The sequence below is a fragment of the Zea mays genome, chromosome 10 (genome assembly GCF_902167145.1).
Source record: "Zea mays cultivar B73 chromosome 10, Zm-B73-REFERENCE-NAM-5.0, whole genome shotgun sequence".
Classification (NCBI taxonomy): Eukaryota; Viridiplantae; Streptophyta; class Magnoliopsida; order Poales; family Poaceae; genus Zea; species Zea mays.
The window spans coordinates 128,022,925-128,093,750 of record NC_050105.1 but is presented as its reverse complement, the minus strand read 5'-3'; the positions used below and the strand labels follow the sequence as shown (position 1 = coordinate 128,093,750).

Genomic DNA, 70,826 nt, shown 5'->3' with positions numbered 1-70,826 from the left:
TGTCATTAATCACTAAAACCAACCAGGGGCCTAGATGCTTTCAATCTCCCCCTTTTTGGTGATTGATGACAACCCTACAAGTTTTGTGAGAGTAGTTTGTTTTGAAGATTCTGTCAATAGAAAGAATGGTTAGTTATACTCAGTAATTTTTGACAGAAGAAATGTGTACCATAATAATAAGAGTGAGCGCATACACATCATAAGATTCTTGTTCATATAAAAGAGAAAGTAAATTAATGAAACAAGAGCTAGAAGACTGGTGATTTGAAATAAGGTGAAAACGTAATACACACAGTCAACCAAAAGCAACGAGAGTATATGACGAGTTTGTGAGCCAAAAACATAAAGCTAGTACAGAGAGTAGCAGGCACAAATATTACATCAAAAGGACACTGACTCTCTACTAACTCTCTGACTCCCCCTAGCTCTCACAACTCATATCTCTCCCCCTTTGGCGTCAAACACCAAAAGGGACCTAAACATCGGATGCAGGAGGAGGCGACGGGGGCGCATCCGGTCGAGGTCGAGGTAGCAGAGCAAACGCCGACGGAGGGTCAGAGTCAGTCTCGGATCCAGGATCTGCGGTAGAAGCTGGAGCTGGTACTGACTCGGACGCAGGCAGCGCTGCAGGAGCTACCGGAGCAGAAGCAGTCACAGATACTGCCACAGCGGTAGTGGTAACAGCAGATGCTGGTGGCACTGGCGGCTGCGGGCAGACAGAGCTGAGAACTGGTGAAGTGAACGCCAAGGTGACCGGCCGGAGCGGAGAGGTAACAGCAGGGGGTGCAGACAAGATCGAAGGCACTACTGGAGCGTGAAGCGAAGAAGGCGGAGCAGACTGAACTGGAGACGCTGAGATACCAGAATGCTGAAGCATGAGGGCCATGAATGCCCTATTCTCTGCCCTATCCTGAATAAGCTGCTGCTGAAGAGCATCCTGCCTGTCCTGCATGCTCTGAAACATCGAGAGCATACGGTCGGATAAACGGGCCTGCTCGGCTGCCAGGAGAGCCTGCTGCTGGGTGAGAGTCTGCTGCTGCTGGGTGAGAGTCTGCTGCTGCTGGGTGAGAGTCTGAAGAATCGAAGCAAGAGCAGGGTCCAAAGCTGGAGGAGCAGGGGCAGCACGGGAACTCCCAGCCTCATGATCATGTGAGCGTGGAGGCATAGGAGGCGGAGGCGGAAGAGGAACCCCAAAATCATCATCATCATCATCATCAGCTGCTGCACCCTGGGAGTCAAACTGTCGAAGTGCAGCATCCTCGGCCTGAGTGTCAAACACAGGAGCATAAGCTGGCACTGGAATCTCAGGAGCAGGACGGTAAGATCCAAATACAAGGCGTGAGGCCTCAAGGGTACTCTGAAAACGAGGTGGCTGGATCAGCTGCGCAAAGATGTGGCACAAGTAGTGAGCATAAGGTAGCTGCCGACGAGCACGAATCCCATCCAGAACGGTGTCCTCAATCTCACAGATCAGAAAATCCACAACATCAAACTCAGAGTGGGATACCAGGGCACCAAGGAGCCAAAGCTGAATATGAGTGGTAGCCTCCCTGTATCCCATCCTAGGCAGGAGTGTCCGTCTGACGAGCTCATACAAGTACTTCGCTGCAGTAGTGAAGTCTGCTGGAGAACGTCGCGACCCATCTGAAAAAGGCGGGCGGAACAGAGCCGCGACGTGAGCTGTCCCTGGAGCCACACCGCCGTGAGGGCGACGTGGAGGATCTGAAGTGCCGTAACAGAGACTGTGGAGGCGAGTCGACGAATCAGGGAATCCAAAAAGCTGTCTGATCTGACTGGCAGTGATCGTGACATCCTCGCGCTCAAAGCGGAACCTCATCCACTGATGATCCGGGTCAATCCAAACAGAGGCATAGAAGACGCGGACCCACTCCTCAACATATCTGCCGCTGATAGTCAGAAAGGATAGAAGGCCTGGCAAATATGTGAGATGCGCCTCAGACTCAGCACCGGCTGCTAGCAAGAAGGCTGGAAGATCTAAGAGGCGGTGAACACGTAGCGCAATCTGAGCTGACATCTGTGCCCTGAAGAAAGACTCCTGAATCCGAGTGCTGAAAAGAACTCCTGCTGCTGGGTCTCTCTGAGCTGGCAGCCAAGACTCCACGGGTACGTACCTGAACCGACGTACCCGGGCTGCAGTAGCACGCTGAAGATCAAATAGACGAGGATCCGAAGCCAGAGGACGGACCTCAGTCTCATCACGCTCCCGGAAGCGAGGAGGAGGGACAGGTGGAGCGGAAGTGGGAGCCTGAGCAGGGGTAGCAGTGGAAGCTGGCGTGGTGCTGGTAGTGGGTATGGCGGTGGAGGTGGATGGAGCAATAGGAGTGACTGGAGCAGGCAGAGTGGGTGGCGGAGTGGAAGCGGAGGTGTGAGTGGAGGAGCGAGACCGGGAGGCGAGACGACGAGCACGGAAAGCAATCTGATCTGAAGGAACATCCGGCTGATCTCCAAGTGCTGCCTGTGCAGCGGCTGCTGCAGCTGCTGCTGCTGCACGAGCCTCTCTGTCCGAACGCCGCTTCTTGCGGCCTTCCTGCTGCTCCAAAAAAACAGTCTTCCCCTTCACCTGCCTGAAGGGGTGACGGGGGTCCTCGTCATCGCCACCCCCTGATGCCGACGGATTCTTCGTGCGCGGCATCCTGAACTAAAGTCTGGAAAGCGCACACTGGAGGTGACAATCCAGGCAGAACGGAAGACGGCACACGGTCACACAGGGTCACTGAAATGACAGAAGAGGTGAGCACGTATTAGTCACATAGTCATAAGTATATGAAATGTGAATAAATACATACACAAAGAGATATGGCACGAGACGGGACGATTGATAAGTCAAAAGCCGTGAAAACGACGTTTGACGGACAAATAGAGACATAGGATGATTGGAATGCAAATTGAGGCACAAAACGATATGGGATTGAGCCGATACTTCACGAATAGGTTTATATAGGTCAATATGAGTGAAGTGTGTGCTTGGTTTGAATTTAGGCGAAGAAATAGGGTTTTGGGCACTCGGCTCGGAAACGATCGTGCAAAACGAGAATTTTGGTTAAATTTAAGCCTGTGGTCTCGGATTGGCGTGAAATTTGGCAAGTAGGTTACTGGAAGTGTGGTGAAGGTGCCTGAAAAATTTGGGTTCAATTGGAGCAAATTTGGCTGGTTTGGGCATTTCACCGAGCACTTGGTGGGCGTGGATTTAGGGTTTTAGGAATATAGCCATTTGAGGTGGGAATGCCCTCCCGAAGGAGCTAAGAGTTTGCAGGGATACACAACAGAGACAATAGAGCACAAACCACCAATTGGATTCGCAGGATTTCACAGAAATTGGAAAGATTGGCACAAGGGTGGAGGTCACTGCCTAAGCGACAGAGAAACGAGAGAGAGAGAGGGAGGACAGTGGGCTGCTCACCGAGGGGGAGCAGAGGGGGTGCGCAGGTCGCCGGAGATGGAGGCCGCCGGAGATGGAGGCCGCCGGAGTTGGAGGTCGACGGCGAGCGCTGGGAATCGCCAGGGACAGAGAAGACAGAGCGCAGCCAGGGAGAAGAAATGAGACAGAGCCCCTGGCTCGGTCGGGCTGGGGCGATTTTTTAAAACGCGATATGGGCACACCGGACAGCCTACAGTGCCTGTCCGGTGCACACCGGACAGCGCACAGTAGCTGTCCGGTGAACCACCGGACAGCGCACAGGAAAAGAGGGATTTTGCGCGCGGCTGCCGGTGCACCGGACAGTGCACAGTGCAGTGTCCGGTGCACACCGGACTGTCCGGTGATCCCAGACAGAGGAGAGTTTGAAAATTTTTGAATTTTTCTATCTAACTCCTAACCAAACCAAATCCCAACTTATAATCACACAAAAGAACACTTGTTGGGACAGGTATTGGCACCCTCATATACTTTTCAAAATATTTTGCCATAGGCTAGATAATTTTTTTAGAGAAAATAGGCAAATGGTGAAATTTGCATTTGGGCTTGCACTAGGGGTCTTCAAGAGTGATTTGAGTTTTGAATACTCCCCCTAAGTGCAGTACCTCATGCATATTTCAAGAATCAATAATTGCTTGAAAGTAAGAATTTAAGTGCTAAAAGCTTAAAACTAAGACTTGTCAAGTTTGACCCGAGTTAAGCTTTTTCACTCGCTTTATTGGCGGTTATCTCAACTAGGTTAGACAAGCCCTAGATGCAATACAAGGAATTTAAATATGCAATGCAAGTGACAACACCATTTGACATTTCACATAAAATTTCTGAGATCAAGGATATTTAGTTCATTCCTCAACATGCAAAAGCGGGTCTTATCAAGTGGCTTAGTGAAAATATCCGCTAATTGATCTTCCGACCTCACTCCTTCTAAAATAATATCTCCTTTAGCAACATGATCTCTAAGGAAGTGATGACGGATATCAATGTGCTTGGTGCGAGAGTGTTGTACAGGATTATTAGCAATTTTAACAGCACTCTCATTATCACACAACAAAGGTACTTTTTCTAGAACTACACCATAGTCTAGAAGAGTTTGTTTCATATATAAAATCTGTGTGCAACAAGCACCTGCGGCAATGTATTCCGCTTCGGCAGTTGACAAGGCAACACTATTTTGCTTTTTGGATGTCCATGAAACTAGTGATCTACCAAGCAAATGGCATCCCCCAGAAGTACTTTTCCTATCAATTTTGCAACCGGCATAATCCGAATCGGAATAGCCAATTAAATCAAAAGTAGCTCCTTTGGGATACCACAGACCAACGCTTGTGGTGTGCTTGAGATACCTAAGAATTCTCTTAACAGCGCGAAGATGAGCTTTCTTAGGATTAGATTGAAATCTAGCACACATGCAGACACTAAACATGATATCGGGCCTAGATGCGGTAAGGTATAATAAACTACCAATCATAGAACGGTAGAGAGTTTGATTAACCGGGTTACCTCCCTCATCTAAGTCGAGATGTCCATTTGTAGGCATGGGGGTCTTGATTGGTTTGCACTTCTCCATGTTGAATCTTTTCAACAAGTCTTTGGTATACTTCTCTTGAGAGAGAAAGTTACCATCTTTCATTTGCTTGACTTGAAAGCCGAGGAAGTATGTTAGCTCACCAATCATTGACATCTCGAACTCCTTCGACATCAACTCACCAAATTCCTTGCAATGACAGTCATTTGTCGAGCCAAAGATTATATCATCAACATATACTTGACAAATGAAAATATCACCGTTATGTTTCTTGGTGAAGAGAGTTGTGTCGACGGTCCCGATTTTGAAGCCCTTTTCGATGAGGAAGTCGCGAAGACGCTCATACCAAGCCCTTGGAGCTTGCTTTAGCCCATATAGCGCCTTGGACAACCTGTAAGCATGGTTAGGATATCTAGGGTCTTCAAATCCAGGCGGTTGCTCAACATATACAAGTTCATTTATGAAGCCATTTAAAAATGCACTTTTTACATCCATTTGATAAAGTTTTATATCATAACATGATGCATATGCAAGTAGGATACGGATGGCTTCCAGTCGAGCAACCGGTGCAAAGGTCTCTCCAAAATCTAAGCCTTCAACTTGAGAGAATCCTTTTGCAACAAGTCTTGCCTTGTTTCTTACAATCACACCTTGATCATCCTGTTTGTTTCTGAACACCCACTTTGTTCCAATGATTCTTGCATCTTGTGGGGGCTTCTCTAGGGTCCAAACTTCGTTACGGGTGAAGTTGTTAAGTTCTTCATGCATGGCATTCACCCAGTCCGGATCCTGTAGCGCCTCATCTATACAAGTAGGCTCAACACAAGAAACAAAGGAGTGATGTTCAATAAAATTAGCATGTTTATGTGATCGAGTAATAACCCCTTGTGAAGGACTCCCGATGATTTGGTTTTGAGGATGAGCTTGAAGTAGTGATGAGTTTCTCCTGTCAATCACTTGGGAAGAAGATCCTGGAGCATCAACATCTTCGGTTTGTACCCTTGCTTGTTCATGAGAGACAAATGTATCTTCATTTGCATGCCTCTCATCTTTTTCATTATCTTGTGGTACATTTGATGAAGAAGGCCTGTCAATGATTTGCACCTCTTCTTCATCTTCTTTTGGTTTGATAGCTCCAATAGGCATGTTCTTCATTGCTTCCCTAAGTGGCTCATCACCTACATCATCAAGATTTTCAAGTGCTCCTTGGGAGCCATTAGTCTCATCAAATTCCACATCATATGTTTCTTCTACCACGCCAGTGGCATGGTTGAATACTCGATATGCTTTGGACTTTAATGAATAACCCAAAAGAAAACCAATATCACAACGTCTTTGAAACTTCCCTAGATGATGGCGTTTTTTGTAGATGTAGCATTTGCACCCAAACACCCGGAAGAAAGAGACGTCTGGCTTTTTCCCATTTAGCAGTTCATAGGGAGTCTTCGCAAGTAGCCGGTGAGGAAATAGCCTGTTTGATGCATAGCAAGCAGTGTTGACAGCTTCGGCCCAAAACCTCTCCGGTGTGTTATACTCATCAATCATTGTTCTTGCAAGAGTGATCAAGGTCCTATTTTTCCTTTCAACAACTCCATTTTGTTGAGGTGTATATGTGGCAGATACTTCATGCTTGATCCCAATTTCATCACAGTACTCATGAATGTTGGTGTTGTCAAATTCTTTGCCATTGTCACTTCTAATCTTCTTAATCTTGCAATCAAATTCATTTTGAGCTTTCTTGGCAAACTTTTTGAATATAGATGCAACTTCAGATTTGTCATGGAGAAAGAACACCCAAGTGTATCTTGAGAAATCATCAACAATCACTAAACAGTAGAGGTTGCCACCGGCACTGACATAATTTGTAGGTCCAAATAAATCCATATGAAGTAGTTCCAGTGGCCTTGATGTTGACATGAAAGCTTTAGTGGGATGTGTATTAGCAACCTGCTTTCCAGCTTGACATGCACTGCATGGCTTGTCCTTTTCAAATACCACATCCTTTAATCCTCTAACCATATCTTTCTTTAATACCTTCTTGAGTGTGCTCATCCCAACATGTGCAAGCCTCCTATGCCAAAGCCATCCAAGAGAAGCTTTGGTGAAGAGGCAAGTTCTTAAGACTGCATCTTCTGAAGTGAAATCCACTAAGTAGAGGTTGTTGTATCTAAATCCCTTGAATACCATTGATTCATCATCCATTTTTGTTACAATAACCTCTGATGGAGTGAATAAGCATTGAAGTCCAAGATCACAGAGTTGTCCTACTGATAATAAATTGAAGCTCAAAGGTGCAACTAAGAGAACATTTGATATTGATAAGTCATTTGAGATTGCCACCTTGCCAAGTCCTTGTACTTTTCCTTTTGAGTTGTCTCCAAATGTGATTTTATCTTGACCATCAACATTCTCATCTAATGAGGTGAACATCCGTGGGTTGCCTGTCATATGTTGTGTGCATCCACTGTCAATAACCCAATGGCTCCCACCGGTCTTGTAGTTCACCTACATTCACAGACAATTCAAGCTTGAGTTTTGAGAGCCCTATATTGCATAGGACCAGTGACTCTCTCAATTAAGGACTTTGCCACCCAGATTTGTCTAGGTCTACTCTTATTTGGTGGACCTAGGAATGTAACCTTAATTTTTCCATTTGCAACCTTTCTTAGAACATAGTGAGCATTGAAAGCAAATGGTCTTGAGTGCTTAGGCAAGGGAGTTGGTGGTTTAGCTTTGCAGTTGTGGGCAAAATGACCTTCATTTCCACACTCAAAGCATTTGATAGGCTTGTGAGTCTGCATTGGCTTGTGTTGAGTGATAGCTTTCTTTTGCACAAAAGCATTGTATCCAATACCACTCTTGTTATTTTTCATAACAGTGTTCATAAGCAGCTCATTTTGGAGGTATTGACCCTTGTTGAACTTTTGCACACTTGTTGCAAGATGTTCATTTTCACTTTTTAATTTCTTGACCTCATTCTTAAGCCTTTGATTATCCACTGCCAACTCATTGTTGAAATCATTGTTCTCAATAGCAACTTTTCCTCTAGTAGTTGCATCAGTCAAATAATTCTTCAATTTTTGATTGTCTAAAGTCAGGACTTCAACTTTTTCAGTCAATTCAGCATGTAGACTAGTTTGCTCTTCTTGAACCAAATCATCACATGAGGTTGCTACATCAAGCTTAACAACAGGGTTAATAGCCTCATGTGTTTTGCAAGATAAAAGTTCATTTTCAACAAGAAGATTGTCATGATCAAATTTAATTTGAGTATAGTCTTCCTTGATCTTAACTAGTCTATTTTGCAACTCCCTATTAGCTTCATTTAATTTGTCATATTTCTCCTTAGCATCTTTTAGGGAGTTTGTGAGCTCATTTATAGTTGATGACATAGTTTTATTTTCTTCTTTTATTTCATCACTAGCCTTCATAACTATGTCATACTTGGCCTTTAAAGATTCATTTTCATTTTTTAACCTGTCACATTTAGCTTTTGACTTTCTAATGATTTGAGTATATTCTTTAAGTAAGTCAGCTAACTCATCATATGAAGGTGAAGCAAATTCTTCATCACTATCACTATCACTAGCATCATCAATATTAATATCATTTTGTACCTTTCGTTCACCCCTAGCCATAAGGCACAGGTGAGAAGTGGATGATGGCGATGGTGGTGGTGAAGAGAAGTCCCCGGCGATGGCCGCAACTTTTTCATCATCCTCTTCTTCACTTGAAGAAGATCCACTTGATGACTCGACGTCGGTGAGCCAGTCGCCAACAATATAAGCCTTTTCATTCTTCTTTTTGTGGAACCTCTTTTGCTTCCCATCCCTTCTTTTGAAGAATTTCTTTTCGTTCTTTTCATCATCACTGTCATCTTCTTTCTTGCCCTTGAACTTGTTCTTCTTGGGCTTGTTGCATTGATGAGCAAGATGACCAAGTTCACCACAGTTGTAGCAGTCCATCTCAGAAATGGGCTTTCTTTTGTTGGAGAAGAACTTCTTCTTTCTTGAATCAAATTTGATGCCTTCTCTATTTAGCTTCTTCAACATCTTGGTGGTCTTCCTTACCATCAAGGCAATGTTTGCATCAAGGTCATCATCACTTGAGGATTCTTCCTCAACTTGAATTTTTGCTTTTCCTTTTCTTTCATGATTTGCTTTGAGAGCCAAATCCTTTCTTTTGGAAGATGATTCTTCTTTGTTGATGTGCATGTACATCTCATGAGCATTGATCTTTCCCAAAATTTGTGTAGGTGTGGTAACTGAAAGATCCATTTGATGTAGCACAGTGACAATGTGTCCATATTTGTCTATTGGGAGGACACTGAGAATCTTCCTCACAACATCCGGTTGTGAGATTTGAGTAAGCCCCAATCCATTGACTTCCTCTACAAGAATATTAAGTCGTGAGTACATAGCGTTTGCATTTTCATTAGTAAGCATTTCAAAAGAATTTAACTTTCGCATAGCTATGTGATATCTCTCCTCACGTTCACTTCTAGTTCCTTCGTGTAGAGCACAAATGTCCATCCACAAATCATGAGCATTTTTATGATTCCGAACTCTATTGAACACATCTTTGCAAAGGCCTCTAAAAAGGGTGTTTTTGGCCTTCGCATTCCATTTCTCATAATTGAACTCATCACCTACAAGATTTGTGGGATCTCTAGGTTGGGGAAACCCTTGAGTGGCGGCTTTATAGACACCAATGTCTATAGCCTCTAAGTATGCTTCCATACGAATTTTCCAATAAGGAAAATCGTCACCATCAAAAACGGGAGGAGGTCCATCCCCACCGGACATCGTAACTCTAGCGGTTAAGCTAATCTATGAGCAACAAGGCTCTGATACCAATTGAAAGGATCACGATGCCCAAGAGGGGGGGTGAATTGGGCTTTTCTAAAAATCAACACTAATTAAAACCTAAGCAAGAGCTAAACAAGAGCCCAACTTCACCCCAACAACTAGCACTAAGAAAATAATACTAGAAATGTAACAAGGCTAAAACAATGCTTCAAATACTTGCTAAACAAATACACAAAGTAAATAGCTTGAATTAAGTGCGGAATGTAAAGCAAAGTTTAGAAGACTCCTCCAATTTTTCCCGAGGTATCGAAGAGTCGGCACTCTCCACTAGTCCTCGTTGGAGCACCCGCGCAAGGGTATCGCTCCCCCTTGGTCCTCGCAAGAACCAAGTGCTCACTACGAGATGATCCTTTGCCACTCCGGCGCGGTGGATCCCTCGAGACCGCTTACAAACTTGAGTCGGGTCACCAACAAGATCTTCACGGTGATCACCGAGCTCCCAACGCCACCAAGCCGTCTAGGTGATGCCGATCACCAAGAGTAACAAGCCATAGACTTTCGCTTGACCAAGAGAAGCCTAATGCAAGTGGTGTGTGCTCTAGGTGGCTCTCACTAGCGCTAATGAGGAACAAGCGCGGATTATGATTCTCTAATCTCCTCACTAGGCTTTTGGTGCTTGCAATACTCTACCAAGGTGCTGGAATAAATGTGGAGTGCAAGACAATGAATATGGTGGGTGGAAGGGGTATAAATAGCCCTCACCCACCAACTAGCCGTTACAGGAAACCAGCTGCGCGATGGCGCACCGGACAGTCCGGTGCGCCACCGGTGCGCCAACGGTGCGCCACCGGTGCGCCAACGGTCACTTCCAACGGCTAGTTCTGACAGCTAGCCGTTGGACTCATGACGCACCGGACAGTGAACAGTCCACTGTCCGGTGCACACCGGACAGTCCGGTGCGATGTCCGGTGTGCCACTAAAATTCATCTCCGAAGGCAGCGCTCTCGGGATTCTGCGACTGGGAAGGCTCTGCTGTGGACCAGCCTGGTCCCACCAGGCAGAGGGTGCACCGGACAGTCCGGTGCACACCGGACAGTCCGGTGCCCCAAAGCCAGAAACCCTAAGTCTTGTTTTTCAGCTGATTTTCAAATCGGTTTTCGCTCTAACTTGTGTGTGAGTTCTAGAGTGACACCTAGCACTGTGTATGAGTGTGATTGTGCACCAACACTACACTAGAACTCTCTTGGTCAAACTACTCATCGACAACCCCTCTTTATAGTACGGCTAAAAGAAGAATAAAAAGCCTAATTAAAATGCGAGTGTCCACATCTCCTTGACACTCGGACTCCGTAGACCTTCACCTTTTGTTTCGTCGTTTTAGCCGTCGCTTCGAGTTCTTATCTCCGGGATTGTTTTCTCCGTTGTAGTACTTCTACCTGTCATGTGACCTAACTTACCATTTGTCTCTGCAAAACACACGTTAGTCACATATAATAATACGTTGTCATTAATCACTAAAACCAACCAGGGGCCTAGATGCTTTCACACGGCTTTTCTTTGCTTATCTCTTTTTCCCGTTTGCGAGGAATCTCCACAAGTTGGAGTCTCTCGCCCTTACAACAAAGATCACAGTGAAAGCACAAGAGTAAGGGTGGGAAGCAACACACACAAATCCGCAGCAACACACACACACACAAGCCAAGACTTGAGCTCAAAATGAAGCACAACGAGTTCACAACTAGAACGGAGCTCAAATCACTAACACAGTCGATCAAGTGCGCGGAGACGGAGTGTGGAAGACTTAAAATGCTTAGAGTATGCTTGGGTGACTCCTCCATGCTCCTAGGGGTCCCTTTTATAGCCCCAAGGCAGCTAGGAGCCGTTGGAGACCAACAAGGAAGGCTAAGATTGCCTTCTGTCGGGTGGCGCACCAGACAGTCCGGTGCGCCACCGGACAGCCACTGTAGCTTGTCCGGTGCTGATCTCCTTCCTTTTCTGGCGCAGACAACCGTTGCACCTCGGCGTCGGTTGGCGCACCAGACACTGTCCGGTGCACCCTTCTGACCGTTGGTGCGGGCCACGTGTCGCCCGCCAATTTCGCTGCCGACCGTTGCGCAGCCGACCGTTGGCTCACTGGACAGTCCGGTGCACCACCGGACAGTCCGGTGAATTTTAGCCGTACGCCGTTGAACTTTTTCCGAGAGCGACGACTTCGCCGCGGACAACTCACCGGATAGTCCAGTGCACCACCAGACAGTCCGGTGAATTATAGTCGTACGCCACCATCGAGTCCCGAGAGCGGCCTGTTCACCGAGACTGGTCCTGGCGCACCAGACACTGTCCGGTGCACCCAAACTGAGCAATAGTTGGCTGTACACAGCCAACTCTTTTCCAATCCATTTTCTCCTGTTTCTAGCACTTAGACACAATACATTAGTACCCAAATCAATGTACTAAGTCTAGAAACGTACCTTGTTACATGATTTGCACTTCTTCAATCTTTGGCACAATTTAACACTTAGAGAATATGTGTTGGGCACTTAATCACCAAAACACTTTAGAAATGGCCCAAGGGCACATTTCCCTTTCATAAGCTCCACCAGAAATAAATTAGGAGGTCATCGAAACTTTTTCTTGATTGCTTACTATAGAGCATCCTCAGTCTAAACCACCACGTGTGCAGAGATCCAGTCTTAGAAATACCATCCAGGAATCGCAAATCAGCCCAAGTCCGGATCATGCTCCACACTTCCTCGGCGAAGGGACAATCCTTACATAGGTGTGCCGCTGTCTTCAGAGATACATTACAAAAAGAACAATTTTGATTGCAAGGCCATCCCTGTTTTTGCATATTGTCTGAAGTTAATATTTTGTTGTGCAACAATGTCCAAGCAAAAATACGACATTTTGGTTCAGTTTTTGCTTTCCAAATGGGGTTGATGTGAATTTTATAGAAGTTCGTTGTGAACTGACTTTTGTATGCGCTACTTGAACTGTATTCCCCATCTACCAACCATCTCCAAGAAATGGTGTCTTCAAGATCATTGAGGCCTTGTGTGCTGCTGACTGATAACCAAAGTAAGACAAATTCTCTAACTTCCTCCTCTCGAGTGAAAGGCGCACAGAACTGCATCCAGTAATTATTTCGAAGAGCCTTGAAAACTGAGATGTTCTTTCTTCTTGCTTTCTTGTATAGCTTAGGTGCAATATTCTTTGGTGCCTGTCCTTCAATCCAACTAGATCCCTAGAAATCCGTCATCTTCCCGTTACCAATAGTCACAATTGTTGATGCGTTAAAAAGATCTACATCCGCCTTGTCACATGGTAAATGCATGCCAACCCATGCTTTTTCTTTAACCTTCCACCTTAGCCACAACCATCTTAGCCTTAGCGCTCTTGCAAAATGCTCCAGGTCTAGAACTCTCAGACCCCCCTATTCTTTGGTAGGCAAGTTGTGGACCAGTTAATCAAGCAATGACCCCCATTGCAAAATTCTGGACTATTCCCTTTCCAAAGAAAGCTTCTTCTTAACTTGTCAATTCTTTTAAGTAACCATTTCTGCACTGGAAAGACCGTCAGATGATAGATAGGCTGAGCAGACAACACCGCTTTAACTAAGGTTTCCCTACCTGCCTTTGAGAGTAGCCTGCCTTTCCATCCTGCTAGCCTTTTATTAATTTTATCAATTAGTGGTTGGACATCAATTCTCCTAACGTTCCTGAAATGTAGAGGTAGACCAAGATACTTCCCTGGAAATTTAGAGTATTTGTCAGGGAACACCTCCATCTGGCCAAAGAGTTTGGGGGTAACGAATCGGGAAAATTTCGGTTTTATCGAAATTGATCTTCAGCCCTGAACACCCTTCAAAAACTTCTAGAATCCTTTTCAAAACCTTCAGATCCTCTTTATCTGCTCTAACAAACACACCTGCATCATCTGCATAAAGAGAACAGCGCAGTTTAGCCTTATTTGGCAGAACCCGACCTAGAAGCCCAGCATCTGCCGCCATCTCAATCATCCTCTGCAGAGGGTCCATTGCTAGAATAAACAGGAACGGGGATAGTGGGTCACCTTGACGAACGCCACACATGTGCTGAATTGCATTTGTTTGTTGACCGTTGATGATGATTTTTGAAGAGGAAGACCCTAATATTGTTGTGATCCAATTCCTCCATTTCTGGGAAAAACCTAGAGCTCTCAGTACCTCTAACAGATATGCCCAGTTGATGGAATCGGAAGCTTTTGATATGTCAAGCTTGACAAAAAGGGCTGGCTGATTGTTCATATGAAGTTTCTGAATAACTTTTTGGACGTAGAGAAAATTATCATGAATTGAACGTTTTTGAATGAACGTGTTTTGGGCAGTGGAGACAATCTCATTCATTCCTGGCGCAAGTCTGTTTGCTAAAATCTTGGTCAATATTTTCATGAAGCTATTGATGAGACTGATCGGCCTAAACATGTCAATCCTATCAGCACCCTCCCTTTTTTTGTAAAAGCGCGATATTTGCCTCATTAACGAGGTTCAGGTTTTTGCATCTATGGTGATAGAAATCATGAATTGCACTTGATAGATCATCTTTAATCAGCTCAAAACAACTCTTATAGAAGATCCCTATAAAACCATCTGGACCCGGCGCCTTTTCAGAGTGCATCCCCATAACCACATTTTTAATCTCATCCTCGTTGAACAAGAAATCCAGATCTGATAAGTCAAATGGACTATAGCCTAGGTTACCCCACCGAATAGCCCTCTGTCTCGCACCCTTCTACCAATAGTTTCAGTGAGATGATGGTGAGCCTGATGCAGTTTATCTTCCTGACTGGTGAGCAACCTATCGTCACGAACCAGCGATCTGATGAAAATTTTCCTTCTTCTATTATTTGCCATCAGGTGAAAATTTTTTGTGTTTGCATCTCCCAGACGCATCCAGACAAGTCTGGAATGTTGTCTAGCTCTTGCCTTTTGGACTGTCACTAGCCCAAGGATTTTCATTTTTAGACTTCTCTTGAACTCTAGCTCGTCCCCGGAGAGTTGCCTGGATTCATGTGCTTTCTCAAGAAGGGTAAGGACGGTCTGAATGATTGCTAATTGTACTTTAAAAATTGCCTACTGTCTTTCGTGTCCAGATCAATAGAGATTTAGCCGTGCGGATCATCTTCACATGCAGCCTAAGAATGGCATCGAAAGAACGAACACTAGATGTCCAAGCTTGCTGAACCACCTCATTGAATCCATCAATTTTTGTCCAAAAAGCTTCAAATCTAAACCCCCTATAGAAACTAAAGGTAGATAAACCTTGCATAACTAAGGGGCAATGATCTGAGGTCATGGACCCAATGGCCTGCAGATCAGCCTGGGGAAGATATCATGCCACTCCGTAGTCGCCAAGAATCTGTCAATCCTAGACATCGTAGGGTCATCCTGTTCATTTGACCATGTGTACAACTTACCATTGAGATCAAGTTCTAAAAGCTGAAGGTAATCGATTGTGTGGTTGAACTGTCTCATCACTCTTCTATTAATTAATCCTTTGTTTTTCTCCCTTGCTCTCCTTATCATGTTAAAATCACCTAAAACCAGCCATTCTGGCTTCATCAGACTACGAATATGGCGCAACTCTGCCAGAAAATTCATTTTCTCACTTTCAAGTTGAGGACCATAAACCCCTATGAGGTCCCACCCCACGTCGCTCAGCCAGGAGCTGATACTGACAGATAACGAATATACTGATGGATAGGGAATAACAGTTATGTCTAAAAAGTCTGCATCGCATGCAATTAGAATCCCACCTGAGGCTCCAAGAGATGGTAAATGAACCGTCTGAGCTGCTAACTTGCATCACAATGTTTCCTTTAGTAAATTATTATTCCAACTCATTATCTTTATCTCTTGAAGACAAACAATAATTGCCCCAGAAGAGAGAATCGTATGTTTCAAACTTGCCCTTTTAGCTGGGTCATTTAGCCCCCTCACATTCCACGATGGAATACAATAGTTGGCATTCATTAATCAAAAGAAGCTCCCCTACTAAACCAGAAAGTGCCACACATGAGGAACACAACTGAAGAAACAGGACTCAACCAGCCAACCGCGTCAATAGCACGCTTCCAGCCGGGGACATCATGCGACTCACAACCAGAATTACGACAGACCGAACTACAGATAGAGCGAGCCAAAAGAAAAAACACCACTGCCACGCCCACAACCTGCTACCCAAAGCAATCATCAAAAGCAGTTGGGCGACCCATAGACTAGTACACATGTGTGCTAACGTTCTGCACCAGACCTACCCACACATCTCGTAAAAACAACTCAGGTCCTCGCAGCAGCCTCTATGATAGGAGCCTTTAGAGGTGTCACCTTGCTGCCCTTCTTGTTCCCTTCCTTTTCCTTTCCCTGCATTGCCAGCTCCATAATTGCCTCCATTTGTTCCTTAGTGAGAGGCCTCGTGAAATGCCTTGCAAGCTGCTCAACCAAATCCACCTGGTCATTAGAAATTAATGCCTTAGAGCTTTGAAACTGATTTCAGGCAAAGTTATTTAACTTAGCAACTAGAATTTCTTGAGCTTTGACTATGGCATTTCTATTTCTTTCGAATTTTAATTTTTTCTTTGCAGCCAGCCTAGCACTAGATCTCTTGCCGATAGGAGTTGGGCTCACACACACATCTACAGTAGGCTGAATTGGACACCCCTCAACCATAAAATTTATAGGTGTGCTAGAAATGGGTGGCGATCGGATTAGCGGTGGTTTAGGTGCTTCAGAGATAGATGCAACAAATTCATCTAGATTATTGCTTGTGGGTTATAGGATGCCACATGACAGAGAGGAAGTGAATAATTCTGAATTTATGTTGTTGTACGGCATGACAGATGCACAATTAAGGTTTGAATGTGGAAGTGCTTGAGGTTCTACATCCAACAGCTGATTTATTGAATTTGGGGCTGCTGCCACCCTAGTTGTATTTATAAGTTGCAAAGTACTCAGAGTTGTATCAGGATTAGGATATGCAATCTCTACAGATTTAGGGCTTAACACAACATATGAGAAACTTAAATGCTCGGCAACGCGAACCTTGGTAGGAGCAGCAAGCTGAGGCTGTTGTGCTGTCTGGTCGCCAGGATTCAAATTATCAGCCGAAATAACACCTTTTCCACCTTCCAGCTCTTCCACAGTAGCTGAGGGCCAAACAACAGAGATTAATGGGTCAGGGAAAGAGACCGACTTGGTTTTTACCTTTGGAATCCAACGCCCAGCTGGCCCTGTCGCCAGCCCATGACGTCTGAATGGGGTGGACGGCCTGCGTCTTTCGCTTGAGCTGAAGCAATCCTCTGGACCACCATGGCACCGCGAAGAACGCGCCCAGCCAGATAGACTACGGTGCCTATGGGTGCCATGACGTCTATTCTGCTGAAAGTCCTCATCATCATCATGGTCCCAATCACGACGACCGAAATCCCTGCCTCTGCGATCCTCCGATCTCTCTCTCTTTTTTCTCCGATAGAGTCTGGCACTCTGTAGCTCCACACATATTCTCTGTGAGGCCTGCGGCAAGTGGGCCCCCCTCTAACATCCCTCCCACGGATGAATGAGAGGTCTTCAACCACTTCAATGTGGTTACGGATGGTGTACACATGGCCTTCCTTCAGATCAGTTGGTAAGTCATGATGAGCCCCAACCAGAGGCAGAGGGGCACTAGGAGGAGGGAGCTCTCTATCAGGCTTTGTGACGGTTAAATAGACCTCCTTGGGAATATCACAAGGGTCCGAGCACCAAGCCCAAAGATCAAAGGACCTCGTGCGCTCCCTGCGCCTCGAGCGCTCCTGGACATAGTGAATAGCACAGCTCCTGCCCAAAGCCCTAGCAGCCACATCTTCTCCCCAGCAGTGAATCGGAATCCCCTCCACTCTGACCTTCACTCTGAACTCAAAGCTGGTCTTCCTGGCATAGCACTCCTCTGACCAATCCCCAAAGTGAAAAACCCGACCATGATAGGAGATCGACCTCCTATCCAGTGCCCATTGCTTGGTTCTTGAATCAGAGAAGATGATAAAGAACTGTTCTGGAAAGTGTTTGATAAGTTGATATTGACCGTGGTGAAGATCAAAAGTTTCCCTCAACATATCCCCAGCTGACAGCGCTGTCGGTACCCTGAAACTAGGGTACCCCTTACTACTGTATAAAGACGCAGTGCCCACGCGGCTATCACTTAGTCATGTGGTGAAAGTGCTGTGTGTGGGACCAGGCCATGACTCGCCCCAGTCCTGGGCGGCTACTCTGGGCCACAGCGGCGCCCGACTCCACCACATGGGTGGGTCCAAAGCCGCCACGTGTCTAGAGAAGGTGATATACTCCAAGGCGTCAACAGTGGTCCGGACCCCCACGGGAGAGCGCCGGACCCTCGGATATACAGTCCGGACCTCTAAGGTTGGTCCCGGACCTCCACGTGTGCAAGCCGGACCCCTAGAATGGGATCTGGACCCCCCCCCCCCCCCGTATGGGGTCTGAGCCGCCCACAGTGGGGTCCCAAGGTCCTAGGACGGAACATACACGGGCCTTGAATAGGACCTAGGCAGGGGTCCGGTACCGACACATGTCCAGGCCCAGTCTGGTGCGGACCTGTCCGCATGCGCTTCTGCTCCCCACCCAGGCGGAGACCCGATGCTGCCACGTGGCCTACTGCGCGTGACGTAAGCCAACGGGCGGAGCCTGACGTAAGGCCTCCGGGTTACGCAGCCCCTGCATTTATTGCGGATAAGGCGCGACGCCTGTCCATCCCGCTGACAAGCGATGTGCCGCCTTGGCATTTAATGAGACCTGTCCATTCCACTGACAGGCGGTGACCTGTCTGCTGGTAGGCGGTGACCTGTCCATTCCGCAGGCGGCGTGCCTGTCCATTCCGCTAGCAGGCAGCACGCCCATACTGCCGCATGCACTGCGCTCATCATCACTCGTACGTTACCAAGGAAGCTACCGTTGCATATCAATACTATGTGGGCTGCATACATCAGGGTGCCTGGAGATTGCTCAGGCATCACCTGCATTAGTTACTCCATGTATTTCTTCCATTCTGTTCCTGGGCCCACATATTGGGGCTCAGCATCCTTGTATGTGCCTCCCTTGAGCTATAAAAGGGAAGGCACGCGATGTTACAAGGCAAGTCACTCAGACTCACTTAGACCCTCAGGAAGTTCTCCAAGCTCTCGAGCATCAGCAATACCACACACAGTGGAGTAGGGTTTTACGCTCCAGTGGCCTGAACCACTCTAAAACCTCGTGTCCTCGTGTGTTCATCCACCAATCCACGTAACAGGCAAACCGCTAAGGCCCCTCCTCATCTTAGGATTTAGGGCGGGTGCGTTCTGCCACCCGGCCGAGGATTTCCTCTCCGACATTTGGCGTGCCAGGTAGGGGGCTTGGCTTTAGGTTTTCGCCTGTTTTTCTGCTCGACACGATGGTCCAGATCGTTGAGCACCACAACTTGTCTCCTGAGGACTTCCTCATGGAGGAGGAGGCTGCGTCGTCCTTGCCACGGGCCTCCAACCACCCTATGCCCGGTGCAGCTGCTGTGCACATTGCACAGCAGCACACTCCCGCTCAGTCGTCCCGGGCCCCATCAAGGGCTACTCCCAGAGCACTGTCTGTAGCCAGGGAGTTCTTGCGCCACCCTCCGAGCTCCGTGGCCTCGCCGGGGGCCATGAAGCAGTGGCGCGACGACGTTGATCGTCTCCTGGGCATGGTGCAATCAAGCTCGGCCAGGCTCAGGCCCCGGTCGTTCCAGCGTCAACACGAGGCGTCGGCGTCAGTGCGCTCACCCTCGGTGAAGGCCACGCCGACTGAGGATCTACGGGCGGAACTCAACCGCAGGCATGCGGGAGAGGACGCTCCGATCTCTTTGGAGAGGCCTGATGACCTATGGGCAGAACTCAACCGCAGGCGTGTAGGCGAGGATGCCCGAGTCTCTCTAGAGAGGGCACGTGAGCGCCGACAGAACATCAAGAGTCGCAACCTCGACCAAGACTTCGCTGCGGTCGCGCCGCGGACTCCAAGGGGTGCTCGAATTTAGGTGGGTGTCCCATTGGCCGGCGTGAGCTACGCCGCACTGGCGGATCATCTCCGCACGGCGACGTGGCCATCCAAGTTCTGGCCACACCTGCTAGAAAAGTACAACGGTACATCAAACCCATCGGAATTCTTGCAGGTATACGTCACCGCCATTACGGTAGTAGGTGGAGGCACTACTGTAATGGCAACATACTTCCATGTAGCCTTATCTGGGCCAGCCCGGACCTGGCTCATGAACCTCGCCCCAGGATCGATCTACTCCTGGGAAGAGCTCTGTGCGCGGTTCACAGCGAACTTCGCCAGTGCTTACCAACAGCATGGCGTGAAGGCTCACCTCCATGCAGTGAGGTAGGAACCCGGGGAAACTCTCCGGGCTTTCATCTCCCGCTTCACTAAGGTACGGGACACTCTACCTCGTATCTCTGATGCTTGCATCATCACCACTTTCCGCTAGGGGGTACGTGATGAGAAAATGTTAGAGAAGTTGGCCACACACGACGTGGAGACTATCACCACACTCTTCGCTCTAGCTGACAAGTGTGCTAGAGCAGCCGAGGGCCGAGCATGGCACTCGGCACCACAGACCAGGCTTGCCCAGACGGGTGGCTCCGGTGCCATCGCCCAGGACAGCAAGAAGAAAAAGAAGAAGAACCACGGCCACGAGAGGCCGCAGACTGCTGCTCCAGTCGTCGTGGCTGCAGTTGGGGGCCGGAGCAAGCGCAACAAGCGCCCACGGCCACAGGGGGGGTAACAGCGGCTCATGCCCTGTGCACCCCAACAGTCGCCACAGCGCCGCGGAGTGCCGTGAGATCATCAAGCTCGCGAAGCGCATCAGCGAGCGGCGCGAGTAGACCTCTAAGGATGGCTCCCCACCTTGTCGCCAGCCTGGCAAGGAGAGGGCCGACGATGGTGACGTAGTCGCGGGAGAGCGAGACCTCGGGTACCAGTCGCCCGAGGGGGTCCTCAAGGACGTCTTCACCGGAGACTCCGACACCGGTGGCGAGAGCGACCATCACAAGAAGCTGTACATTATGTACGACGGGAGCTGGGAGCTCACCTCCCACAGGAACGTCAAGTCCCTGCGCCGAGAGGTCCTGTCGGCGACCCTAGGGGTCTCGAAGGCTGCTCCACATCAGCGGTGGAGGAGCACCAATATCTCCTTCGGGGCATCCGACTGCCCCGACAACATGGCAGGGGTCGGTATACTATCGCTCATTACCACCCCTGTCATTGCCAACATGCGGCTGCATCATGTCCTGATCGACGGTGGGGCTGGGATCAACGTCATCAGCCACGCTGCGTTCAAGCAGCTACAGATCCTAGGGTCCCGACTAGGACCCTCTCGCCCATTCTCTAGAGTGGGCCCATAGCCGGTGTATCCCCTTGGGAGCATCGCCCTCACGGTGACATTCGGGACCGAGGAAAACTTCCGCACGAAGAACGTCCAGTTCGACGTCGCGGAGGTTAACCTCCCCTTCAACGCTATCATTGGCAGGCCGGCCCTGTACTGGTTCATGGCCATTGCCCATTACGGGTATTTGGTCCTCAAGATGCCATCCCCTGCTGGGGTCCTGTCGCACCCGGCTTTAAGGAACAAAGCCAGGTGCATCTCATACATGCGCCAAGAAGACAACATATATAATAACAGAGTGTATAGAGATAAATGTCACAATAAAATCAGAGTACTTATTACATAGTGGAAGTCTTATTACAAAATAAAAGAATAAACATAAAACGAACTAAGGATCGTCGGCGCCAATGTCAACTGTGAAACGCCACCTAGATCAGATCGTACTCCTCGCCTTGTGGCTCCTCCTGAACCACCTATTCTTCTCCTATGGGGGGGTGTGAGACAGCAAGAGTGAGCTCACATACGTTCATAGCTCAACAAGTCATGAGGAATAATGTGGCATGAACTCACCAAAGGTGGGAGTTCATGAAGTGTAAGGCTGATCAATGAGATATAGGCTGAAGCTGAGCATTGCTTTTATAAGTTGGTCAAAATTTTATTAGCAATTACTAGGTGTAAGTAAATACCAAACCTTAACAATAATAAAGAAAAGTAGTAATAAAATAATCCCAAATGCGATGCAGATGTCAAATTAAATTTAAGTTCCATAATTAATCATGTGAGGGTCCGAGCCGCTCATGACCGTGTGCACGGCTAGTATACTAGTTTTACACTCTGCAGAGGTTGCGCATCTTTACCCATAAGTCATGTTACCCATCTGCCAAGAGACGGCCAATCCCATACACCTCTACCGAGGAGGCGAGGCAGGGTAACACTACGAGGCCTTTACAAAGTTCCACTAACTTCAGAAATCCTGCTACAGTTTATAGGAAGCTCTAGTGCAGGAATCCCTCGCCTGACCGCCATCGCAGCAAAATCAACCCAAGGACCTCCCTACACTGACCACTCCCCTACTGCCCTTGCCCCTTTCGGGTAAGGAAGACCTCCACTAGCTTTCCTAGTTAATCAGCCAAGGGCGTCCCATTAAACCCTTGTGGTAGCACTGTTTTCTCGGGTGGTCGCTCCATGTTCCCATTAATTTAATGATCTTAACATGAACAGTAATAATAAAAAGATAATAAAAGAATAATCATGAATAGTGTATCTCCATACCCAAATCCACATAAAGCAATAGCAGGTACTACCCAAGAATGTTTCAGTGGTGAACAAGGTATAAAGATAACCAAAACTGGGGTACCCTAAAGGATCCCATCAAAATTAACCTATGCAGATCATTATAATTAATAAGAACATGGCTGGGAAAAAGTAAGTGATCAAGGGCACAACTTGCCTTCAATGAGCTCCTGCTCAGCTACCTCTACTTGCTGAACCTCAGATTCCACAGTGGCTTGCTCGTCTACTCGCGTCAACACAATACATACATAGTATAGCATAAATTAACATCACATCAAACATGCAAATAAAATATACAGTAATAAACTAGACATTAAAATAAGATCACAGGAACTGGAATCATTAAATTTGGAGTTATAGATTACAAGTTATGAATTTCCTAAGATTTAATGTGCTTGAAATAGGATTAAATGATAACTTAAGTTTCTTAGTGTGTTCATGACAAAACAGAGATACTAAATGATAGAGAATCTTATTACAAAATTTTAGAAATTGGAATGGCTCAATTTGGATTTAAAATGAATTAGATATGAATTTTCCAAGTTCTAGCAATTGTTTTTGTATTAAAATTACATTTACTAATTCATTTACTTATTTTAAATGCGCTCTGGACTGGGCGTCAATTTCTGGTAAACGCAGGGGCCTCAGTGCAAGAAACCCGAGGCACAGAGCACAGTGCCCATGGACCGCGGGTTGGTTAACAAATCTTCCAGGGTATCTTTAACAACAAAAACCCTGGCCGAAGGGGTATGTTCCGACCAGAGCCGCACGATCCTACATCTACGGCTAGGATTAGATCTTCGTTATTATACACCAGTGCACGGTTTTTAGCCCTCGGATCGGAGATATGTGGCCACGATTTAAAGTACTATAAACGGCTATGATGCCCCTACACGGGATCCGACGGCACGGATCCATTTGGCGAAAGGGTATGCGATCGAATACATCTAACCGTGCGCTGCGCATCCAACGATCGCGAACAGCTGCCCTGATCCCCCCTGCCCGGTGACGGCACAGTCGCATCGCCACGGCGGCGCCATCGCCGGCGACCGGCCAATCGACAAGCTAGTGGCCCCAAACACCGGTACGAGTGATGCAGAATGAAGCTAGGGACCTAAGGAAGCTAGTAGGGTCATCATACCAGAGTATTGTGCGGCGTAGAGAGTCAATCCACGACGTTGGGAGATTATCGCGGTGTTTCAGATCTTCGGTGAGCGATTAACCTCGCCCCGCCGCCTCCCGTTCGCAATTGATGCCACGGACAGTTCCGCGGAGCTGCGCGCCTCCCCACTAGCCAAACTCCGGTCACCAGACGTCGTCGGGGTTGGCTTTTCCACGGCGGCGATGACCAAAACTCCTCCCTCACGGCTGAGCGCGTTGGTGCATTGTGGCGGCGATGAAACAGGAAGACGGAGCCCGCGTCGCTACTCCCTTTAAGCGCGGCCAGGTCGAGATGAGGGTGGGCGCAACGGACCCCGACGTTTGTGCCAACGGAGAAATCCGCCCGGGTCTTGCGGCGATGTGGTTGACGAACGCCCTGGCACGCTGGCCCCACACGACAGCGATGGCCTAATCGGAGAAACGATTCCGCGCTGCGCTGACTTCGTGGGTCCGCAAGCCAGACAGAGAGACGCATGGTGCGCACGCGAAGTGCCACTGTCGAGTGGGCCCCGCAACCCAGTGAAGGATTGAGCAGCGCGAGAGGGAAGGCTGGCCAGTGGGCCCCAGGTGTCGGCGCCAGGTTCTGGGTGGGTGCGCGGTATGCTTCTCTTGGTGGGCCAGAATGGGGTACCGAGGCCCAGTTTGGGTACTTCATTTTTTTATTTTTCTTTCACATTTTCACTTTTCCTTTCTCCATTTCCAAGTTAAATTTGAATTTCGAATTTGAATTCAAACATGTGCTAAATTTATTCTTAATTATATTGTAAAATTAAGAGGTATCAACTCTGAAAATATAGTTTCTCTTTGTATTATATACTCTCCTTTTCTTCTCTTTTCTTCCCCTTTCCTTTAATTCTCCACCTCATTATCAATATTATATTTTCATTCATTTTATTGCGATTGTATTAAATGCACAAACAAAACTCCAACAATATGCACTTTCTTTTATTTTAGTATCATTGGTTTAATTTAATCATCCTTGATTCTATGTATGCTCTTTTCATGATGCAAATGAGGCACATCAAATAAGGAAATCACTATATATTCCTTGTATACAATTTTGAGTATTACAAATCCTACCCCCCTTAAAAATAATCTCGTCCTCGAGATTTAGGAAGATCTAGGGAATAGGTGGGGAAAATCTATGCGAAGCTCTTCTTCTCTTTCCCAAGTAGCTTCGTCCTCTCCGTGGTGGCTCCATTGCACTTTGCACATCTTTATAACCTTATTCCTCGTGACACGAGTCAAAGTATCCAAAATCTTGATGGGGTACTCAGCATAAGTCAGATCATCTTGAACACTAAGGTCTTCCATTGGTAACTGTTCTTCAGGCACCCTGAGACATTTCTTCAGCTGAGATACATGAAAGACATCATGAACATCCGCAAGATGATCCGGTAACTCCAATTGGTATGCAACCTCTCCCACTCGCTTTAAGATTAAGAAGGGTCCAATAAAGCGAGGGGACAACTTTCCTTTGACTTTGAATCTTCTCATACCCCGGAGTGGTGACACCTTCAAATAGACATAATCTCCCTCCTTAAACTCAAGCAGTCTTCTCCGGGTATCAGCATAGCTCTTCTGCCTTGACTGTGCAGGTCTCAAATTCTCCCTTATTTGTTGGACTTGTTCCTCTGCTTCTTGTATAATTTCAGGTCCAAACAACTGCCTTTCACCAGTTTGATCCCAATATAGTGGAGTCCTACACTTTCTGCCATACAAAGCCTCAAACGGTGACATCTTCAAACTGGTCTGATAGCTATTATTGTAAGAGAACTCCGCATACGGTAGACTCTTATCCCAACTACCACCATGCTTAAGGGCACAAGCTCTTAACATATCTTCCAGCACTTGGTTAGTCCTCTCTGTCTGCCCATCAGTCTGTGGATGGTAAGCCGAACTAAAATTCAATCTGGTATCCAAGGACTCGTGCAACTTCTTCCAATACCGCGAGGTAAACTGTGATCCCCGGTCTGACACAATCTTCTTTAGCACACCATGCAGGCAGACAATCCGTGCCATGTACAGCTCTGCTAACTTGGCTCTTGAATATGTGGTCTTCACTGGAATAAAGTGGGCTACTTTAGTTAGCCTGTCCACAATCACCCATATAGAATCATATCCAGCAGATGTGCGGGGTAATCCAACAATGAAGTCCATGCCAATCTCTTCCCATTTCCACTCAGGTATCTTCAGTGGATGCAGTAGTCCGGCTGGCCTCTGTTGTTCAGCCTTAACTCTTTGGCATACATCGCACATAGCCACATGTGCAGCCACATCTCTCTTCAATCCATACCACCAATATTTTTGCTTCAAATCCTGATACATCTTAGTACTCCCAGGATGAATAGAATAAACTGAATCATGTGCCTCCTTCAATATGGTTTCCCGAAGACTATCAATATCGGGAACATAGATCCGATTCTTGAACCATATCGTGCCCTGCTCATCCTCTGTGAACTCTGGGCCTCTACCCTCTGTTATCAGATCCTTGATCTCCTGAATCTTAGCATCACCAATATGACCTTTACGAGTTTCTTGCTCCAAGGTGGGTTCCAATTCAATGGTAACCCCTTCCGTATGTGTAACAATTCCCAGGTTGAGCCTCTCAAAATCTTTTGCTAATTCATTGGGTAGCTGGACAACGAAAGCGGAGTGAACATGCTCCTTCCGACTCAAGGCATCTGCAACCAAATTTGCCTTGCCTGGGTGATAGTGAATCTCCAAATCATAATCCTTAATAAGCTCCAACCAACGGCGTTGCCTAAGGTTGAGATCCTTCTGAGTGAATATGTACTTCAAGCTCTTATGATCCGTGTATACTTGGCACTTAGTTCCCATAATGTAGTGCCTCCAAATCTTAAGTGCATGCACAACTGCTGCCAGCTCTAAGTCATGAGTGGGGTAGTTCAATTCATGTTTCCGCAGCTGACGAGATGCATAGGCGATGACATGTCCTTCTTGCATGAGCACACATCCCAATCCTTGGCCACATGCATCACAATAAATATCAAATCCTTTCTGTAGATCTGGCATAATCAATACTGGTGGCGACATCAATTTCTTCTTTAATTGATCAAAGCTTTCTTGGCACTTCTCATCCCACTTAAACTCTCTTCCCTTCTCCAGAAGCGAGGTCATAGTCTTAGCGATCTTATAAAATCCCTCAATAAATCTCTGATAATATCCTGCAAGTCCCAAGAAACTTCAGATCTCAGTAACTATTGTGGGCACGCCCCATTCCATTATCTCCTTCACTTTAGCAGGATCCACTGCTATTCCTCCATTAGAAATGATATGTCCAAGGAATGTCACCTTGTTAATCCAAAACTCGCACTTGCTAAACTTGGCATAGAGTTGATTATCTCATAACTTCTGTAGCACCAACCTCAGATGTTCCTCATGATCACTATCACTCTTGAAAAAACTATCGTCGATGAAACCACGACGGACCTATCCAGATCATGAACACCTTATTCTTCGGATCCATAAAATAGGCTGGTGCATTAGTTAGTCCAAATGACATAATGGTGAACTCATACAAACCATATCGGGTCGAGAAATCTGTCTTGGGAATATCCGATGGCCTAATCTTCATTTGATGGTAACCCGATCGGAGATCAATCTTCGAGAATACCCTTGCACCTCTCATCCGATTAAATAAATCCTCAATGCGGGGTAATGGACACTTGTTCTTCACAGTGACCTCGTTAAGGGACCTATAATCCACGCACATCCCTTGCGATCCTTCTTTCTTCTGTACAAATAGAACCAGCGCTCCATAAGGTGAAGAATTCAAATGAATGTACCCAACCTCTTGTAACTCTGTTAATTGCTTCTTAAATTCCTTTAGTTCTTCTACGGACATCTTGTATGGCCGTTTAGAAATAGGAGCAGTCCCAGGTAAGAGATCAATGACCAACTCAACTTCCATATTCGGTGGCATCCCTAATAATTCCTCTGGAAAGACATCCGGAAAATTCCTAACTGCACGGATGTTGTCACCCACCAACTTCTCATCTACTAAGAATGCCGCTAGTCTGATGGGGGTAGTTGCTACAATTTCAACTTCAAATCTTCCTTCTTTGGAACTGGTGAGTTCTACGGTTCCCTTAGCACAGTGTATATACTGCCTTTGCCTTTCTTAACCATGACATACCAAGGATCAAATCTATACTGCTCTCTTCTAACAGTATAGGGGTAGCCCATCTAGGTTAGAAACATAGGGTAAGAAAGAAAGAATTGTAGACAAGGCGAGTAATTACGAGGAATGTTACTGTGGGGGATTTATTAGCTAAGTAGATTAGTGTGTTATCCACTAAAGCTAATACATTACCTTATGGTGGTACATGCTAAGATGTCCGTCTATACTATTTCAATCAATCAAAGAAGCAAATCAGACATTAATCATCAGAACAATCAACCAACATTTTTAATAGAGAAAAAAATTTTAATTTCGTCTTAGGTTCCCTATCTTTGAAAAAGTTCATAGTTGTAGGATTCCAAAGTGTGAAATTCATCTTGTCTTAAAGTAGAAAAGATAAGAATAATCAGAGTAGAACAGTAGAAGGTGAGATAGGATCAAGATAAGTATAGAGAGAATCAGAGTAAGGTAAGTATAGAATGAATCAGAAGAAGGTAAGTAGGGAAGGGTTTTGTCCATTTCTATCTAGGTTTCGTCCTACAGTTAACATTTCCTCTGATACCACTTCTGTCGCACCCGGCTTTAAGGAACAAAGCCGGGTGCATCTCATACATGCGCCAAGAAGACAACATATATAATAACAGAGTGTATAGAGATAAATGTCACAATAAAATCAGAGTACTTATTACATAGTGGAAGTCTTATTACAAAATAAAAGAATAAACATAAAACAAACTAAGGATCGTCGGCGCCAATGTCAACTGAGAAACGCCACCTAGATCAGATCGTACTCCTCGCCTTGTGGCTCCTCCTGAACCACCTGTTCTTCTCCTGTGGGGGTGTGAGACAGCAAGAGTGAGCTCACATACGTTCATAGCTCAACAAGTCGTGGGGAATAATGTGGCATGAACTCACCAAAGGTGGGAGTTCATGAAGTGTAAGGCTGATCAATGAGATATAGGCTGAAGCTGAGCATTGCTTTTATAAGTTGGTCAAAATTTTATTAGCAATTACTAGGTGTAAGTAAATACCAAACATTAATAATAATAAAGAAAAGTAGTAATAAAATAATCCCAAATGCGATGCAGATGTCAAATTAAATTTAAGTTCCATAATTAATCATGTGAGGGTCCGAGCCGCTCATGACCGTGAGCACGGCTAGTATACTAGTTTTACACTCTGCAGAGGTTGCGCATCTTTACCCACAAGTCATGTTACCCATCTGCCAAGAGACGGCCAATCCCATACACCTCTACCGAGGAGGCGAGGCAGGGTAACACTACGAGGCCTTTACAAAGTTCCACTAGCTTCAGAAATCCCGCTACAGTTTATAGTAAGCTTCAGTGCAGGAATCCCTCGCCTAACCGCCATCGCAGCAAAATCAACCCAAGGACCTCCCTACACTAACCACTCCCCTACTGCCCTTGCCCCTTTCGGGTAAGGAAGACCTCCACTAGCTTTCCTAGTTAATCAGCCAAGGGCGTCCCATTAAACCCTTGTGGTAGCACTGTTTTCCCGGGTGGTCGCTTCATGTTCCCATTAATTTAATGATCTTAACATGAACAGTAATAATAAAAAGATAATAAAAGAATAATCATGAATAGTGTATCTCCATACCCAAATCCACATAAAGCAATAGCAGGTACTACCCAAGAATGTTTCAGTGGTGAACAAGGTATAAAGATAACCAAAACTGGGGTACCCTAAAGGATCCCATCAAAATTAACCTATACAGATCATTATAATTAATAAGAACATGGCTGGGAAAAAGTAAGTGATCAAGGGCACAACTTGCCTTCAATGAGCTCCTGCTCAGCTACCTCTACTTGCTAAACCTCAGATTCCACAGTGGCTTGCTCGTCTACTCGCGTCAACACAATACATACATAGTATAGCATAAATTAACATCACATCAAACATACAAATAAAATATACAGTAATAAACTAGACATTAAAATAAGATCACAGGAACTGGAATCATTAAATTTGGAGTTATAGATTTCAAGTTATAAATTTCCTAAGATTTAATGTGCTTGAAATAGGATTAAATGATAACTTAAGTTTCTTACTGTGTTCATGACAAAACAAAGATACTAAATGATAGAGAATCTTATTACAAAATTTTAGAAATTGGAATGGCTCAATTTGGATTTAAAATGAATTAGATATGAATTTTCCAAGTTCTAGCAATTGTTTTTGTATTAAAATTACATTTACTAATTCATTTACTTATTTTAAATGCGCTCTGGACTGGCCGTCAATTTCTGGTAAACGCAGGGGCCTCAGTGCAAGAAACCCGAGGCACAGAGCACAGTGCCCATGGACCGCGGGTTGGTTAACAAATCTTCCAGGGTATCTTTAACAAAAAAAAAACCCTGGCCGAAGGGGTATGTTCCGACCAGAGCCGCACGATCCTACATCTACGGCTAGGATTAGATCTTCGTTATTATACACCAGTGCACGGTTTTTAGCCCTCGGATCGGAGATATGTGGCCACAATTTAAAGTACTATAAACGGCTATGATGCCCCTACACGGGATCCGACAGCACAGATCCATTTGGCGAAAGGGTATGCGATCGAATACATCTAATCGTGCGCTGCGCATCCAACGACCGCGAATAGCTGCCCCGATCCCCCCTGCCCGGCGACGGCACATTCGCACCGCCACGGCGGCGCCATCGTCGGCGACCGGCCAATCGACAAGCTAGTGGCCCCAAACACCGGTACGAGTGATGCAGAATGAAGCTAGGGACCTAAGGAAGCTAGTAGGGTCATCATACCAGAGTATTGTGCGGCGTAGAGAGTCAATCCACGATGCAGGGAGATTATCGCGGTGTTTCGGATCTTTGGTGAGCGATTAACCTCGCCCCGCCGCCTCCCATTCGCAATTGATGCCACGGACAGTTCCGCGGAGCTGCACGCCTCCCCACTAGCCAAACTCCGGTCACCAGACGTCGCTGGGGTTGGCTTTTCCACGGCGGCGACGACCAAAACTCCTCCCTCATGGCTGAGCGCGTTGGTGCGTTGTGGCGGCGATGAAACAGGAAGACGGAGCCCGCGTCGCTACTCCCTTTAAGCGCGGCCAGGTCGAGATGAGGGTGGGCGCAACGGACCCCGACGTTTGTGCCAACAGAGAAATCCGCCCGGGTCTTGCAGCGATGTGGTTGACGAACGCCCTGGCACGCTGGCCCCACACGACAGCGATGGCCTAATCGGAGAAACGATTCCGCGCTGCGCTGACTTCGTGGGTCCGCAAGCCAGACAGAGAGACGCATGGTGCGCACGCGAAGTGCCACTGTCGAGTGGGCCCCGCAACCCAGTGAAGGATTGAGCAGCGCGAGAGGGAAGGCTGGCCAGTGGGCCCCAGGTGTCGATGCGAGGTTCTAGGTGGGTGCGCGGTATGCTTCTCTTGGTGGGCCAGAATGGGGTACCGAGGCCCAGTTTGGGTACTTCATTTTTTTATTTTTCTTTCACATTTTCACTTTTCCTTTCTCCATTTCCAAGTTAAATTTGAATTTTGAATTTGAATTCAAACATGTGCTAAATTTATTCTTAATTATATTGTAAAATTAAGAGGTATCAACTCTGAAAATATAGTTTCTCTTTGTATTATATACTCTCCTTTTCTTCCCCTTTCTTTAATTCTCCACCTCATTATCAATATTATATTTTCATTCATTTTATTGCGATTGTATTAAATGCACAAACAAAACTCCAACAAGATGCACTTTCTTTTATTTTAGTATCATTGGTTTAATTTAATCATCCTTGATTCTATGTATGCTCTTTTCATGATGCAAATGAGGCACATCAAATAAGGAAATCACTATATATTCCTTGTATACAATTTTGAGTATTACAGGTCCTCACCGTGCGGGGTGACCACACCGCTGCAGTGACGGCTGTCGAAAAGCTACATGCCCTGGCGGCAGAAGTTGCTCGCTTGGACGACGGAGGGAGGGACCCCTCGACCTCTGGTACCAAGGCACCTGCCAAGGTGCCAAAGGTGCAGCCATCCGAAGCAGACGGCGAACCCGTGAAGACCATTCAGGTCAGCGCGGACTCCTCCTAGACCACCCGCATCGCGGGCAATCTGGGAGAGAAATAGGAACTCACGCTCGTCGCCTTCCTCCGGGCAAATGTCGACGTTTTCGCTTGGGAACCGTCACAAATGCCTAGGATCCCTAGGGAGGTGATTGAGCACCATCTGAAGATCCACCCCGATGCCAAGCCGGTGAGTCAGAAGCCTCGGAGACTGTTCGTTGAGCGGTAGGACTTCATTTGCCAAGAGGTCCGAAAGCTGCTTGACGCTGGCTTCATCGAAGAGGTCCATCACCATGTGTGGCTGGCCAACCCAGTCATCGTTCCAAAGGCGAACGGGAAGCTTCGAATGTGCATCGACTACACCAGCCTGAATAAGGCTTGTCCTAAGGACTCGTATACACTTCCACGCATAGATCAAATCGTGGACTCTACCTCCAGGTGCGACCTCTTGTTCTTTCTAGATGCCTACTCTGGTTTCCATCAGATCCAGATGGCTAGGGAGGATAGGAAGCATACCGCTTTTGTAACAGTGGATGGGCTCTACTGCTATGTTGTAATGCCCTACGGTCTAAAGAATGCCTTGCCAACATTTGTACGGGTGATGAGTAAGAACTTCGGGAACCTGATTAGGGACAAGGTAGAGATATATGTCGATGTCATCATGGTCAAGACTAGGAGGGGGTCAACTCTGGTGGAAGACCTAACCCTGGTCTTTGACAAGCTATGGGCGACGTGCACGAAGCTAAACCCAGACAAATGCGTCTTTGGTGTCTCCGCTGGGAAGTTGCTGGGATTCCTGGTTTCGCGCCGGGGGATCGAAGCAAACCCAGAGAAGATCAGGGCAATTGAGGCGATGAGGCCTCTGGCCCATTTCAAGGATGTCTAGAAGCTTATGGGGTCATTAGCCGCCCTTAGCCGCTTCATCTCACGGCTGGCTGAGAGGGCGCTACCATTCTTCAAGCTCCTGCGGAAGTCTGGTCCATTCTCTTGGACCGAAGAGGCAGAACAAGCCTTTCAAGAGTTAAAGCAGCACCTTGTGTCCCTGCCGGTACTGGTAGCTCCGGAGCCAGGGGAGCCGCTGTACTTGTACATTGCAGCGGCTGCAGAGGCGGTGAGCATGGTGCTGGTCGTCGAAAGGACAGAGCAGCACTTCCAGGGGAGTCAGGAGGTTCCCCAGGAGAAGGTGGTGGTCTGACCACCACGGAGCCTGAGGACTTGGGACTAGCTACAGGGGTCTAGACCGTTTAGAGGCCGGTCTACTACGTCAGCAAGGTCCTCCATGAGGCAAAGACCAGGTACCTTGAGACGCACAAGCTCCTCTATGCTGTACTTGTTGCGTCCAGGAAGCTGCACCACTATTTCCAGGCATACAGGGTTGTGGTGTTGACCTCCTTTCCGTTAAGGGCCATCCTCCACAACTCTAACGCCACAGGTAACATCGCCAAGTGGGTTGCGGAGCTCGCTGAGTTCCAGCTGGACTTCCAGCCTCGCCACGCCATCAAGAGCCATGTCCTGACTGACTTCATCGTGGAGTGGACGCCTCCCCTGAGCGCCCCTAGGGGTCTGGATCCCGATTCGGACCCCACACCTACGGAGCCCAGGGGTCCGGTCTTCACCGAGCCCCACTGGGCGCTTTTCTTCGACGGATCCGCCCGTCAGCAAGTTGGTGGGGCTGGGGTGGTCCTCATCGACCCAAGCGGAGATCAAGTGAAGTACATGGTGCACCTTGAGTTCAAGGCCACCAACAATATGGCAGAGTATGAAGCATTGATCTTCGGCTTGATGGCCGCCCTATCCCTGGGGATCTGCTAGCTCCTCCTGAAGGGGGACTCCCAGCTGGTCATCAAGCAAGTCCGTGGGGAATGTAGATGCAATGAGCCCAGGCTCGTAGCTTACCTCCTCCATGTAAGGAAGCTGGAGAAGGACTTCACGGCCCTGGAATTACAACATGTTCCTCGGGCTGACAACTCGGCGGCAGATGAACTCTCCATGAGGGCATCAACTTGGGCACCTGTGCCCGAGGGCGTCTTTGAAAGATGGCTGCTGAGACCCACCGCCCAGCCTGCCGAACTAGGTGAAGGGGGCAAGACTGGCACCTCGAAGCTAGCGGTCCCGGTGGCGTTACATCTATAGCACCCACCGAAGACTGTGTGTGCTATAGGGGGTCCTGCCTACCCCTTAGTGCCACAGCTAGTATCTCAGAGTGGTCCCAATGCATGGATCTCCGAGATCCGGGACTACCTGAAGGAAAATATCATTCCTGAAGATCATGTGTCCGCAGAGCACATAGTGTGGTTGGCTAAACGCTACACGGTGGTGGAAGGGGATCTCTACCGCCATGGCGCCGACGACATTCTCATGCGGTGCATTACCCAGGAGGAGGGCCATGAGTTGCTCGTGGAGATTCATGGAGGAGAGTGCGGAAGTCATTCCTCATCCCGCACGCTGGTCGGTAAGGCCTTCTGGCATGGCTTTTACTGGCCAACCGCCCTCTAGGATGCAGCTGAGATGGTAAAGTCCTGCAAGGCGTGTCAATTCCATGCAAAGCAGATACACACACCAGCTCAGGCTCTACAGATGATTCTGCCCTCCTGGCCATTCGCCGTATGGGGGGTGGACATCCTAGGACCGTTCCCCAGGGCCATCGGCGGGTACCGGTACCTTTTCGTCGCCATCGACAAGTTCACAAAGCGGCCAGAGGCCAACCCTGTTGTCAACATCACCCAGGGTGCTACTGTTGCTTTCCTCAGGTCGATTGTCTGTAGATTCGAGGTCCCAAGCCGTGTCATTACGGACAACGGGACCTAGTTTACAAGTCGGCTCTTCCAGGAGTATTGCAAGGGCATCGGCACCCAGCTCTGCTTTGCGTCTGTGGCTCATCCAAGGAGCAATGGCCAGGCGGAGAGGGCAAACGCAGAAATCCTCAGGAGACTCAAGACATGCACCTATGACTGCTTGAAAAGGCATGGTGCAAATTGGGTCAGCGAGCTTCCATCCGTGCTATGGGGGAACCGGACCACACCCTGCTATGGGGGAACCAGACCACACCCAGCCGAGCTACCGGGGAGACCCCGTTCTTCCTGGTCTATGGGGCCGAAGCCTGCCTTCCCCCAGAAATCATTATGGGCTCCCCACGGGTCCAAGCTTTCGATGAGTCTATGCAGGAACAGCTACGGCATGAGGACGTGGACTTCATCGACGAGCGCAGATGGCAAGTGGTGATCCAAAATGCACGGTACAACCAGGCGCTCAGGCGCTATCACCAACGGTTCGTGCATAGTAGGGAGCTCAGGGTCGGGGACCTGGTCCTAAGGCAAGTACTGAACCGAGAGGGACTCCACAAACTCTCCCCCAGCTGGGAAGGACCCTTCAAGGTGACGGAAATATGCCGACCCGGGTGTGTCCGCCTCGCTACAACTGAAGGAGAGCCTCTTCCCAATCCCTGGAACATAGAGCATCTCCGTAAGTTTTACCCATATAAACAAACTTGGGGACCCAATTTTCTTCCTTTGTAACTAGGTAGCGCATATATGTACGTCAACCCGGTGAGGTCCGCCCTCATAAACCCGGTCTGTTGGCCTACACTCATGAATATCAAGTTATATAGAAAAGATTCACCCCAGATTTGTTTTTGTGATGTTTTTAGTCTGCTCCAATTTACGAGCATTAAATTTTTTTATCTAACCAACCCATACAGTTCCCACCCTTGCTGGTATAATGACATCCGAATTGAGTAGCCAGGCTTGCAGTTTAGGACCCCTTGGCAGGGGGGGTCTGGCAGCCTGGGGGCCAGTTCTAGAGAACGGGTACTTGTCTCCTAGGGTGGTTCGGAGCCGTGTAGCCGCTTAGCTTGGTTCCGTACCCTAAGCCTACACGCTCCACCACTCTGTGATGGGTATCCTAGTATTTGGAACTATAAGTCCTGTGGGTCCGATAAGCTGGGGTCCGGTTCTAGAGAACGGACACTCGTCTCCTAGGGTGGTCCGGAGCTGTGTAGCCGCTTAGCCTGGTTCCGTACCCTAAGCCTGCACACTCCACCACTCTGTGATGGGTGTCCTAGTACTTGGAGCTGTAATCCAGGGGGTCCGGGCACACGGCTTGGCTTCCCAGGCTAAGTCCTGTAGGTCCTGTTGCATGAATCAAAGGATGGCAGATACCAGACGATGGGTCCTATGGGTGTGCTACTAACACTTCCTAGCCAAAGCTGTGTACAGATCTAGGTCCCAGCCCAGACTACCTCTTGGGGACCGGGTCACCAACTATTTTTCCCTTAGGAATACTGGCATCCAGCCTCGACACATCGAGCCTACATCCCAGGGGGGCCAAGTACCAGGGAGGAGTTGGTAACGTCACACACAGCAAAGACAAATAGCATACAGATAAGTGCTAATACTGCTTGATAAATAGTACTCAAAAGTATCTTACAAAGCCAAAAACTATTACAAGCCGCTTCCTAGCGGGACCCTTGCCTTCTCCCTGCAGATCTGGCTACTCATCATCAGCAGGATCCTGCTAGAAGCGTTCGGCCACCACCTCCACAGTATCTTGTACACCCACCCAGGCGGCGTCTTCGGTGTCGGCCACCGGACCAGCGATCATCGGCTCCAAGGAGATGGCCGGGTCATGGCTCTAGAAGCACGTCAGGATGTACTCGATCACCACCGGGTAGAGCCTGCCGCCCTCGCCCCTCCAGGCGGATGCCAAGAATCTAGTCTAGGAGTCGGAGGCGGTCGGCGGTGGAGTCTAGCACCGGGAGCGCGTCGGAGATGGACGTTGGCAACTCCGACACCGGGATGGGACTCATCCCTAGCGGCACCAGCGTCGTGCTCGCTTCGCCGGCCCATGCAGCGATGCGCTGGACCCCGGCACGATGCTCCTCCTGGAGATCTTCAAGTGCTTTCTTTGTCGCCTCCACCGCTTGGGGCCATGTGGAGCCTGCGCCGCCTGGAGTTGCCGGATCCGATCCTCCAGCTCCTTCTCCTTCTGCTCCGCCTCGAGCTCATGCTCGGCCAGCAACTTGTCCCGCCTTTCAAACATTTCCTCCTTGAAGGCGAGGTCCTTCTCCGGCCAGGCGAGATCCGTCGCCCGCTTATCCAGGGAGGCATCCTTCTCCTTGAGGTTCTCCTTGGCCAGGGCAATGTTGCTGGCCATGTCCTCCAGCTCCCGCTCCGATTTCTGGATCCTCTCCACAGTCGTGGTCTGCTGGGTCTGCTGCTCTTCCAAGATTGCGTTCATGGCACTCAGCTTGGCACTCAGCTCTGTGACGACCTCCTCCCTCTGGTTCAAGGCCTCCTCCTTCTTGGCCAGCCTCTTCTCCTTCTAGCTCGCCTCCAGCTCCTTTGCGTACACCTTCTGAAGGTCCTTCTTCTAGTCTTTGCGGTCCCGCACCAGTTCAGACCGCTCAAAGGCGAACTGGTGGGATGCCGCCTTGGTGCGCTCCTCCAGCTGGGTGCGCCAGTCGCTGAGGCGCTGGTGCTCAGATTCCAGCGCCTCCCATTCCCGCCGGATCGCCGCCTCGGTCTCTTGAAGAGTTTGATGGGCACAAGACAGAACCCGGGGGAGGGGAACTGGCGCTGCTTCTGGCTTGGTGCCGGATCAGAGCCATCGCCCAAAGACCACCTCAGTCTCCTCCGAAGTGGGCGGCGGGATGGAGCTGGACGCGCCCCCCGTGTCACCCTCGACGACAGGGGTGGGCGCAGTTGGGACCTCCTCCGCCGTTGCCGACGGTGTACTCGACGACGTCGCCGTCATTGAGGCTGCAGTAGCCGTCGGCGGCTCGCTCGCTCCACTCCTAGCAGATGCCTGCTGCTGAGAGCTAGACCCACCGGCGGGCACGGTATCCAGCGAAGGAGGCACGACCTTGGAAGCAGAGGGGGAGGAAGCCCTGGCAAGCAAAGGATGGGTTAAGATCCGTCGGCATGATAATTACACTCGTGGAAAAAAGGGGCTGCACTTACTTGGGGCCCTGGACCTTCCAGCGACCCTGGAAGCGGGATGTCCGCTATTGTTGTTGTTGTTGCTGCTGCTGCTGTGGTTGTTGCTGCTGGTGCCCCTGGGGGAGATCACCCCCAGGTGGTGGCGGTGGCGGCGGGACCGACGGTGGTGGTGGCGGCGGTGGCGGCGGATCCGATGGTGGTGGTGGCGGAGGACTGACGCGCCTCTGCGCGCCCTGGGCCTGGGAGCCGGTCTCCTCGGCCCCGCCAGTGGTCCTCTGACGCTTCTGGGAGGGGTCCGGAACAAGGGGAGGGTCCAAAACTAGCGACTCGTCGGTGCGACGCAGCCGGCGTCGCCTCTCTTCCTCCGACCCCCTGGTGCCACCTGGGGCGGAGGAGCCGCCTGTAGGACCCTTGCCCTTGTCCAAAAGGCTGGGGGCCGCTGCGTGGGCGCTAGGGGCCGCACCAGCAGATTGGGGACCCCCAGCCGGTACACCAGGGATTTGGATCCCTTAGAGGGGGTCCCGACCGCCGGTCTGACGAACCGCCACGCCGCTCTCATTGAGGGTCGGTAGCGTGGCCAGCACCGCTGTGCGCAGCCCTGGATCATCGCAGAGCGCCGGGATGTCCTGGGGAAGTATCAAGGATTCAGGGATAAAGGACTCACCAGTAATCCCCTTCACCAGGAGTTCTAGTCCTCCTAGGACAGGTCGGTCCCCGGCCCATGCTGGATCCTGCCAATGTCATTTGAGCCGGTGAACCAACAGCACAGACGCGGCCTCCTCTGCAGCGACATGATCCAGCGCTTCAGGAAATCGCCGACCACGTGCATCGAGGTTAGGCCACCGGCTGCCAAGGCCTTGATCCTGTCCAACACAGGCAGGAACTCTAGCATGAGGGACGGCTTGGCCCTCCATTGCTTCCGGTCGAGTCTTGGCCCGTCGCTCGGCAGCGCGAGGCGGTCGTTGGCCTCGGCGCTGATGATCACCCAGTCAGCGCGCCAGTTTTCCCACCTCATGCCGCCGGGGGAGGAGATGTAGGCACCGGCCGAATCCGGCCTCATCTGGAAGTAGTAGGCGCCGAGGTGGTCCTTAGCCTTCCCAGACTTCACCAACACGAAGAAATGGCGGAAGAGGGAGGTGCAGGGGGCCACCCCCACGAACATCTCACAGAGGTGGGTGAAGATGGCCGCTTGGAGGATGGAGTGGGGCGTGAGGTGCTGAAGCTAGAGCCCAAGCTCCTCCAACAGCAGCAGAAAGAAGGGCGAGATCAGCAGTGCCAACCCGCAGGAGATGTAGGAAACGAACAAGATGAACTCCCCGGCGGTGAGGCCGCCGAGGGGGATGGCGTCGGGACGGACTCTTCCGGCAAGCCCCGGCGTGGTCCACCCGAGCAGGCCGTGCACCAGGTTGAGCGCCGCCTCGGTCTGGAAACGGTCGGGAAGGCCAAGCGAAGTCATGGCGACGGAGGCGGTGCGGGTGTGGAGCAGGAGAGCGCGAATGCAAAGGGGCGTAGAGTGCTCGAAGGCGAAAGGGCGCAACGATTGGGAGAGAATGAGAAAGCGTAACTGCTGCACGCGGGGTGAATCCCTTTTTCAAGAAAACTCTCCTGCTCACGCCCCGAGGCGCTGCAGGAAATCCCGCCCGACGAGCACCTAGCGCCCACGCGGTCCAGTCTCTGACACGGGGGCCCGGACCCACAAGTCATGCGGCTGGTGTGCCGGTCTCCAAGTGCGGAAGAAGCGAACTGTCACGCGGGGAGCGAACCGCCGCACACGATCGCACACCGCCTCGGGGCCGCTGCGGAGAGATATTCATTAACCAAGGCAGCGACAACGAGGTGCCCCGCGCGTGGCTTGATGGAACCGCCAGACGTGGGGCCGTGGGTCAGTCAGCCGCGGGGGCAGATGTGGCAGTTGACGTGACCGAAGGCAGACTGACAATGCATGCGTCACCGGACGTGCTGAGTTAATGCGGCGCGTCAGCTGGCATGCTAAGATGGTGCCCCAATCACCGGTCATGCCATGTTGACGCGAAGTAAAAGTTTTGGCCCCACCTGTAGGCTCGCATCCTCCCCTAAGGTGGGCCCAGGGGCCACTGTCGGTACCCTAAAACTAGGGTACCCCTTACTACTGTATAAAGACACAGTGCCCACGCGGCTATCACTTAGTCGCGTGGTGAAAGTGCTGTGTGTGGGACCAGACCATGACTTGCCCCAGTCCTGGGCGGCTACTCTGGGTCCACAGCGGCGCCCGACTCCACCACATGGGCGGGTCCGAAGCCGCCACATGTCCAGAGAAGGTGATATACTCCAAGGCGTCAACAGTGGTCCGGACCCCCACGGGAGAGCGTCGGACCCCCGGATATACAGTCCGGACCCCCAAGGTTGGTCCCGGGCCTCCACGTGTGCAAGCCGGACCCCTGGAATGGGATCCGGACCCCCCCCCCCCCCCCGTATGGGGTCCGGGCCGCCCACAGTGGGGTCCCAAGGTCCCAGGACGGAACATACACGGGCCTTGAACAGGACCCAGGCAGAGGTTCGGTACCGACACGTGTCCAGGCCCAGTCTGGTGCGGACCTGTCCGCATGCGCTTCTGCTCCCCGCCCAGGCGGAGACCCGATGCTGCCACGTGGCCTACTGCGTGTGACGTAAGCCAACGAGCGGAGCCTGACGTAAGGCCTCCGGGTTACGCGGCCCCTGCATTTATTGCGGATAAGGCGCGCCGCCTGTCCATCCCGCTGACAGGCGATGTGCCGCCTCGGCATTTAATGAGACCTGTCCATTCCGCTGGCAGGCGGCGACCTGTCTACTGGCAGGCGACGACCTGTCCATTCCACAAGCGGCGTGCCTGTCCATTCCGCTGGCAGGCAGCACGCCCATACTGCCGCGTGCACTGCGCTCATCATCACTCGTACGTTACCAAGGAAGCTACCGTTGCATATCAATACTGTGCGGGCTGCAGACATCAAGGAGCCAGAAGATTGCTCAGGTGTCACCTGTATTAGTTACTCCATGTATTTCTTTCATTCTGTTCCTGGGCCCACATGTCGGGGCTCAGCATCCTTGTATGTGCCTCCCTTGAGCTATAAAAGGGAAGGCATGCGACGTTACAAGGCAAGTCACTCAGACTCACTTAGACCCTCGGGAAGTTCTCCAAGCTCTCGAGCATCAGCAATACCACACACAGTGGAGTAGGGTTTTACGCTCCGGTGGCCTAAACCACTCTAAAACCTCGTGTCCTCGTGTGTTCATCCACCAATCCACGTAACAGGCAAACCGCTAAGACCCCTTCTCATCTTAGGATTTAGGGCGGGTGCGTTCCGCCACCGGGCCGGGGATTTCCTCTCCGACAAGCACGTCCACCTTATGACTGTTTCCATCAAAAGAGCAAACCACCGCCTTACTGATTAACTCATCTCTACGACAACGGATCAATCCGGTCATCGAGATAGCACAGACAGCTCTTGCAGGCCGTGCCCGAGGATCACCGGGATAGCGAGCTTCCATGACCTGGCCTCCCTGGACAGCTTGGAGGTAAGATTTCCTTGACTGGAATGATGAACTAGGGGGTGCCTGCCCAGGATGCCTTTCCTGCCCCTTTTGAAGAGAGCCGAGGTGAGGTTTCTGCTGCTGGTAGCTCGAGGAGATAATACTGTCCCTCTGGAGTGAATGCTTGAGTGACCCAGGTAGATCTCGAATTGAATGGGATCTCCCATGGAAGATATTGCGAGGACATGACCTAGCCCTATGACCTGCTTGTAGACATTGCCAGCAACGAACAGGAGCCAAACAAAGATAGGCATAGTGATCTGTCGCCAGACAGTTGAAGCATTTGCCTCTGAGCTGTTTGTTGAAAAAATCGGTGCCCTTCATCTCACTTTGCTGCTTGAAAGGGATATCCCCATGAAAATCTAAGCTTTTTGGCCACCAGAATTTAGGCTTCACAATAGACTAACCTTCATCCTCTATTGCTAGGCGTCAGTCTTCCCATCCCGTCGCACGACCTAAGGATAAGGCTGCGCAACCTGTCACCTTTATCTTTTTTTACTTTGTCTTTTTTTGCTGTATCTTTTTAGGTCAACCCTCTCCTCCCAATTTTTTTGTCTTTTTTTACTGTATCTTTTTAGGTCAATCCTCTCCTCCCAATTTTTTTAAAAGCTGATTCAGATTCACGCTTCACACCAGGATTGTCATTTGCGTTACCTGGGGTGTATGTAACACGCTCTTGTCCTGTGGGCTTGACGTTTTTTTGGGGCAATTGTGCCAGTGCCCCTACTTTGGTATCTAACTGCAGATTTGACCTTCTTTTTTAGAGTTTGTGCAATTGCCCTTCATTTTTCAAAATAAAACTGCCATTTGCCCCAAATCCGTTAACACCACTTAACACCGTTAAGTGGTAAAGAAAAAAAGACATTTATACCCTTACACTGTTAACACCAGTTAAGCAACTTTCATTAGCACACGTACGTATTATTTCAGTTTTAATCAGCACACGTATTCAAATCTGTACAAAAAAATAAATCTGGAATTTTTTGCCGCACAAAAATTGTTTTCAACAGCAAAAAAATTCAACAGCAAACAAAAATTTGAATCTGCAATTTTCAGCAGCACAAAAATCCTGTAATTATCAGCAGCACAACATTCCAGCAGCACAAAAAAATTCAGCAGCACATGATTTCAGTAGCATTAATGTCATTCCAAAACACGATTTCAGCAGCACTAATGTCATACCAAAATTCAGCACTAATGTCAGCAACACTAATGTTTACATGGCAAAACACAACACTTCACAAGTTTTCATGGCGTTTTTACATAGCAAATAGATCACTTTCAAAGACCAAACCATTCAGCAATCCTCCCTCTTCCTCTTCTTCCTCCCCCTCCTCTTCCTCGTCCTCTTCCCCTACCTCTACCTCTTGTAGTAGTTGGTTCTCCTCCACCATTAGCAGTATCAGCTACAGCAGCAGTTGCACTTCATATCAAAATAGAGAACTGTGTTAATAAATACGAAGGTGACCAACCAAGAAATAAACATCAATGTATGACTTACTTGGATGTAGATGCAAAAGCATTGGGATCATTTGATGACAGCCTCATCTTCTTTTGACTAGCCGTAGGACCACCTTGACAATACTTAGCAGTATGGCCTAATTCATGACATTCAGGACACTCTCTTTTCTTCTTCTTGCCTGGCTCCCCGGATGCCTTTATCCTGGCTACTCTTGGCCTTCCTGGTTTTCTTCTTAACTTAGGCTTCTTAATTTTATAGCCTAAATCCACCCGTGACCAAAGATGCTTCGATGTCATCGGAGGGAAAACACCTTCATATGCTTTTCTAAACATCTCCACTGAGTAAAACTCATGGACATAATCATCCATCTCCAAATCCCTACTGTGTGTTGCAATGAAAGCTAGAGCATGACTGCATGGTTTTCCAGTCACTTGCCAAGATCTACAACTACATGCCATTTGTTCTAAACTAACTGAGTGTCTAATGGTGGAAAAAGTCACTTCAGCTGTGCCATCTCCACATCTTAACACCTCATGATCCTTGATTGCCTTGCTATGATCATTGAGAGTACTAATAATAGATGGGATTATCCTACCCTTCATTTCCCTACCAATTTTGCGTCTCAAATCAAATTTGCTAATAATCATCTGTCTTATTTTATCAAGCATGTCAACAATATGAAATGATTTGGTTTTGGATACCCAACTATTGAAAGATTCAGAAAGGTTGTTATTGATGTAATCTACCTTGCAACCATCTCCAAATTTGCTTCTGGACCACACATATGGATGATTTTCATCTAGCCAGGCTATCGCATTAGGACTCTTCTCCTCTATCTTTCTCATGTGGTAGTCGAACTTGTCACTTGTACAAGCCTTAGCAGCTGCCCACATATTCTGAGAAAACAAAGGGCCAAAATACTTCTTCTTCATATTCTTCCATAGATGTCTCATACACTCTCTGTGTTCCACTCCTGGGTACACAACATCTACAGCAGCCCCTATCCCCTTGCCTGAAACATATTAAGTGTTAGCTTCATAAAACATTGTAGTAAACTGAAGTTACAAATGAATGAACTCAAATTTACCTGCATCTGTACTAATAACCAATCCCATAGGAGTACCAATTGATTGCTTCAAGTTTTGGACAAACCATGTCCAACTTTCAATCGATTCTGTCTCAATCACTCCAAAAGCCACTGGAAAAAGCCAGTTATGGCCGTCCACTGCAACAGCAGCTGCTAGTTGCCCTCTTGATCTTCCTGTCAAGTGAGTGGAATCCATAGCAATGTACGGTCTACATCCTTGTAAAAATCCATCAATACATGGTTTCAAAGCAACAAAGAATCTTTTAAAACACATGTCTCCCTTATGATCTTCTGTATCTAACTCAACAACACTGCCAGGCATTGCTCTACAAAGCTCATCTCTATATGTAGGAAGTAAGTCATAGCTATCATCCCATGCTCCATATATCATGTCAAGAGCCTTCTCTTTACCTCTAAAAACTCTATCGTATGGGATATCCATCTTGTACTTCTTTAGAAGTTCCTACTGCAACATTTTAGGCCCAAGTGTAGGTGTCTCCCTTAACCAATCAACTATTCTTTCGGCTACCCATGTAGGTGTCTCATAAGCATAATCATGTAAAATAGCATGATGAGTTACTGCAGACTTGCATGCATCCACATCTGGGAACATCACATCCTTATCAATACAAGGATTATCCACATCATATGCAAAGGTAGGGATATCATCATCTTCATCTTCATCCAATATTTCAGCATCAGGATCATATTCAGAGTCAGAAAAATCAAGATCAGAGTCGGAGGATGCGGCTAAATCACTATCATAGCTGCTATCACTTAGTGCCTTCAGTGATTCCGTGTCAGAGTCATCATGTGCAACTCTCCTCTTTGATCTTAACGGGTCACTGATGTTTAATGTAGGCTCCCCATTTACCACTCTACTCCTCACTTTTGGGTGGAACCTACGTTTTGTAGGTGAAAACAACAAAGGTCCCTCAAAATCATGAACCTCCCCTTCAATACGCACTACTCCCTTTTGCATATTGACTTCAAACCATTGTAACAAGTCCTCGTCAGTTTTTATCTCTACGAAATCATCATCCAAACAACGCCACAACTTTAAATATTGCTTAGAACCCCATATGAATGTCTCACCTATAAAGTCTACCAATTGTAATAGACTAAATTTGGTGTCAACAGCAAGTGGTCTTAATGTTCTACGTGGGTAATATCTCTTTGGCTCCCCATCCGGCGTGGCAAAATATGAGCGAATTGTGACAACAAGTTTCAATTTAATGCAAAATGTCCTACAACACAAGATAAGGCAGTGACAAACTGACAATTCATATAGGGAATGTTAGCTGTAGCCTAAGTACAAATGCTATTCACTGTGAACAAACTAGAATACTTACCGAGGGATCCCTTTGTTCCTCTGCTCACCTCCATTACTGAGAACCATCATGGAGTGTTCGCTGCTCATTGAGCCGCCACGGACCAGAGAGTCATCATTGGGAGGGCACTGAGCGTGGCCTGTTACACCATGTATCGCCGCACCGCTAGGTCCCAGGCTTCGAGCATCGCTTGTGGAGAAGATACACTCGGAGCCGCAGCCCAGGGATTCCTCGCCGCCGGCGCGTGGAGGCCTCGCCGCGTCGCCAGGAAGGGAGGAGCTGCCGTCCATGGATTCCTCGCCGTTGTCCAGGGATTCCTTGCCGCCGGCCATGGAGGGATCGCCGCCGACCTTGGAGGGACCGCCAGCCATGGAGGGATCGCCGGCCATGGAGTACACGCCGCCACAAACTAGGGTTCGTGGCCTGTCACTCACGTCGAGCGGTGGAGAGATGGGGAACAGTGGTGGAGAGATGGGAATCGGCCCAGCCTGGAGTCTGCAAGTGCCAATACATATCCTCAAGGGCATTTGGGTCTTTTACACATCTGTTTTATTAGCATGATTACTGATTAATTAATAAGAAATGGATAAAACTGGCGCCGTCAAAAAAAGAGGGCAGACGGCAGCTTTGTAAAAAGAAATGAAGGGCAATTGCACAAACTCTAAAAAAGGAGGTCAAATCTGCAGTTAGATACCAAAGTAAGGGCACTGGCACAATTGTCCCTTTTTTTTATCACACAATCTGTGGATTTGTATGAGCGAGATTGGCTCTGTAACTTAATGCGAAGCGCAAGAGTTTTTAAATGGCCAGAACTCAATCTTGCCACAGCGATGAATCAGATCGCCAAAACTCGGTCTAGAAAGCGATGAATTTGCAAAAAAAAACTAAAAAAACTAAAAAGAAAAACTAAGAGGAACTAGGTAACACTTTATTAACAAGAACAGAATAGGCATCCAAATTCGTCTTGCGTACATGCAAATGGTGGATATCTCAGTTTCCTTCAACTCTCAAAGATCTCATACACGCAACATACATGAAAATGGTGGATATACAATCTTGGTGCTGCCAAAAACAGCAGCTTTTCGAACAATTTCTCTTCTAGATATACAAACCAAATTACAGAGCTACATACTCAGCCTTGACGGCCACAGACGCCAACACCAAGTAAGAAGCAGCTTACTTCCTTCCAAAGCACAATAGATTATTCATACTGTACATTAAAAACCAAATGCAACGCTACAGTACCCAGCTGCCTACAGCAACCCTGCAGATTTTTCACGTAATTCTCGCTCGTATTCCTCTTTGGTCACACCACATGGAAATGAGCAGCTTTCAGACTCTCAAGAACTAAGGGATGTCGGAGGCCAGGGGCCAAGTGACGGCAACTGCAAGATGGAGTCGCCTCCAGGTATGTCTCTGCTGCTTAAGATCACTTTGAACCACTGACTCTCAGGGTCACAGGTCGGATCGACGCTTAGGCACTTGCACTGATTTGTTCTGATGGCACCGTCAGGACTGGCTTCCAAGCACACCCTGGTTCCATTTTTCGCGAGCTCAGCCGAGACATGCATCTTTGAATCCGATATCAGGTGCCACTTCGAACTTGGTTTGCTGCAATCGGTGCCGAGCTTCGCATTCTTGCCTACCGACTGCGCCTGAAGGCATTGCCCTGTGCTTTTCACTACCAGCTCGTACGCTGAGGTGTAGTTCCAGGCGTTTGATTCGTCGCATGGACCCAACTCAAGTAACTTGGAAGACCTGGCCAAGACGCAGAGCCCACTTTGGGGATGGAATATTATGTAGTATGGCTGTTGAGTGTTTGGAAGACCAGGACCTAGCATATAAATATGCATTCGTTATGAACTGGCGGAAGAAAATCCAGTAAGCACTGCAATGATCGAAAAGTAGTGAAGTTTTATTTTCCGTAAAGTTCAGATTTGCTTAAATTTTACTGTCCTGTTTATATACAACCAGCTTCTACAGGTTAAATCTATATGTAATGCTGCTGAATGAATCAAAGCTCGAAAGTTTCATATATGTGCAGTTAAGCTCTTGAAAAGAACTGAAAATTCAATAATAATATGTACGCAAAGTATTACTTTCAGCATACTTCGATCATAAAAAATGTGTAATAAACAACAAGATTTTGACATGTTTTTAGCTTTGGTTCTCGTAATGTTGAAGAACACTATTAATTAGACAAATGAAGTGCCAAACCTTGGAATGCTGATTGCAGAGAATTGATCCTTTTAATGAAGCTAGGATTTCTAGCTGTACACCAGTCCCATGTCAGCAATCCGTATGATTCATCATAAGCTAAAATACCCTCTCTGATATAGTAACTCCCTTGCAGAGCCCAAATTGCCCAGTCCAGATCCATTTCGGCTGCCACACTTAAGAAGCAGGTAAGATAGCGATTGTCACCAATATGTGTGCCTGACATATCAAATCCAAACTCAGAGAAAAACAACGGCCAGCCATGTTGAAGTAGGAATAATCCTTTAGCCCATATGAAATCAACAACCATCCCACAAACATCGTTCTGGTTCTGAGTTTCCCAATTGCCACCATCTGAGAAGCCATACCAATGTTGCTCATAAACTAACTTTCCAGAAAATGATAGCCTAACTTTTTCTTTGAACAAGAAGCTGAGAGTGTTGTCAAAATCCAGGCCCGACAAAATAACCAGGACATTAGGGTTTGCAGCATGTACAGCTTCAGCACCCAGCTGCATGTACCTAAGATGGAATTGAAATTGTAAATAAGGTTGTTGATACCAAGAGTCACATGAAAAATGCCATTTTCCATCACAACAACATGCCCACATACCTGTACCACAAACTAACATTTTGTTTCGGTCCTCGAAGCTCATTCCGCAAGCTCATGCCAACAACATATTTCGTGTTGTTAAACATAGTCGCCATTGCACTGAGGCCTTTCAACCATTCATTGGGGTCGAAGTACACATCTCCGAAGAAGCCGTTGCCATCAGTTCTGCTGCAGCACCATCCTGGAGTGGTCATTTGGTTGTCAAGTATGACCATAATACCCTTTCTGGCTAATGATGACACCACTTCCTATGGTTAATGAATTCAACTAATGTCAGAAGGATTAAATTATCATAATTCATTTATCCATTGCTAAGTTAATAACATTTTTTAGTTTAACTTGATTTCTAGTCTAGTATTCTGTCCATGTCACAACAACAATACACCAGTTGGCAATTTGGTATCTTTTATAGTCATCATAACAAAACCTACAAAGCAATACCTGTTCTAGCTAGAACTTTGATACTTGTAAGGCACCCTCACACTGGACCATTGGTTTGGTGAGTAGTAGGTATGCTGTCTGTGTTGAAACTAAGGGGGTGTTTGGTTTGCCCCTGCTAAAATTTAGCCCCTATCACATCGAATGTTTGAACCTCCGTTCGGGGTATTAAATGTAGTCGGATTATAAAACTAATTTCTCAGCCGAAGATTAAAAGACGAGATGAATCTAGTCCAGTTGGTTGGGTCTATATTTCATACTCCTATTTAAAAGTCAAACGCTTGATGTGACCCGGGCTAAACTTTAGCAGGAGCAACCAAACACCCCCTAATTGGATAAGAACAGTTGAAGGAGAACTATTCCTTTCCTAGAACACACGATAGTAAGAGGAGAACCATTAAGCAACTATTCTTTGTGTTTCCTGAAATAGCAAAAATGACCAGATCTTTCCTGATTGGGATTGAGCCCTCAGTTTAAAAACCTTTTCCTAAGCTTCTTTGGTGAGCTCTTTGATGAAATTCTGTGCTTCAGTAGAAATAACAGATCTGCAGAGTTTGCACCTCTGACGCAAGTACAGTTTGTTTTAGTAAAATGAAATAGCATCAATGAAATCCTACGCATTCAAGTTTCCACTTGTTTGTAAAGTTTTGACTTGTTAAGAAATCTGTTTTAGCCAACAGCAGAGTTTGGAAGCAACTCCAACTTGTTTAAGTAAAAATCAAATAGCACTAATGAGATCCGAGGCATTCAAGTTTCCTTTTTTTGTAACGTTTGGACTTGTTAAGCAACCTGTTTTGGCCAAAAACAGCGAGTTGCTGGTTTAGCTATACTTCAACTGATCCATGACATAATCTTGCTTGAGAGAGTATAATAAAGGCAGTCACTTGTCCATTATTGTTAAATTCGACTTCATTTTGGTCATACAAGAGCAGCAATTCTGAATACTACTACTATGCTGAAAAAACAGTTTATTTGAGTTCTTTTCCTCAGTATAATTTTTGTAACTTTGACCAAGTGTACACAAAGTGCACTAACATGACAACACCTGCCGCATCCAATTAATTTCATCAAGTATTTTTATAGTGCATTTATCTGGCATTGTTGATACTATACATTTTTTTTACAAATTTGATCAAACCCAGATAAGTTTGACTTAACAAAAATCACTACTTGCCAATTCAAAGCCAAGAGAAAGAAGCTATATCCAATTATTTTCCTCGTTCTCACTTGGGCCAGCACCGGTCACATTAACAGTTACAGTGCTTTTGCAGGGCGGGAGCTGGTCGCCAGGGTTCGATCGCTGCTCCTACAATGCCTTCCAAAGAAGGCCAACTTAAGTAACCCTTATCTAAAAAACATCAACAGATCGGCACTAGAATCAATTAACCATAAAATGTGGACCATATGCATATGTTTGGAGGTTGGCTTCAAGGTTTTAATAGTGTGTTGAAACCAGTGTTTTTACTTGTAGCGGCGGTGTTGTGTTGGGCGCTCTCGATCGGTAGAAATAACATAGTTTTTAGAAAAAACTCTCTTTTGCAGGTTATCTATTTGGTCACACGGAATCTTTCAAGTTAGGTTATCCTTCAGCGAGAGGAGATGTGACCGTTGGTTGTGGAGGGATCATAACTCTTGATGTGGACGACCATAATATTTTTTTTTTCGGTCGCATAGGTGACAATCTAGTCTTCGGATTGATTGTCGCTAGCTTGGGGATGCTGCTATATTTATGTCTGTTTTTCTTTTTCCTGTTAGGTTGCCTATGTGCATTAGGCAGAGACTGACTGAAAGTATCAAGTCTTTGTATTATGTATCACTCTTGATAACCTTTTTATAAAGCTTCTTTTATGGAAAAAATCAACCGCGCTTGATTGGTAGTGGCACAAAATTAAAATTAGTCGAAAGAAGAAATAGAATCTCGATTAAACCAACAATCCTGGTTCTTGAGCAATAACTAAATACAAATTTGAGTGCTCCACTGAGCGGGAAAAAAACACGTACCCGGAACACGTCGATGAGGGGCAGGTCGAGGAGCGCGGGGTTGTTGACTCTGACGCCGGCGACGGACTCCAGCATGCCTAGGCGCTCCAGCGACCACCGCAGCGGCAGCGAAGCTAGCGTGGCGTTGGTGACGAGGTAGGTCGGCCAGGTGAGCCTGACGCAGTTGAACCCCATCGCTGCCACGCGCGCTGCGATGTCCGACACGGGGCGCCGCGCCAGGCCCTCCGCGGCTGCGGGCTCCAGGTGCGAAGCCCAGTTCGCGCACGCCAGCTTCACGCGCCGCCCATCCACACCTACAATCCACCGCGACGCCGTCGAGAGCGGCAGCGCCAGGAGCGAGGCCGCTGCCGTGAGCGCGGGTAGGAGGAGAAGGGCGAGGAGGAGTGGAGAGGTGGAGGCCGCCATGGTGATTAGTTGTTGTGCGGAGACGCCGGAGACTAGAGGCGGATCCGGAATTTAAATGGAGGACAGGTATCTCTATCGTGTGGGCCCAGATATCAGTGTCTCACGCAGAGGCAGAGACCACTTGGATAATAATAACCAACGATAAGCAGTTAAACCCAAGCAAGGCATCTCGAATGGCCACCGCCGTCCCCACGGCGGCTCTCCCCACACCGGGCCGCGCCGGGCCGGCGCCGCCACGTGCTCCACTCCGCGCAGATCCTAGCTACTTGCCACAGCTCCACGCGGCACTAATCAAGTCCGGAGAGCTCACCGGGTCGGCCAAATCCTTCCACTCCCTCCTCGAGGCGGCCGCGGCCTCTCCGACGCTGCTCCCCTACGCGGTCAGCCTGTTCCGCTTGGGCCCGCGGCCGCCCCTTTCGACGCCGTGCTACAACGTCCTTATGCGAGCTTTCCTTCACGCGGGCCACCCGGAGGACGCCCTGCACCTGTTCATCGAAATGCTCCACGCGGCTTCGGCCTGCCCCGCTGATCAGCACACCGCCGCCTGTGCCCTCAAGTCGTGCTCCAGGATGTGCGCCCTGGACGTAGGGCGCGGCGTCCAGGCGTACGCCGTCAAGCGTGGGCTCGTGGCCGATCGGTTCGTTCTGAGCAGCTTGATTCATATGTACGCGAGCTGTGGCGACGTTGCGGCGGCACGGCTTGTGTTCGACGCGGCGGAGGAGAGTGGCGTGGTGATGTGGAACGCGATCGTCGCGGCGTACTTGAAGAACGGAGATTGGATGGAGGTGGTGGAGATGTTTAAGGGCATGCTTGAGGTTGGTGTGGCCTTTGATGAGGTCACATTGGTGAGTGTGGTCACGGCATGCGGAAGGATAGGTGACGCGAAGCTTGGCAAGTGGGTTGCTGGACATGTGGACGAGGAGGGGCTGGCGAGGAACCCGAAATTGGTGACCGCACTGATGGACATGTATGCCAAGTGCGGAGAGATTGGTAAGGCACGGAGGCTGTTCGATGGGATGCAGTCCAGGGATGTGGTTGCTTGGAGCGCAATGATCTCAGGCTACACGCAGGCAGATCAATGCCGAGAGGCGCTCGGTCTTTTCAGTGAGATGCAGCTTGCAAGAGTTGAGCCGAACGATGTGACCATGGTAAGCGTGCTCTCTGCCTGTGCTGTCCTGGGTGCACTTGAGACAGGGAAGTGGGTGCATTCCTACGTAAGAAGGAAGCGCCTATCTCTGACAACTATTCTCGGCACTGCACTGGTGGACTTCTACGCGAAGTGTGGATGCATTGACGATGCGGTTGAAGCGTTTGAGTCAATGCCTGTGAAGAACTCGTGGACGTGGACAGCCTTGATAAAGGGCATGGCAACCAATGGGAGGGGCAGGGAAGCGTTGGAACTCTTCTCGTCAATGCGCGAGGCCGGGATCGAGCCCACAGACGTGACATTCATTGGTGTCCTCATGGCTTGCAGCCACAGCTGCCTGGTTGAAGAGGGCCGCCGGCATTTTGATAGCATGGCTCGGGACTATGGCATTAAGCCAAGGGTTGAGCACTATGGATGTATGGTGGATCTGTTGGGGCGGGCCGGTTTGGTAGATGAGGCGTACCAGTTTATCAGGACCATGCCCATCGAGCCAAACGCTGTTATCTGGAGGGCGCTACTGTCTTCCTGCGCAGTTCACAGAAATGTTGGGATCGGGGAAGAAGCACTGAAGCAGATCATCTCCTTGAACCCCAGTCACAGTGGTGATTACGTGCTCCTGTCAAACATATATGCATCGGCGGGACAGTGGAAGGACGCAGCGATGGTTCGAAAGGAAATGAAGGATAGAGGGATCGAGAAAACTCCAGGCTGCAGCCTCATTGAGCTGGACGGGGTTGTCTTCGAGTTCTTTGCCGAAGACAGCGACCACCCCGAGTTGAGGGAGATATACCAGAAAGTCGAGGAGATGATTGGCAGGATCAAGGTGGCTGGGTATGTCCCAAACACAGCTGATGTGAGGCTAGAGGTTGAAGAGCGTGAGAAGGAAGTATCCGTTTCCCATCACAGCGAGAAGCTGGCCATTGCGTTTGGCCTCATGAAGCTGGACCCTGGTGCAACAATTCGCTTGTCGAAGAATCTAAGGGTCTGCGCAGACTGCCACTCGGCCACAAAGTTGATTTCGAAGGTGTACGATAGGGAGATTGTTGTTCGAGACCGGAATATATTTCATCATTTTAAGGATGGTACTTGCTCCTGCAATGATTACTGGTGATACCAGTTTCCTGTATTTTTTGCTAAGGTCCAGTCTCTTTATTTCTGTTTTTTTTTAATTCAGCTGCGGCTTCATCAGGTTTTAGCTACAGTAGAAAGCAGTTTTCTGTCTGCAGATACTGCTCCAGCTGTAGCGAGTGCAACCGATGTTTTGGAACAGAAGTACATAAAAATCGGCAATCTAAAATATTCCTACCTAATATATCAGGACAGTCTTATTAATATTTCGAATGAGTTATCTTGGAATTTGGAGCTCTAGCTCCGTCTATGTTGTCCAATCATAGCACGTCCTAAACCCTAGCAAAAGACAACTGATAGTTGGCCCTCAAAGTTTTCCAAAAAAAAAAATGCAAGGTACGTGCAAATGTAGATGTATCACAGTTGACAGGCGTTAACCATAAGCATGCTAACACAAATCCAGTCATTGATTACCCAAATCTGAGGAAACACGACCCAATAATCAAATAGATAACGCTTCTTCTTCCCAACGAGACCAAATTCTTCATTTGAGTCTTGACAAATTGCGAATGTCTTACTGCTCCTTCTTGGGTTTTTTCTTCCTTGGCCCAGCTGCTTCTATTGACATTCGCTTTGTCCTGCTACAGTAGTTGAAAACCTTGCTTATATATGAGACAGCAGGCATTATTCATTTAATCGAGCGAAAGGTATGAAGATACCTTGAAGCAAGTTCCATTGATTCAGCATCATCCTTGTCAGCCGTATCATTGTCATCACCACCATCATCATCTGCGATACAAGGGAAAATTCATCGTTTAACAGCTGATCACGCCATGATTGAAAAAGAGACACTATCACAAATTCCAGAAGCAAGGAGTGAACTGCTGAACAGCATTAGATAGGTACACTCTCTGTTCTCAATTATAAGTCGCTTTAACTTTTTTTATATAGAGATTTTGCTATGTATCTAGACATATGTTACATCTAGATACATAGCGAAATTGATGTACCAAAAAAGTCAAAGCGACTTATAATGTGGAACAGAGGGAGTGCAATCTAATTACAAATGAACCCCACATCTGTGAAGTTGGATAAAACATGGACTGTAAACTTCAGTGTGCTAGGGGACATCCAATACATATGGCCCAACTGTACCAAAAGTGCAATCGTAAAACAAAATTTCTTATGCATAACTAACATCAAAGATGATCTTCTAAGCGTTGTTTAATGTGTACATATAGTGCACAAACAACCTTTTTTGGACATGGAATATTTCCATGAGTTTTTCTTGGACATGTTGGGGATGGTTATTTCTCAAGCTGGATTCAAGGATCCAAGGAACCCTTCACGTTACCAATACATTCCCAGTCCCAGAGTTTCATAAAACAAGAAGTCTAACAACTAAAATATTGAGCAAAAGTTACCTATGCAACAAACATTTCTAGCAAATGTGAATATGATATAAACTATTGATCATTACTAGCTTCAGGTATTGCCTATGTAGTTTAGTCTGACAAATTCACACATACCAGAACCACCTTCGTTCTTTGCTAAGTTGGGCTTTCCTGGTAATGACTCCCATCTGTCTTTCCCGTCATCGTCATCCCAGCGACTTCCAACAGGAGGCACCCAGAAATCTGGATCATCTGAATCAGCCATCTCTGGTTTAGGTTCTCTTGGCAAAGAAGTGCTGGCAACATTAGCTTTCTTCTTGTCCTTCTTGCTTGACTTGCTCTTCTTTGCCACTTCATTTGACTTCACAGGTTCTCCATCAGGCATCTCACCAGAAGCCATCCGGTCTTCTACCCTTTCTGTTACACGGGGATGGGCACATTAAATGGTTACATGTGTACAAACATTCTAGTGCAGGTTTTATGCAGCTGGTTGTATTGGTAGCATAATTCCAGGCAAGTTCTACTGGAATCTGCGTTTGATAATAATGAATTGTTCTCAAGCAATTCGTCTGGCATTAACAGATAACGTTTACCTAGCTTGTTAAGAAATCTCTTCCCGTTGATGTGCTTCCATATGTGATCCTCCAACTTGTTAATTGTATCCCCTGTAATCTTGCATACCAGCTTCGATCTTGTACAAAAAAAAACGTAGCTCGGTAGACGGTAATATATAAACCACCCAAAGCGCAATAGTAGTAAACTTATGATTCATCAAAAGGATGGACATCAACATTTTGTCACTAGTTTATCTCGGAATAAGATGTGGCGTCACCAGTCACCACAGCATCATGCCGAAATGCGTTTTGATCCAGAACTCTAAAATCATTTGAACTGCAGCGCACTAGCACTAATGCATAGCCAGTTTTGCACTAGCACTAACGGATATCCAATTGAACCCTCAGGCTCGCATCAGGGTAAGTGCTCGCGAACAAATTCGCATGAGCTACTGGTAGGCATAGGCACCAATACAGAACAGAATAGCAGCAGAAGGAGCAGAGGGGATCAGTAGTCAGTACGTACTTGTGCTCGGGGTGGGGCTTGAAGGCGTTGAGCGGCGGCTTCTTCTGCGCGACGGCGTGGTCAATGAGCGCGAGGCGGCAAGCGCGGGACCGCGCGTAGGCCTCCTTCTCCCGCTCCGGCAGCTCGTGCCCCGTCTCCGCGCACCGCCACCGCCCGCCGCCAGCGTCCTCCCAGGTTGGCTCCCCAAGAAGAAAGGCGCCCTCCTTCTCCCCACCTCCCTCGCTGCCGGGGGCGGAGCCCTGAGGACTCGAGACGTCCGTCTCATCCGCCATGGCGGCGGCGGCGGCGGCCGAGCCTTTCTTCTTCGCCATCAGGTTGTTCGCAACTGAGAGAGGCTGGAGAAGGCCAAGGTTATGGCCAGTAGGTAAAGGTTATTACAAAAATGAGACTGCCAACATCGTGTTTTTCACATTTGTTTGTCATTATTGGACTCGCTAATAGAGAGTTTGGTTTGAGGAATGAGTTAGGGGTGGTTGGTTACATGGACTAAAGATTAATCTCTAGTTTTTAGTCTCATTTAGTTCTTTTTTTGCCAAACACTAGGACTAAAATATGGACTAAAATGATTTAGTCTTTAGTCCTTCACATATGTGCTAAAAGGGACTAAATCATATTAATTTCATATTTATCCCTCATTTAGTTCAATTGTACTAATAGCAGGAGAATGTTAAAGATCATTTTAGTCTTCTTATGAGTCATTTAGTATATTCTTACTATTTTTAGCCCCTAGAATCAAACATGTTAGGAACTAAACTTTAGTCTCCCTAACTAAACTTTAGTCCCTAGACTAAAGAAACCAAACATGGCCTTAGTCCATCATCTTCTAAGGTCATGTTTGGTTTCTTTAGTCTAAGGACTAAAGTTTAGGGGGTGTTTGGTTAGATGGACTAAATATTAGTCTCTAGTTTTTAGTCTCATTCAGTCCCTTTTTTGCCAAACACTAGGACTAAAATATAGACTAAAATGATTTAGTCTTTAGTCCTTCACATAGGTGCTAAAAGGGACTAAAAGGCCATAATTATCATGTTGCCCTTACCTTTTTGTATGGATAACTAATATTATGAGTATATTCTAAGGGCATTTGAGTCTTTGGACAATGTATTTAATGACTTTAGAATCTGTTTAGTCCCTAAAACCAAACATGTAGGGACTAAAGTTTAGTCCTAGGACTAAAGTTTAGTTCTAGGACTAATTGAAACCAAACATGGCCTAAAGTTTAGTCCCTAGCATGTTTGGTTCTAGGGACTAAAATTAGTAAGAATATACTAAATGACTCATAAGAAGACTAAAATGGCCTTTAACATTCTCCTGCTATTAGTACAATTGAACTAAATGATGGGCAAACGTGGAATTAATATGGTTTAGTCCCTTTTAGCCACATCTTGAGGGACTAGAGGCTAAAGCAATTTAGTCCTTGTTTTAGTCCTACTGTTTGGCAATTTAGTAAAAATGGGACTAAAATGGAGGGACTAATCTTTAGTCCCTCAAACCAAACGAGGCCTAAGTTATTGCTTTTTTTGTTTGTGGAATGGAATGAGTTGATTCATCATCACCTCATTTCTCATAATTAATTATCAATACTAATACGAGGAATGAAGTCATCCCACCAAATTTGAGGAATGGACTCATGATGCACCACCTCATTTTGGAGTGTCTTAGGTGCGTTTGGTTGTAATGACAGAACGGGATGGGATAGAACGATCCATTAAATAAGGTTGTTTGGTTCAGAGTCAGGGGTTGGAACAAGACTATTCCAGTGTTGTCCCTAGTTGTCCCTCAAAATTGGAGGGACGAGAGAGGACGCTAGGAGACATCCCTGTCCTACCTGCTCGCAACTGAGAGAGGCTGGAGAAGCCCAAGGCTATGGCCAGTAGGTAAAGGTTATTACAAAAATGAGACTGCCAACATCCCGTTTTTCACATTTTTATATCATTATTGGACTCTTACCAAATATGAGACCGAGACACACACTGATAGGGAGTTTGGTTTGAGGAATGAGCTAGTCCATCATCTTCTCAGTCCTCGCTTTTTAGTTTGTGGAATGAAATGAGTTGATTTATCACCACTTCATTTCTCATAATTAGTTATTAATACTAAAATGAGAAATGAAGTCATCCTACAAAATTTGAGGAATGGACCCATGATGCACCACATCATTTTGGAGTATCTTAAGACTCCCTAAGGACATGTACAACTTTGTGATGATGGTTCAATTTTTTAAGTACAAAAGACAGTTAAAAGATTGTATGACGCAACCTTGAATCTCTAGACCATAAATGTTATTAAGAGACATTATACCTGTTTGATTCAGCTTTTTTCTGACTAGCTTTTCTGAAAATCTGGTTGTGGGAAGAATCTGACTGTGGGGAGAATCTGAGTATCATTACGATTACGTGTGGAGAAAGATAAAGTTGTTCATAGGGCTCAGGATCTAGAAAGTGACGGATTTCTACTATTACAACGACTCAACCGATTATGTGTTTATGTTGATTTTGGATGATTTTTGCCCCAACGAATTTTATAAAAGTTGGCTAAAAAGCTGAGCGTTTGGCAGTCCGCAGCAGCTTTTGGTGGCCAGAAACTGCCAGAAGCCAAAACAAACAGGCCCTATGTATGGGGAGTCGTGTAGATACAGACTCTTCGTGAAGAGTTTGAAGTTGATTGAATGCCTTTTTTCTTGGCTATCGCTGTAGGTTGTTGCTTTGGTGAGTTAGTCTACTGCTCCACATCAGTTGCTGCTGCTAGCTGTAGCGTAGCCGAACGTCGTCTCTTGTATTTTTTTAATTAGCTTCTAGAGACCTCTCTAGAAACCCCATATTAAATGGTGTTATACATGCCCTAAAGTTGATGTCGCTCGTAATATGATGGGTGGATCCTTACTCTTGAACTAGGGTTCCTCATTTGCCCTTAGTGTCATGTCTTTTTCGGCGACTGTTTTATTCCTCTTTTTCTGTCCTTTTCAACGCCACATGCATGTCTTTACCGCCTATACAAGCAGACTCGTGCGCCGCGTGTGTCTTCGCCATTTGTTGCCTCACCTAGTCCCATGTCGTGCTCCTCGAGGCGACTACCTCTTCGACAACAGCCACTGGGCGACGCGTTCAACATTCCTCTTGTTTGTTTGTTGCTTCTCCTCTTTTACATCTACCGACTTTAGAAGGAGTAGTCGTCGTCCCTCGCTCCGTCCTGGACACTATTAACACGCACTTACTGAGAGCACCTAGAGGGGGGGGGGGTGAATAGGTGATCCTGTAAAATTAAACACTAAATAGCCACAAAACTTAGTTATAGAGATGTTAGTGCGATTAAGTAGTTTTGAGGCGAGTTCTTGTGGACAAAATAATCACAGAGAAAACAATCACAAGAGACACGCGATTTTATCTCGTGGTTCGGCTAAGTAACAGTTGTCTACTTCCACATTGTGGTGTCCCAATGGACGAGGTTTGCACTCAACCCCTTTCAAGTGATCCGATGATCAACTTGAATACCACAGTCTTTTCCTTTAGGGTATTTTCCCGTTTGCGAGGAATCTCCATAACTTGGAGTCTCTCGCCCTTACAATAGAGATCACAAAGAAAGCACAGAGTAAGGTTGGGAGAGCAACACACACAAGACACAAATACACAGCACACACACGCACACAAGCCAAGACTTGAGCTCGAAATGTAGCACAAAGAGTTCACAACTCGAACGGAGCTCAAATCACTAACACAATCGATCAAATACGCGATGGCAGAGTGTGGGAGTCATAGAGTGCTTAGTGAATGCTTAGTTGCCTCCTCCATACGCCTAGGGGTCCCTTTTATAGTCCCAAGGCAGCTAGGAGCCGTTGGAGGCCAACAAGGAAGGCTATCCTTGCCGTCTGTCGAGTGGCGCACCGGACAGTCCGGTGCGCCACTGGACAACCACTGTAGCTTGTCCGGTGCACGATTTCCTTCCAAATCGGGCAGAGCCGACCATTGCTCCTTCGGGCCAGATGGCACACCGGACACTGTCCGGTGCACACCGGATAGTTCGGTGCACCCAACTGACCGTTGGAGCAGCCACGCGTCGCCCGTAGATTGTGCGGCCGACCGTTGGCGCTGGCGACCGTTGACTCACCGGACAGTACGGTGCACCACTAGACAGTCCGGTGATTTTTAGCCGTACGCCGCCGTCGAATCCCAAGAGCGGCGAGTTCATCGAGGAGCAGCCTGGCGCACCGGACAGTCCGGTGTGCCAGGCCGAACTAGAGTTTGGCTGCTCACAGCCAAGTCTTTTGCAATCTGTTTCCTCTCTTTTCGACACTGTTTCTAGCACTTAGACAAACAATGTTAGTTCACAAAAACAATGTACTAAGTCTAGAAAGATACCTTTTACTTTGATTTGCACCTTTCACACATTTAGCACATTAGTACTCAAATAATGTGTTGGGCATCTAATCACCAAAATACTTATAGAAATTGCCCAAGGGCACATTTCCCTTTCAATCTCCCCCTTTTTGGTGATTTATGCCAACACATCAAAAAACAACAAAAGAAGTGCAATATCGATTCAAATTGAAGACCAAATTGTTTTTGCTTATGATTTGGCATATTTGGATCACTCTTTGCCACCACTTGGTTTGTTTTTGCAAATCAAATTCTTTTTCCTATCTCTAAGTCAAACACACTTGTTTGGGCACATATAGAGTTATTCCAAGAGTAAAATTGATCAAGTGCCAAAAACTCCCCCTTTTTTCCATAATCAAAATTCTTCCCCACAAGAGACCAAATTTTGCAATAAGGGCATTTTGGACAAATCAAAAATTCTAACTCTATCATTTTTGAAATTCACAAGTGGTAGCTGATCCATTTGCTTTGGCCTTAATTTCTCCCCCTTTGGCATTAAGCACCAAAACGAGATCATTTTTGGCCCCCTTAACCCCATTGCCTCACCAAAAATGTCAATTAAGAGCAAAAAGGCAATGAAATTGCAAGTATGAACTTGGAAGTAAGTACACTAATACCAGAGTGCAGTGGAAGACTTTGCATCGTCCAAGTTCACTTTTCCCTTTCAATGCACCTTTGGGACTATATCAAGTATACTCAAACAAACAGGTTAGTCTCAAAGGGTCAAGTTGTAGCACATCTCCCCCTTAATATGTGCATCATCCGCATATGGACTTGTGAGGTCCGGGGACCACTTGTACAACTTGAGCACCATAAACAATAATTGATTGAAATGCATAAGGTAACATGATCAAGGGCATAGAACACAAGTATGCTATAGATCAATCCAAGTTACGTGAATCTAAGACATTTAGCTCACTACGCAACCTGCAAAACCTTTTCTCATCTAAAGACTTAGTGAAGATATCGGCTAGCTGGTTCTCAGTGCTAATATGGTACACCTCGATATCTCCTTTTTGCTGTTGGTCTCTTAGGAAGTGATGCCGGATGTCTATGTGCTTAGTGTGGCTGTGTTCAACAGGATTATCCGCCAAGCGGATTGCACTCTCATTATCACATAGGAGTGGGACTTTGTTCAAATTGTAGCCAAAGTCCCTAAGGGTTTGCCTCATCCAAAGTAGTTGCGCGCAACACTATCCTGCGACAACGTACTCGGCCTCAGCGGTGGATAGGGCAACAGACGTTTGTTTCTTGGAACTCTAGGACACCAGGGACCTTCCTAGAAATTGGCACGTACCTGATGTACTCTTCCTATCAACCTTGCACCCGGCATAATCGGAGTCTGAGTATCCAATCAAGTCAAAGGTAGACCCTTTGGATACCAGATTCCGAAGCAAGGCATAGCAACTAAATACCTTAGAATTCGCTTAACGGCCACAAGGTGACATTCCTTGGGGTCGGATTGATATCTAACACACATGCATACACTTAGCATAATGTCTGGTCTACTAGCACATAAATAAAGCAATGAACCTATCATAGACCAGTATGCCTTTTGATCAACTGACTTACCTCCTTTGTTGAAGTCAACATGTCCATCAGTTCCCATCGGTGTCTTTGCGGGCTTGGCGTCCTTCATCCCAAACCGCTTGAGAAGATCTTGTGTGTACTTCGTTTGGGAGATGAAGATGTCGTCTTGGAGTTGCTTCACTTGGAACCCAAGGAAGTAGGTCAACTCGCCCATCATCGACATCTCGAACTTTTGCATCATCACCCTGTTAAACTCCTCACAAGACTTTTGATTAGTAGAACCAAATATTATGTCATCGACATAAATTTGGCACACAAAGAGATCACCATTGCAAGTCTTTGTAAAAAGAGTAGGATTGGCTTTCCCAACCTTGAAAGCATTACAAATAAGGAAGTCTCTAAGGCATTCATACCATGCTCTTGGGGCTTGTTTAAGTCCATAGAGCGCCTTAGAGAGCTTATACACATGGTCGGGATACCTGTCATCCTCAAAGCCAGGGGGTTGCTCCACGTATACCTCCTCCTTGATTGGCCCGTTGAGCAAAGCGCTCTTTACATCCATTTGAAATAGCCTAAAAGAGTGATGAGTAGCATAGGCTAATAATATTTGAATAGACTCTAGCCTAGCCACAGGAGCAAAAGACTCCTCGAAATCCAAACCTGCGACTTGGGCATAACCTTTTGCCACAAGTTGAGCCTTGTTTCTTGTCACCACCCCGTGCTCGTCTTGCTTGTTGCGGAACACCCACTTGGTTCCCACAATGTTTTGCTTTGAACGTGGCACCAGGCTCCAGACTTCATTTCTCTTGAAGTTGTTGAGCTCTTCCTGCATGGCCAACACCCAATCTGGATCCTGCAAGGCCTCTTCTACCCTGAATGGCTCAATAGAAGAGACAAACGAGTAATGCTCACAAAAATTAGCTAAACGTGAGCGAGTCGTTACTCCCTTGCTGATATCACCTAGAATCTGATCGACGGGGTGATTTCTTTGGATCGTCGCTCGAACTTGAGTTGGAGGGACCCGTGGTGCTTCTTCCTCCACAACTTGTTCTTCTCGTGCTCCCCCTTGATCACGCTCCTCTTCTTGAGGTACCTATCCATCATCTTGAGTTGGGGGATGCACCAGCGTCGAGGAAGAAGGCTGATCTTGATCCTGTAGTTCCTGTGGTCGCACATCACCTATCGCCATCGTGCGCATTACAGCCTTGGAACTTCATCTTCATCTATATCATCAAGATCAACTTGCTCTTTTGGAGAGCTATCAGTCTCATCAAATACAACGTCGCTAGAGACTTCAACTAACCCTGATGATTTGTTGAAGACCCTTGAAAGGGAAATAGGGTCAAACCTTTTCCTAAATAATTTTAGTGGTTGAATTAACCAACACAAATAATTGGACTAACTAGTTTGCTCTAGATTATAAGTTCTACAGGTGCTAAAGGTTCAACACAAACCAATAAAAAGTCCAAGATAGGGTTCAAAAAGAAAGGAGCAAAAACAACCGAAGGCTGCCCTGGTCTGGCGCACCGGACAGTGTCCGATGTACCAGGGAGACAACTCTAAACTGCTCAGCTTCGGGTTTTTGGAGAGCCACTCCGCTATAATTCACCGGACTGTCCGGTGTAGCACCAGACTGTTCGGTGTGCCATGCAGAGCAACAGCTACTATGCCAACGATCATCTGCAAAAGTGAACAGTGAACGTGAACAGTGCGCGGACAGCGCACGTAGAGTCAGAGCAGCGCTAGAAGGCGCACTGGACAGTGAACAGTGACTGTCCGGTGCACCACCGGACTGTCCGGTGGTCCCAGCTGTCAGAGCTCCAACGGTCGAACCCTAACGGTTGGGTAACGTGGCTGGCGCACCGGACTGTCCGGTGCGCCCATCGACAGACAGCCTCCCCAACGGCCATTTTGGTGAGTGGGGCTATAAATACCCCCCAACCACCACACTTCAAGGCATCCAAGTTTTCAGCCATTGCATTCAATACAAGAGCTCTAGACTTCATTCCAAGACACAAACAAAAGATCAAATCCTCTCCCAAGTCCAAGATCACTCCAAACAATTAGTGACTAGTGAGAGAGAGATATTTGTGTTCATTTGAGTTCTTGTCGCTTGGATCGCTTTTCTTCTTCCTCCATTCTTGTTCTCAAGCAACTTGTAATCAAGCAAGAGACACCAAGTTATGGTGGTCCTTGTAAGGGGTCTAAGTGACCCGTTGATTAAGGAGAAAAGCTCACTCGGTCTAGGTGACCGTTTGAGAGAGGGAAAGGGTTGAAAGAGATCCGGTCTTTGTGACCACCTCAACGGGGAGTAGGTTTGCAAGAACCGAACCTCGGTAAAACAAATCACCGTGTCACACTCTTCATTTGCTTGTGATTTGTTTGCCCTCTCTTTCGGACTCGCTTGTATTTCTAACGCTAACCCGGCTTGTTGATTGTGCTTAAAGTTTATAAATTTCAGATTTGCCTATTCACCCCCCTCTAGGCGACTTTCAATTGGTATCAGAGCTCGGTACTTCATTAGAGTCTAACCACTCGAAGTAATGTCGGGAGCATCCGCCAAGAGGGAGATCGGGACCGGCGATGACAAGTCTGCAAGCTCGGGGAGAACCCATTCGAGGGAGTCTGCCCACAAGCACAAGGAGGAATCCTCTTCCTCCATCAAGACACAACGGAAAGGTGACAAGAAGAAGAAGATGAAGAAAGTGGTCTACTACGAGACCGACTCTTCGTCGCCTTCCACCTCCGGCTCCGAATCGGCATCCGCCACTTCTAAGCGCCATGAGCGCAAGAAGTATAGTAAGATGCCCCTCCGCTATCCTTGCATTTCCAAACGCACTCCATTACTTTCCGTCCCATTAGGCAAACCACCGGTTTTTTACGGTGAAGATTATTCTATGTGGAGTGATAAAATGAGGCATCACCTAACCTCACTCCACAAAAGCATATGGGATATTGTTGAGTATGGAGCGCAGGTACCGAAGGAAGGGGACAAGGACTATGATTCGGAGGAGGTCGACCAAATCCGGCACTTCAACTCCCAAGCCACCACTATACTCCTCGCCTCTCTAAGTCGAGAGGAGTATAATAAGGTGCAAGGGTTGAAGAGTGCCAAAGAGATTTGGGACGTGCTCAAGACTGCGCACGAAGGAGATGAGGTGACCAAGATCACCAAGCGGGAAACGATCGAGGGGGAGCTCGGTCGATTCATGCTCAACCAAGGGGAGGAGCCACAAGCCATGTACAACCGGCTCAAGACCTTGGTGAATCAAGTGCGCAACCTCGGGAGCACAAAATGGGATGACCATGAAATGGTCAAGGTTATCCTAAGATCACTCGTGTTTCTTAACCCTACACAAGTTCAATTAATTCGTGGTGATCCTAGATACAAGCTAATGTCTCCCGAGGAGGTCATAGGAAAGTTTGTGAGCTTTGAATTGATGATCAAAGGCTCCAAACAAATCATCGAGCGAGGCACCACCTCCACACCCGAGGTGCAACCCGTCGCATTCAAAGCGATGGAGGAGAAGAAAGAAGAGTCTATGTCAAGTAGGCTCCCCATCGACGCCTCCAAGCTCGACAATGAGGAGATGGCGCTCATCATCAAGAGTTTCCGCCAAATCCTCAAGCAAAGGAGGGGGAAAGACCACAAGGCCCGCTCCAAGAAAGTTTGCTACAAATGTGGTAAGCCCGGTCATTTTATTGCTAAATATCCATTGTCTAGTGATAGTGACAGGGGCGATGACAAGAAGGGAAAGAGGAAAGAAAAGAAGAGATACTACAAGAAGAAGGGCGGCGATGCCCACGTGTTTCGGGAATGGGACTCCGATGAGAGCTCCACCGACTCCTCCTTTGATGAGGACACCGCCAACATCGCCGTCAACAAGGGTCTCCTCTTGCCCAACGTCGACCACAAGTGCCTCATGGCAAAGGATGGCAAAAAGAAGGTAAAATCTAGAGCTTCCACTAAATATGCAACATCTAGTGATGAGGCTAGCTCTAGTGATGATGAGGATGACTTGCTCACTCTTTTTGCCAACCTAAACATGCAACAAAAGGAAAAAAATGAATGAATTAATTAGTGCTATTCATGAGAAGGATGAACTCTTGGATAGCCAAGAGGACTTCCTTATTAAGGAAAACAAGAAGCATGTTAAGGTTAAAATTGCTTATGCTCAGGAGATAGGAAAATGTGAAAAATTGACTAGTGAGCTTAGCATTTGCCATGACACTATCTTCAACCTTAGAAATGAGAATGCTAAATTAATTGCTAAGGTTGAGAAGTTAAATGTTTGTGATGATTCTCTTGTCAACCTCAAAAATGATAATGCTAGTTTGATTTCTAAAATTGACAAGTTGAATGAATCACTTTCTAGCCTTAAGATTGAGAATGATAATTTAATTGCTAATGCTAAGGATTTAAATGTTTGCAATGATTCTATTTCCAATCTTAGAAATGAGAATGCCATGTTACATGCTAAGATTGTTGAATTAAATGCTTGCAAACCCTCTACATCTACTGTTAGCCATGTTTCCATTTGTACTAGATGTAGAGACATTAATGTTGATGCTATCCATGATCACCTAGCTTTAATTAAACAACAAAATGATCACATAGCTCAACTTAGTGCTAAAATTAATGAGCATGACTTAGAAAATGAAAATTTTAAATTTGCTAGAAGTATGCTCTATAGTGGGAGACACCCTGACATTAAGGATGGCATTGGCTTCCAACAGGGAGGCAATGTTAAACTTAATGCCCCTAAGAAATTGTCTAACTTTGTTAAGGGCAAAACTCCCATGGTTCAGGATAACGAGGGCTATATTTTATATCCTGCTGGTTTTCCCGAACATAAGATTAGGAGAATTCATTCTAGGAAGTCTCACTCTGGCTCTCATCATGCTTTTATGTATAAGAGTGAGGCATCTAGTTCTAGGCAATCCACTCATGTTAAATTGGTTAAAAATAAATCTCCTATTGCATCAAATGAGCAAAATGTTTCATTTAAGACTTTTGATGCTTCTTATGTTTTAACTAACAAATCAGGCAAAGTAGCTGCCAAATATGTTGGGGGCAAACACAAGGGCTCCAAGACTTGTGTTTGGGTACCCAAGGTGCTTGTTTCTAATGTCAAAGGACCCAAGACCGTTTGGGTACCTAAGAATAAGGCCTAAACTTATTTTGTAGGTTTATGCATCCGGGGTCTCAAGTTGGATAATTGATAGCGGGTCCACAAACCACATGACTGGGGAGAAAAGGATGTTCTCCTCCTACGAGAAAAACCATGATCCCCAAAGAGCTATCACATTCGGGGATGGAAATCAAGGTTTGGTCAAAGGACTTGGTAAAATTCATATATCTCTTGACCACTCTATTTCCAATGTTTTTCTTATAGATTCTTTAGATTACAATTTGCTTTCTGTTTCTTAATTATGCAAAATGGGTTACAACTGTCTTTTTACGGATATAGGTGTTACTTTCTTTAGAAGAAGTGATGATTCAGTAGCATTTAAGGGAGTCTTAGAGGGTCAGCTATACTTAGTTGATTTTAATAGAGCTGAACTCGATACTTGCTTAATTGCTAAGACTAATATGGGTTGGCTCTGGCATCGCCGACTAGCCCATGTTGGGATGAAGAATCTTCACAAGCTTCTAAAGGGAGAACACATTTTGGGACTAACCAATGTTCATTTTGAGAAAGACAGGTTTTGTAGCGCATGCCAAGCAGGAAAGCAAGTTGGTGTTCATCATCTACACAAGAACATCATGACGACCGACAGGCCGCTGGAGCTACTCCACATGGATCTTTTCGGCCTGATCGCTTACATAAGCATCGGCGGGAGTAAGTATTGTCTTGTAATTGTGGATGACTATTCTCGCTTCACTTGGGTGTTCTTTTTGCAGGATAAATCTCAAACCCAAGAGACATTAAAGGGATTCTTGAGACGAGCCCAAAATGAGTTCGGATTGAGAATCAAAAAGATTAGAAGCAACAATGGGACAGAGTTCAAGAACTCTCAAATTGAAGGCTTTCTTGAGGACGAGGGCATCAAGCATGAGTTCTCTTCTCCCTACACACCACAACAAAATGGTGTAGTGGAGAGGAAGAATAGAACTCTACTTGACATGGCGAGGACCATGCTTGATGAGTACAAGACTTCGGACCGGTTTTGGGCGGAAGCAATCAACGCCGCTTGCTACGCTATCAACCGTCTCTACCTTCACCGAATCCTCAAGAAGACATCCTATGAACTCCTAACCGGTAAAAAGCCCAATGTTTCATATTTTAGAGTCTTTGGTAGCAAATGTTTTATTCTTGTTAAAAGGGGTAGAAAATCTAAATTTGCTCCTAAGGCTGTAGAAGTCTTTTTTACTTGGTTATGACTCAAACACAAGGGCATATAGAGTCTATAACAAGTCCACTTGTCGGGGACCATAATTAGGGGTACCCTCAAGACTCCTAATTCTCAGCTGGTAACCCCCATCAGCACAAAGCTGCAAAGGCCTGATGGGTGCGACTAAGTCAGGGATCGGTCCATTCGAGGGACTCGATCACGCCTCGCTCGAGCCCAGCCTCGGGCAAGAGCAGCCGACCCCGGAGGATCTACGTCTCGCCCGAGGCCCCCCTCCAGCGACGAACATACTTCCGGCTCGCCCGAGGCCCAGTCTTCGCCAAGAAGCAACCCTGGCCAAATCGCCACGCCAACCGACCAAATCGCAGGGGCATTTAATGCAAAGGTGGCCTGACACCTTTATCCTGACGCACGTCCTCCAGTCGACAGAGCCGAAGTGACCGCAGTCACTTCGCCGCTCCACTGACCGGTCTGACAGAAGGACAGCGCTGCCCGCGCCGCTCCGACTGCTGTGCCACTTGACAGAGTGAGGCTGACAGGCAGCCAGGCCCGGCCTCAGGCACCATAGGAAACTCCGCTCCGCCCGACCTAGGGCTCGGACTCGGGCTCAGCCCCGGAAGACGGCGAACTCCACTCCGCCCGACCCAGGGCTCGGACTTGGGCTTAGCCCCGGAAGACGGCGAACTCCGCTCCGCCCGACCAAGGGCTCGGACTCGGGCTCGGCCCCGGAAGACGGCAAACTCCGCTCCGCCCGACCCAGGGCTCGGACTCGGGCTCAGCCCCGGAAGACGACGAACTCCACTCCGCCCGACCCCAGGGCTCGGACTCGGGCTCAGCCCCTGAAGACGACGAACTCCGCTTCGCCCGACCCCAGGGCTCGGACTCAGCCCTGGCCTCCGCCGACGGTCTCCGCCTCGCCCGACCCATGGGCTCGGACTCGACCTCGGAAGACAGACTCGACCTCGACCTCGGAGGAGCCTCCACATCGCCCAACCTAGGGCACGGACCGACCACGTCAATAGGAGGCGCCATCATTACCCTACCCCAAGCTGACTCAGGCTACGGGGAACAAGACCGGCGTCCTATCTGGCTTGCTCCGCTAGACAAGTAATGATGGCGCCCCGCATGCTCTATGACGACGGCGGCTCTCAGCCCCCTTACGAAAGCAAGAGGATGTAAGCAAGGACTCGACAGCCCCGACAGCTGTCCTTCCGCCAGGCTCCAGCGCTCCTCCGACGGCCACGACACCACACGAACCGGGTGCCAAAACCTCTCCGGCTGCCACGATGGCGTGTACTTAGGGTGCTAGCTCTCCTCCGCTAGATACGTTAGCACTCTTCTACACCCCCCACTGTACACCTGGATCCTTTCCTTGCGCCTATAAAAGGGAGGACCAGGGCCCTCTTAGAGAGGGTTGGCCGCGCAGGGAAGAGGACGGGACAGGCGCTCGCGTGAGGCCGCTCGCTCCCCTCCCGCGTGGACGCTTGTAACCCCCTACTGCAAGCGCATCCGACCTGGGCGCGGGACAAACACGAAGGCCACGGGATTTCCACCTCTCTCTCGCTTCGGCTGCCTTTTTCCCCCCTTCGCGCTCCGTCTCACGCTGACCCATCTGGGCTGGGGCACACGGCGACATTTCACTCGTCGGCCCAGGGACCCCTCGGTCTCGAAACGCCGACAGTTGGCGCGCCAGGTAGGGGCCTGCTGCGTGTTGACGAACAGCTTCCCGTCAAGCTCCAGATGGGCAGTCTCCAGCAACCTTTCCAGCCCGAGACGGTGCTCCGTTTCGGGAGTCTTGAGTTCATGTCCCTCGACGGCAGCTACGACATGATACTCCTTCCCCCGCCGTGCGACAGCGACAATGGCGGCCGACAGCCCGCCCGCCGGCGGCGGAATCAACGACGTCTTCCCCGCGTGGTGGAAGAACAACATTCGAGCTCACCCCGCCCTCTCCCCCGCCGACGGAGGAGGAGGCGGGGCAACCAAGGCCAAGCAGGAGGCGGCACCTCGTCGGCTGTCGAGCGAGTCGACGGCGCCGGCGCCCCAACGGGGGGCACGTCGGGCATCGTTTGAGACGAAGACGAGCGCCGTCTCCCCGCAACACGCCAATTCCAAGCAAATGGACGACGCCAGCACGCTCGCGAAAGGCTTGTTGGGCGTCACCCTCGTACCTGAGACGACGGTGCAGTCAGTCCCTGACGTGACTTCGTCACCGCCCGTCGACCAAGAGGTACCCACCGATTCCCATCTCACGCCCTTTGGATTCAGCCTCGACCCGCCAAGCGACTTCGCTTTGGCGGACACTCTCGTAGAGGCGAGTCCAAACCCTCTGGGGTTTCGTATGCGATCACCCTGGGACCGGCTGACGAACGTCTCGACCTACGGGCCCTCGGGGTCCGAGGAAGATGACGTGTCCGACTTCTGTTGGGATTTCTCCGGACTTGGTAACCCCAGTGCCATGCGGGACTTCATGACCGCATGCGACTACTGCCTTTCCGACTGTTCCGACGGTAGCCGCAGCCTCGGCGACAAGGACTGTGGCCCAAGTCATGAATGTTTCCACGTCGATCTAGGGGGTCCCTCCGAAGGCAACCATCTTGGTATGCCGGAGAACGGTGATCTCCCTAGGCCTGTGCCTCGCGTTGACATCCTACGGGAGCTAGCTGTGGTCCCCGTTCAGGCGGGGGGTCATGACCCACAGCTCGAGCAAATCCGCGGGGTGCAGGCCAAGCTCGATGAGGGAGCAGGAACACTTGAGCCGATCCGCCGGGACATCGGGCAGGAATGGGCGGCCTAACCTCTGGCCGGAGAAGTGCGCCATCTACCCCAGGGTATCCAGCACCGCATCGCCGACGATGTCAGGGTGAGGCCGCCACCTGCTTCCAGTTGAGTCGGCCAGAACCTGGCTGCAGCGGCAATGCTTTTCCGCGCTATGCCGGAGCCATCAACCACCGAGGGGCAGCGAATCCAGGGAGAGCTCAAGAATCTTATGGAGGGCGCTGCGGTCTGACGGGCC

General features: G+C 47.9%; 4 protein-coding genes across 8 annotated transcripts; 1 reads left to right on the top strand and 3 right to left on the bottom strand.

Annotated features, from left to right (window-relative positions):
* Window positions 1-42,406: 42,406 nt before the first annotated feature.
* Window positions 42,407-45,840, bottom strand: LOC103641767 (uncharacterized). Of its 4 annotated transcripts, XM_020545964.2 has the most exons (4): window positions 45,216-45,840; window positions 43,864-45,110; window positions 42,816-43,788; window positions 42,407-42,737 (listed from the first exon to the last, which is right to left on the bottom strand). In XM_020545964.2, exons 1-2 carry the CDS (start codon window positions 45,719-45,721, stop codon window positions 44,327-44,329), a joined length of 1,290 nt encoding a protein of 429 aa, XP_020401553.1. In that variant the 5' UTR covers window positions 45,722-45,840; the 3' UTR covers window positions 42,407-42,737; window positions 42,816-43,788; window positions 43,864-44,326. The 4 variants fall into 4 exon arrangements, with proteins under 4 accessions (XP_020401553.1, XP_035819087.1, XP_035819088.1 ...); XM_035963194.1 differs by having other exon boundaries at window positions 43,864-45,662; XM_035963195.1 differs by having other exon boundaries at window positions 42,407-42,720; window positions 43,864-45,662.
* Window positions 45,841-46,277: 437 nt separating this feature from the next.
* Window positions 46,278-50,910, bottom strand: LOC100193538 (Cellulase (glycosyl hydrolase family 5) protein). Its single transcript, NM_001138649.1, has 4 exons — window positions 50,463-50,910; window positions 48,024-48,271; window positions 47,412-47,932; window positions 46,278-47,028 (listed from the first exon to the last, which is right to left on the bottom strand). Exons 1-4 carry the CDS (start codon window positions 50,865-50,867, stop codon window positions 46,535-46,537), a joined length of 1,668 nt encoding a protein of 555 aa, NP_001132121.1. The 5' UTR covers window positions 50,868-50,910; the 3' UTR covers window positions 46,278-46,534.
* LOC103641766 (pentatricopeptide repeat-containing protein At1g08070, chloroplastic) lies at window positions 50,492-53,326 on the top strand. Its single transcript, XM_008665099.4, has one exon. The coding sequence runs from the start codon at window positions 51,041-51,043 to the stop codon at window positions 53,123-53,125; it is 2,085 nt and encodes a 694-aa protein (XP_008663321.1). The 5' UTR covers window positions 50,492-51,040; the 3' UTR covers window positions 53,126-53,326.
* LOC100283472 (uncharacterized) lies at window positions 53,312-55,960 on the bottom strand. 2 transcript variants are annotated; one of them, XM_008663756.3, is made up of 5 exons: window positions 55,557-55,960; window positions 55,070-55,167; window positions 54,612-54,893; window positions 53,802-53,871; window positions 53,312-53,723 (listed from the first exon to the last, which is right to left on the bottom strand). In XM_008663756.3, the coding sequence occupies exons 1-5, from the start codon at window positions 55,865-55,867 to the stop codon at window positions 53,657-53,659; spliced, it is 828 nt and encodes a 275-aa protein (XP_008661978.1). In that variant the 5' UTR covers window positions 55,868-55,960; the 3' UTR covers window positions 53,312-53,656. The 2 variants fall into 2 exon arrangements, with proteins under 2 accessions (XP_008661978.1, NP_001358870.1); NM_001371941.1 differs by having other exon boundaries at window positions 53,316-53,720.
* Window positions 55,961-70,826: the final 14,866 nt, after the last annotated feature.

Bases quoted from the DNA above. Each gene is read 5' to 3' on its own strand.
- LOC103641767 (XM_035963194.1), bottom strand. From the start codon at position 44,305: ATGGATATCCCATACGATAGAGTTTTTAGAGGTAAAGAGAAGGCTCTT. The intron at 43,789-43,863 runs GTAAATTTGAGT...AATATGTTTCAG, and splicing joins GGTTATTAGTACAGATGCAG to GCAAGGGGATAGGGGCTGCT. The intron at 42,738-42,815 runs GTAAGTCATACA...TTTGATATGAAG, and splicing joins GCTTTTGCATCTACATCCAA to TGCAACTGCTGCTGTAGCTG.
- LOC100193538 (NM_001138649.1), bottom strand. From the start codon at position 50,867: ATGGCGGCCTCCACCTCTCCACTCCTCCTCGCCCTTCTCCTCCTACCC. The intron at 48,272-50,462 runs GTACGTGTTTTT...CATTAACCATAG, and splicing joins CCCTCATCGACGTGTTCCGG to GAAGTGGTGTCATCATTAGC. The intron at 47,029-47,411 runs GTTTGGCACTTC...TTTATATGCTAG, and splicing joins TCTGCAATCAGCATTCCAAG to GTCCTGGTCTTCCAAACACT.
- LOC103641766 (XM_008665099.4), top strand. From the start codon at position 51,041: ATGGCCACCGCCGTCCCCACGGCGGCTCTCCCCACACCGGGCCGCGCC.
- LOC100283472 (XM_008663756.3), bottom strand. From the start codon at position 55,867: ATGGCGAAGAAGAAAGGCTCGGCCGCCGCCGCCGCCGCCATGGCGGAT. The intron at 55,168-55,556 runs GTACGTACTGAC...TTTTTGTACAAG, and splicing joins AAGCCCCACCCCGAGCACAA to ATCGAAGCTGGTATGCAAGA. The intron at 54,894-55,069 runs GTAAACGTTATC...CCCGTGTAACAG, and splicing joins GAGATTTCTTAACAAGCTAG to AAAGGGTAGAAGACCGGATG.